The sequence below is a fragment of the Eptatretus burgeri genome, chromosome 9 (assembly GCF_056783735.1).
Source record: "Eptatretus burgeri isolate ZD-2024b chromosome 9, Ebu_testis_v1, whole genome shotgun sequence".
Classification (NCBI taxonomy): domain Eukaryota; kingdom Metazoa; phylum Chordata; class Myxini; order Myxiniformes; family Myxinidae; genus Eptatretus; species Eptatretus burgeri.
Genome location: NC_140969.1, coordinates 77,710,645 through 77,778,144, shown reverse-complemented (window position 1 = coordinate 77,778,144; position 67,500 = coordinate 77,710,645). Strand labels below are relative to the sequence as shown.

Genomic DNA, 67,500 nt, shown 5'->3' with positions numbered 1-67,500 from the left:
CAATCAACCAAGACCAAGGAAAGATCAGAGACGACGATGACCCAGGACCAGACGAACAAGCCAGCACCAAGACCCGTGACCCCCAAGATGACGATGACCTGGCTCCCAGCCTGGCTTTCCTTTATATTCCTTTTTCCTCCAGGGTGAGAAATTCGCTGTCTGAGGCGATCTCCACCCTCATTGGATGGGACGTCATGGGAAAGTCTCTCTCTGTGGCCATCTCAACCCTCATTGGCCGGCGTGTCATGGGAAAGTTGCCCTCTGTGGCCATCTCAACCCTCATTGGCCAGCGTGTCTTGGGAAAATCGCCTTCTGTGGCCATATCAACCCTCATTGGCTGGCATTTCGTGGGAAAGTTGCCTTCTGTGGCAATCTCAACCGTCATTGGCCGGTGTTTCGTGGGAAAGTCGCCTTCTGTGGCGTGATTGGACAAGGGGCATGCCCCTGTCTTCCTGGGCGGAGTCCTGGACGAAGGCGATGGAAATCTCTGCCCACGTATGTGGCCAAACGCACGTGGGCAATGCCGTGGGTGTGTGAAGTGAAGTGAAGGAGATTTGTTGTAAACGAAACTCCGCAGCGCACACATGTAAGTCTCGTTAGACACAGGTAGGGGGCCCTAACTATAAGCACACACCTACCGATATAACAGTTCTATAAGGACCTGAATGTTGAGTGCTCATGGCTGCCAGATTCGTAACAATATATATTGTTGCAGATCCGGGGTGGCGGGATTCTCATCCGGTCCAAGGTGCCACCCTCACCACCACCGTCTCCGGGGTTTATAACGCCGGCCGGCTCAGCACAGGCCTCGGGTCACGCGCCTTCAATCGCGATACCAACGTAATCCTTGTACCTTGCCAGTTGGGGAAATAGAACCCCTGGTTCCAGACTGGTTGTGTCAGATGCCGAGCGTTTTCTACCAGTCTGTAACCATTTTGGTTTTATCTACCGATGAAACGGATCGTTCCTCGATGCAACACAAATTAATCCAAAGCAGCAATTTCATACGAATTAACCAGATTTATTGGGGAATGTCGGGGATCACAACACAAGCAAAATTCACGACAATGTTTTTATTAACAATCCTCAACCCGTTCTTAACGAGGGAATCACGGTCTACAGGTTTCGAGGGGATCGCTGCCGAAATATTCCTTATACAACACGTGCAGACAAAGACAAAGAGCATGCATGCAAGACAAGACAGAGTACTTGGTGAGGTTTCATGGACAAGACGACAGTGTCAAAAAGCATGAATGTCGCTCGTAACCAGCAGATGTCCACAGATTCGAAGTCCCAGCTCGAACCACGACGCGTGGCAAAATGGCGCTTGTCCTTTTGTCACAGACCTCATGCATGTGGTCTCCGCGCGCTCTGGCCCCGCGCAATGTCGATGGCACAAGTCCGCCAGATCAACGATGGGCTTCAGCCAATCTCTCTCCAGGGTTCAGCATACAAATCCAGGCCTGGCCCGTTCACCAGACAAGGCCCAAATCGAGGTGCCGGGCTCCGCAGGCTGATCGACAACGTGTCCAGCCGTGACGTGAGTAAGGACCGTCAGAGGCTAAGCGGCCAGACGCCGGCCGAACCTGTCGATCACCTCCCCATTTGAGTCGATCGTCGACTCCACGTTCAGGCAGCCTCTCAAAGCCGACTGCCATTTTTGTACCGGCAGATTCCACACTGCCGCTCCTTCATTCGCTCGCTTCCAAAACGCGTTGCGCCTCGAGAGCGACTGTTTCTACACACCGGACCCTTTTCATGAAGCCTTCGTTTCCTCTCTCGTTCGCTCGCTTCCAAAGCACGTTGCGCCTCGAGAGCGACTGTTTCTACACACCGGACCCTTTTCATGAAGCCTTCGTTTCCTCTCTCGTTCGCTCGCTTCCAAAGCACGTTGCGCCTCGAGAGCGACTGCTTCTACACACCGGACCCTTTTCATGAAGCCTTCGTTTCCTCTCTCGTTTGCTCGATTTGAGACACGAGCACTCTTTTTATGAAGCCTTCGTTTCCTCTCTCGTTTGCTCACTTTGAGACATGAGCACTCTCTTTTTTTATGAAGCCTCCGTTCACTCGCTTCCTTCGAGACACACGCCCGCCTCTCTCACGTCACTTCCTCTTTTTAGCCACACGCCTTCTCCAGGCCACACCCCCTCAGACGACTGGGAGGGGCCTATCCCAGGATGGGGTAGGAATAAGAGGGATCTCTCGTTCCACCACCAATGCACAAACAACAAAACAGCCTTTTCATCTCCCGACACACATATAACATACACTTACCAGACAACCCAGCCAAACAGGCATTTAATGGGGGATCTGAGCTAATCCTATATTTAGTAGTTCCATAAGGGCCATTTCCGTAACAATATATATATATATATATATATATATATATATATATATATATATATATATATATATATATATATATATACATTGTGATTAATCCCCCTGATCTATCAAGTAAATTTACCTGAAGGAATGTAGAAAAGCTGCACAAGCTAAGCCCTCTGCTGTTTCAAACCTAAACTGGGTTCCTCTACAGCTGCAAACATTCATTCCCAAGTGTCACATGCATGATAATCTCAATGCTTCAACCCATTTCAGCCGCCAGACCGATTTCATCACTTATACATACACTCATCCACATATACCATCAAGCAGAATGGTGCAGTGATAGTTCACTTTCCTTTGAGACATCTGGTTTACGTTTCATTCTTGGCCCAACTGGAACTGTCAGGTTTTGGCATTGCATGCAGGGCATTGAATCAAAAACTACCGCTCCCTTGAGTGGATATTATGTTGGGTGTCCCACCTGACATCATTCGTTTGTGCATGTTCAAGACCCACGATGCCTTTCGTGAAAAGTAGGCAAGTTATCATCGGCACTTTGCCATAATTCTAAATTTCTGTCACCTTCATTCCAATGTCAGGCCTGGGTAGCTGGTTCAGGAAAGACTTCCCCTGTTTGACCACACAATATAGGGGTCAAACAGGGGAAGGAGCGCAGGAATAATTTTTGCCATTAAAGTGGATATACATTTTTTCATACATACTTGCTATTTATACCTGTATTCAGATTGAAAAATATAATGTTGGTGTGCCTTGGGTTTTTTTATTTTATTTTATTGTTCATCGATTTTTTTTTTTTTTGAGCATCCCCAGGATATCCACTTCACTTTACTAGATTATTTTTTCAGGATTGGTTCAACAGGTTGTTTCTTTCATGTAATCTGAATGTAGCAATTTCACAATCCTTCCTCATTAAGAAAAGAAAAGCAAAACGACAAAGGATCTTCCCTCATGAATCCTTTGGCAGCACTCAATCTGTCAAGGATTGTCATTTGTATTCAACTTATAACACTTTAAAGGGGCAGATATAATGACAAATTATGCGTGAAGTAATTTGTCAAATGTTTTTGACCAAGTTGTACACAGTCACAGATATTACAATTTAATACCATAAAAGCATTTATTACTTTTCTTCAGGTTTGGCTGTGGTTACTGTGAAGCAATGGAAATAGGACCACCTGTTTTGAAGCTCACCTGGATCAGGAGCAACAGTCACTCTCTCCTGGATGTTACCCGTGCATACCCCCTCAGTCACTGAATTATTTTAATGCCATGAACAAACTTTGATAGACCAAGGGTGATGAACATTGTGTTCAAGTTTCTTTCAAATTCTTTGTGTATTTCAGAGAAGAGAGCAAATACCTATTTATTAATTTTTTTAGAGGGGGGGGTCAAAAAATACCCCTGTAGACCCCTTTATGAACACAGATTTTGATGCAGTCAATTCACCGTCGTTAGGCATCAGCCATGAAGCTTGTGGCCAAGTTTCATCAAAATCATTTGTTTGGTTCAAGCTATAATGACTGAAGTGTTTTAACTGACTCAATGAACCCACTCACTCACCTACGGACACTGCTTGATCACACAAGCTCACCTGTTTAAAGTCCAAGTGAGTTAATAAAACAGAAGCTTAAAGTTGCTGTTGGAAATAACTCTTCCATTCTTTTGTTGTCTTTGCGAGATTGAACAATGTAGCATTTCAGCATCTTTTGTGGATCAAATCCATAATGATGAGAAATTTTTTTGAGCAAAATCACTAAAATAAAAATACTGTTCTCTTCGTTGTGTTCATGGAGGATGCTCCAGCATGAAGGGGTCACTTTGACCACTTCATGTTGGAGCAAATAGGCCGATCTATGCAAGTTCTGCAAGCAGACATGAAAAGTGTTGATTGTGGGAGAAATCAATTGACAGTGTGTGAGAAAAGGTGGATTTGTTACTTGTGCTATTAGACTGAATTATTGAAATCGTTCCATATTGTACGACATTCACTATCAATTTCCATAGACAAGAAGGGAAAGTCCATGTTATATGCATTTTCATTTATTACCTCCCCTACCGAAGGTGAAGGAGGTTATGTTTTCACCCCTTTCTCTCTGTTTGTTTGTTACTTGCAAAATCGAAGATTTCTCAAGTACTGTATATTGGTTTGTCGATTTTGTTATTCTGTCTGTCTGTTTGTCGCCTACAAGTCACAATTTTAAACCAATCTTCACAAAACTTCACCACATGGTGGAGTTTTTCATAAGGAAGAAGCCTATTGTTTTTGAGGTCAAAAGGTCAACAACTTAGGTGAGATTTCTAAAATCCTCAATTTTCATCTGATTGACTTCAAATTTGAAGAGGATTTACATTTCAGGTCACTGAATTCAAACAGCCAAATCTATCTCTCTCTCTCTCTCTCTCTCTCTCTCTCTCTCTCTCTCTCTCTCTCTCTCTCTCTCTCTCTCTCTTTCTCTCTTTCTCTCTTTCTCTCTATATCTCTATATCTCTATATCTCTATATCTCTATATCTCTATATCTCTATATCTCTATATCTCTATATCTCTATATCTCTCTCTTTCTCTCTATATCTCTCTATATCTCTCTCTTTCTCTCTATATCTCTCTATATCTCTCTATATCTCTCTATATCTCTCTATATCTCTATATATCTCTATATATCTCTATATATCTCTATATATCTCTATATATCTCTATATATCTCTATATATCTCTATATATCTCTATATATCTCTATATATCTCTATATATCTCTATATATCTCTATATATCTCTATATATCTCTATATATCTCTATATATCTCTATATATCTCTATATATCTCTATATATCTCTATATATCTCTATATATCTCTATATATCTCTCTATCTCTCTCTATCTCTCTATATCTCTCTATATCTCTCTATATCTCTCTATATCTCTCTATATCTCTCTATATCTCTATATATCTCTATATATCTCTCTATATCTCTATATATCTCTATATATCTCTATATATATCTCTATATATCTCTATATATCTCTATATATCTCTATATATCTCTATATATCTCTATATATCTCTATCTATATATATCTCTATCTATATATATCTCTATCTATATATATCTCTATATATCTCTATATATCTCTATATATCTCTATATATCTCTATATATCTCTATATATCTCTCTATATCTCTCTATATATATCTCTATCTATATATATCTCTATATATCTATATATATCTCTATATATCTCTATATATCTCTATATATCTCTCTATCTATATATCTCTCTATCTATATATCTCTCTATCTATATATCTCTCTATCTATATATCTCTCTATCTATATATCTCTCTATCTATATATCTCTCTATCTATATATCTCTCTATCTATATATCTCTCTATCTATATATCTCTCTATCTATATATCTCTCTATCTATATATCTCTCTATCTATATATCTCTCTATCTATATATCTCTCTATCTATATATCTCTCTAGCTCTATCTCTCTTTTTTGAGCGCGGCTGTGCCGCTGATGCAGTGTCCCCCTTACCAGTGCACTGGTACTCATTTTGCCGACCTCGGAAGGATGACAGACTGAGTCAACCTCCTGGTGTATTAATTCAGTGGCCCAACGGAGATTGAACTCAGGACCCTAGGATCCCAAGCCACCACCCTAACCACAAAGCCAACACCAGGCTTTTTTTGAATTTTTGAGGTCAACATCAACCAAAAGGTAAACTTAAGCCCAAGGTCAACAACTAAGGTGGTATTTCTAAAATCCTCAATTTTCATCTTCTTAACCTGAAATTTGAAGAGGATTTGCATATCAGGTTAATGAATTCAACCACCAATTATTTTGGAGGTCCACATGGGCCAAAAGGTCATCAGCCAGAATTCCAAAATTATAAATTTTCTTCCAATTCACTTGAAATTTGAAGAGGAGTTGCATGTTTGGTCATTTAATTCAACCAGCAATTATTTTTGAGGTCAAATTTGTTTTCTGGATTTTGCAAGTATCGAGCTCTGCACGACATATTGTTTGTCTGTTTGTCAGCGTGCATACAGACAGACAATCTCAAAAAGGTGTGGACGAATCCAGATGAAATTTGGGTTGGCAGGTTGGGTGTGTGACAAGGATGAATCAATTCGATTTTGGTTATGATCCGGATCTGGATCTAGATCCGACAACTATAAGTTTTTTAAAGAGATTCTTCACCATTGAGAGATATGGTGAAAAATGAAATTTTGTTGCGGATTTGGAAACCTTGTGCACACAAACAGACAGCAGTCCCTAAGCTTAGTTATTTTGATAAGTAAATGCGGATAGATAGCTCCCTTTCCCTTGTTTGATGGGTAATTAAATGTTCATCTGCTGTGGAGTTATTTTGATAGTCAGGGTTTTCTTTCATTTTTACACCCCTTATAACTACAACAACTCGCCTTCACCTCGCTTCCTCACACCGACGCCATTGCCTACGTGCGTGTCAGCACGTACGTGGGCGGAGTTCACAAGGACCTGACGTCGCTCTCGCCCAATCAGGAAGATGCAAGCGAGTTCGCCGATGCTCGACCAATAGGCGCAGGCCACGCACGAGCGAACCGTGCCCAAAAGAGGATGAAGGAACAGAGAACAAACAATTTGTGCCCTGGATGCTCGCTGGCGTGTTCTGGTTCTCCGTTCGATCTTGGCACTGGTCTGATCTCGTCTCCTCGCTGGCTCTGGTCTCGACGCATGCCGGAGGAGCGTGCGGGAGCCCGACGCTGTCCACCGTACCCGGCGCTCGCAGCGGCAAGGAGTTGTGGGTTCGAATCCTGCCAACCCAGGACGTCGAAGTCCTCGAGGTCCATCTTTCTTTTTTTTGGTATTTGTGTGTGTGTGTCTGGGGCCCTGTCTATAAGTAGAAACTGATAAGTGCTTTTTCTGTACATTATTTGCATTTCTTCTTATAGTCGGATAACTCTGCTCCTTGCATGCTCCTCTCTTCCCCCCTATTATAAATAAATCCCCCTGTTAAATGTTTCAGCTCGTTTTTGTGTTTCTTTCATTGGTTTAGCGTGTTGGGAAATTTGGAAGCGGAAAATTTGGCAATTGGACCGACGGATCTCTGTAACCATCCGATCGGGTTACACATGGTTCGAGCACGCTGCTGGCTCGTTCCGCTCGAGCTCTGCCGAGGGTGAATTTTCCCGGTAGTTTGGACGACCTGGGTATTTAGGTAAATTGAAATTGGCAATCGACCCTATCCCATGAGGTCGACCTATTGGCGATCTTCGGTCCGATAAGGGACCCGCCGGCTCCGGAGTTATCCGGGGTGACGACTTATAAATTCTGCGTGTTCGGTGGAGCCGACTCTACTGCTCCATATAGCGGTCTTGCTCACCACCAATACCCGGCCCACAACAATATAGCATGATATCTCAAAAAGTTGTGGACAGATTTGAATGAAACTTGGTGGAAGTGTTGGTTCTGTAACAAGGAAGAATTGCTTCAATTTTGGTGAACATATGAATCTAGATCTGGATACGAGAATTATTTAACTTTTGAAGTGATTCTTTACCATTGAGAGATAGAGCCAAAAATGATATATAGCATGATATTAAAAAAATGTATTGGACCAGATATGTTCTCGTGGATCAGGAATTACATGGTGGAGGTATGTGCTCTACTTAGTGCCCTTCTAGTTGAAGTTGTTTTCATTCATGTAAGATTGTTTGTTTGTGACTCTAATCCAGAAGTTTGCTGTGTCCTACAATTATGGATGACCTTAAAATTGTGCACTGTGAAGTCAACAAATTTTTATGCAAAGAAGGTACCATTTAAAAGTAATCTATAAATGCAGAAGGCTCTATATGGTATAGGCTTCCACTCATGTTCACTGTAGTGAAAAGGGAAACTGCATTGAAGCATTGATGAGTCTCCTCCATCTTAGATCATACCAGAGTCAGGAGTGCTGGCAAATGCACCTGAACTGACCCACACACCTTTGATGTATGAGTCAGGGAGGGATGCCACATTAAGATTGCTCAAAGAGTGACAAAACTTCTTGTCCTGTCTCCTGGAATATATTTCATGTCCAAATCTCAGCCAGCACGATCACTGCCTTGATTTTCTGGGTGCCAAGGGGATCCTGCTGATTGATTATATGCCTCACAAAACTACAATCACAGGAGAGTATATAATACTTGCCCCATGAAAAAAATGTGTTCATCAATGACAAATGCCAAGGGATGTTGTTAACAAAAAGCCTTTTTACAAGGCTCGTGTTATACAGACCCACACAGGTGATTATGGACATGGGCATCTGGATCATCCTTTATCCTCCCCCTTGCAGCCCAAATCTGCTCCCCAGTGAATGTTCTGATATTTGAAGTTCCACCTGCTTGGCAACTGTTTTTACAATGCTGAAGCAATAGACAGAAGTAGAAATCTGAAAACATATTTTACTGGAATAGACAGATTGAAGGACAAAAGTGCATTGAAACTTGGGGGGGGGGGAAGTTGGTGTGTTGGACTATTGTGTCTTTCTTTTTGCTTTTTGAACACCTCTGGTTTAGACAGACATAGCAGGACTGTCAGCAAATAAGTTTCTGAGGAGGTGATGATGTAAAAGGGTACTTTTAATTAATTGACGTGAGAACAGGCTGATACTGACAGGAGAACTGCTGCTACTGATAATAACAATGCAAGCGCACACTACAGCTGGAAAGCACCTGCTGTGTCATGAGCAGCTTCCACACTTTTAATGGTTAAAATGTGTGCTCAATTGAACAACTGCATTTTCGGCAAATACTGCCCCTCATAAGCATTCTTTGTAAGGATGCAGTTGATACCGCCAAGATTGCAGAACATTTTAGAAGTGATTGCTTGTTTATTTATTTATTTTCTATTTACTTCCCTTTTTTTTTTTCTTTTATCATATTCTGACCATGGTTGGCTGATAAATATCAATATTCTATACCTACTGCTGCCAAAATGAGTATATCAACATCTGGGATACAATCGTGTACAGCTTGACCAATTTTTTTTTTATAGCCCTTTCAGCTGATGACAATAATTTGAACTCAAAGTTTGGATGCTGTAATTATTTTCACTGTTTGTCAAACAACCAAGTAATCCTTTGTTGCACAGTTATGATTTTCCAATATAACTGATTATGATACGCAATGGCTGGATAATTCAGGGTTCATTGCTTAACATTTGTCATTTAAATCATCTTTGCAAAAGCAGTACACCCTCATCACGTGCTCAGACCAACTTTGGTGCCTTATGTCAAAGGGAAGTAACTCTGTTAAATACTATGAGCAAATGCTAGTGGATACTTAGAGCAAGTGTGAGCTTCAGCAAGTCGATCACAAGCTGTTTGACTGAAAGCATTCACATAGCATCTTGAAAGTGCCCTCACAAAGCTTGTCTCACTCGAACAGATGTGAACTTCCTTCGATGAGTTGTAATCAAGAGAGAGCAATGTTTCTTTTTTGGAGTGGGAGACCTCTCCCTCGCACTGATATGCTTATTAGAGGGAGGACGCTGGTGCAGTCATTGTGCTTGTACATTTGGCTAATCATTCTACCCAGTTGTATGTGCCACAGCCATCTGCCACTCATTTATTGTTCACTTTTCCAAGCTTTATTCATGTAGATTGAGCCCTATGTTTCGACAACCTGAGCCTGACTACTCTGAAGGGTACAGGTTAAAAACACAAAGCGGGTCATGGCTTAGGACAGGATCCTAAACTCGGTGGCAATGCATTGAGAGGCTGATCCATCAGCGGGTGTGGTGTAAAATGCGAAGGTGGCTGAGCGGTGATGGACATGCATGGACGGTGGCCCATGCATCTACCTCCAGTTGCTTTCCTGAGGCCAACAGGGTACCTCTGCTTTGGCTGGGGATTAAATTTCTGTCTGACTTTTCCTGATTTCTGTCTGACATTGTTTTTCCCCGACTTCCTCGTAACTTTTTTTCTGATCTCCATTGCAATTTCTGACTTCCTCGCAAGTCAACAAATATCTGTGGTAGATGAAGTTCTCAGCCCATTTTATTAATGGTAGTGTTTCTCAGGGCTCTGTGTTCCATCCTACATTGTTATTTCATACTGTATATCAATGATATGCCTGACTGTATTCTTTCACAGTTAACCATTTATGCAGATGATTCATCACTGTATACTACATACCCATGAACTGTCATCTCCATCTGGTGTCCTGGCCAGTGTGTGAAGCCACTCTCAATCAGCACCTAGAGAGTGTGATTAACTGGAGAAATTACAGGCTGATTACTTTCATCAAAATAAGTCTCACTTGTCTGTGTCCAGCTCAAGATCACCCTCTTTTCCAACCCTATCTGTGGAATATTCACCTTTGCAGAACTCCCTAGTGTCTGTCTGTTCGATTTGATATCTGCTCAAACCTCAACCGGTTCAAATACATCTCTGGTACAGCTAAAGGGGGCTGTCAGCATCTTGGCCACTTATTTTGTGATCTGCGATACCTTCCTCCAGCTGCTATGCTCCATCTACACAAGGCCACTATATGACCTTTTATGGAGTGTTGCCATATTTGAGCTGGTGTCCCGGCATGTCACCTATCTCTCCTTCACAGAATCCAGTGCCACGCTGCCAATCTGGTGGGACAGGAGTTTGCATCATCCCTGAACCTCTCTCATTCACCACTCTGTTGCTTCTTTGAGCCTTTTCCAGAGACATTTTCATGGAATGTGGGTCTCTCACAGGTTGTTCCACATAAGCATAGTTTTAGTCGCTCTGCATATTTGGCAGTTTCTTTGTTTCCATACACTGTATCTTTCCCGAGGATTAAGACGATGGAGTACTCTTATAGTTTCTTTCCCTGTACCACATCGCTTTGGAACTCATTACTTGCATCCTGCTTCCCCCTCAATCCTAACCTACTTCAGTTCAAGAGGAATGTAAATAGATTTCTTCTTTCTGTTGAATATCGACACTTTTATTTGCATTGCCCCCATCTTGAGTGGCTTTTGGCTTTGTGATGGGCGAACTGCCATCAATAATAAATAAATAAATAAATAATAAATAAATAAATAAAATTCCGTTTTCACCGAGATGCCATTACTGAGGCATGTCACCAAAAATTGGGCACTTTCTTTAAAAGCAATGTTGCTGCACAGCAAGTGGCTTATAAATAATAACGTACAATTTTCCTTTTGCAAGTGTGGATTATCATCAACCTCTTTGAATCCCTCACGAGGAGAGAATTTATATTCTCACCATTGCATCTCCTGTCATTTCTCTCAAGGCAACAAAGATTATCGTTTGGGCTTATTTAATTCGTTTTGTCAAGTATTTTGGCTATTTTGACTGCCACTGTGCTAGCTCGCTGGTTTGGTGTCAGTTCTGCAACAATTAGCTATGGCATGTCTTCTCCAGCGGATACAACCCGATCATGTCTTCTTATAAATACAGCAAATGTCTTCCAGGACTTTGCGGATATAACCCGATCTGGAAACTTTCCAACCAAGATTTCTGCAACTGGTACATCCTCTTTGGCAACAAGTAACTTTCCATTCAAATTCTACTATTCCTGCTCTGCCCCTCTTGGCTCTACTGACCGTGTTCTTCTCAAAACCCATATCTCTCAAGCTATTGTAAGGGATCAACCTCATTGACACGTAATATGTATATTCACACAGGCCAACACTCAAGGAATGTAATCTTTCCTCGTACAAAGGATTGGGCTTCCATCTACACAGCAACTAATATTGATTCTGTTTTGGAATACTTTCACAAAAGCCTACTTTCTCTTATGCACTGGTTTATCCCACCCATATATTGCTGTCATATCCATTCTGCCAGCCATGGTATAATGAATCCTGTGGGGAAGCTGTTGTGGTTGAAAAGGTCACTTTTTTTTCTAAGCTTCGACTGAGGGTAAATTTAGGTCACTGTATTAGGCTCTCAACAAGTGGGTCCACATCCTGAAGCTAGCCAGAAAACACTGCAAATTTCAAAGCTGTACTCTCCAACTGGATTCCACCTTCAAAGTCAAGGTGATACGTGGTACCTTCTGAAGTCCATATCTGGCATTTGCATCCCCTCCCTCCCCTATAATGGCATCTCGACAGACTCTAAATAAAGCAGATTGTCTTGCTTTGCATTTGCCTCGAAACATCATGTACGTGACCCATCCTGTTCTGTCCCTATATTATCCCCTCATACCCGCTGTTTACTCGACTTTGTGTCTTTCTCACCTGAGAAGATACATGAAGTTTTGTCCAGCCTTGACCCTGCTTCAGTGGTGTGCCCCAGATGGAATCGGTCCATGTTCTCAAATACTGTTTTTCTGCTCTTGGTTCTCTCTCTCTGCACGATTCAGCCTTTCATTTTTTGGCCACTTTCTTTCCACCTGGAAGTCGGAAAACGCCACTCCCATTCATAATAAGAGTAAAAAAGCAGATCATATCACTGACAGATGAATAATCTGACGTCCAATTACAAGCAGTCATGGAATCCATCATTGTTATTGATGTCAAATTTTTCCCGTTTTGAAACAGCCTGACTTCTTTTTGTATTTGCTTCTTTATTCTGATTTCTGACCAACTGTTACTCTGCTAACCCCAGTCTCAGTCCATATACCACCACTTTATTCTTCGACGAGTGCAAACACAAAAGAAAATGTAGTGGGTGTTTAGCTTGTGTTAAAGTTCTGAATTTAATTTTATCTACTTCATTTTCCAAAAATATAACAACGTTATCAACAACATCATGTATGCCGTTTTCTTGTATTTTGCCATCCAGGTCTGAGACAATTCTGGCATCACTCCACAATGCAATTAGTGTAGACTACTCTTCCAATGACAAGTTGCACAAATGCTCGTCACTCCTGTCAGACATGACAAAACAAACTATGTAAAGGGTATACAGTACATGTCACAATACCAATTCACAACAGAAATGAAAATAACCACATCACAACGAAGAATGACCAGCAATAGAGATTCCATAACTCAACAGGAAAGGCTGAGGTTGGTCCCATGCCAATGAGATGACACTGTCATGCAATCGTTCACTTCACTATGTAGCTGCTTTCCCATCAGGAGAGGACTTAAAAGCTAACATCACTCACCTTGAGGAGGGAAAATGAGAAGCTAAGCAAAGAGTTTTGCTCAACAAACTGGGATGCAGATTGTGTTTTGGTTCGGAGAAAGGCTACTTCCTAAGGATAATTATTCCACAATGCGAGCCACAGCCATGTACAGAACTTCTCTTGCAGGTGCGCAAAGGTACTAATATTCTGAAGCTATAAGGCACGAAGTGCATCTATATAGAAAAAGAGCTGTCTCGGTATGCATCCGTCCTTCCTTCCTTCCCTCCATCTCTCCACCCCTCCCTCCGTCCGTCCAGCTGTGTGGCTATATGTCTTATTTACGTACTATTGAAATGTACCTTTTGACCCTTTGGACTGCTAAGACCCCTTAGACCTTTGAAGACCCTCTAAGATCCTGAAGACCCCCCAAGACCTCCAAGTCCCTGAAAACCCTAAGGACCCAAAAGACACTGAAAACCCCAACGACCCTTTAGACCCCTCAGACCTTAACAACATTTCGACCCCTCACACCCTTCAGACAGATTAGCCAACTTCGACACTTGACCACTTAGACCACTTGGACCTTCTTATATCACAAATTCAAATAAATACAATATCAGCAAAATTACAAAAAAATTTGTACAAAAGAAATGCTTGTGTTATGAATGGTGTAAATCATGCCAACAGCAAATCTGTGATGTCAATCTCTGCAACGACGTGTGGCGAGGCGAACGAGGTGAGCCGGACCATGCTAGTATTTATAATAATGCAGCAATGTGACTTACTTCTTCAGTGCGAAAGTGGCTTAAAACAGCTCTCTATCATTTCTAAATGAATGACAGCTAACAGATCAATTACACAATCATGGAAGGCCTAATCACTGATGAATACTGTACGTCCATCAATAATCACAGTTGACCCAAATTATGGCCTCCTCGTCTATTTTTGACAACTATTGTTTCACTTGTTCTGTGTTTCTACCTTTTCGCATATTTTATTTAAGCAAATTCCCTTGGCTCTCAACTTTTGCCTGGTATGTATTTTCCAGAATATGAACTGCATCTTTAAGAATGCCATTTAAGCAAAATGGCGTGTTGTTTTTGTTTTCGCATTATATGTCTTATAATTATTTAAGAAAAATGTACAAAGATGGGAAAGGAAGATTGAAAAAAAGAAAAGCAATTCATCCAAAAATCTCGTCTTAAATTTGCCTTCAAGGCTGCTTTATGGAACCTGTTGGTGTTGTTGTTGTTGGATAACACCACGAGAAGTTTTGGCCTTTTTTTTTTTTTGCTTTGCTGCATGGTTGTCAAGACCAGCCACATTTGGGGTATCCAAAAATGTACAAACGAAGATCATAACAATGAAGTCATGTTAACACAGAATATACACATGTCCACGTGTATATGCTGGGTTATGATGACACGACGTATCCACACTCCACAGCTGTCTTCTCTCTCATTTGCAGCAGGGCACTGTTTGATGCTTTCGATATAAACATACTTTGTTATTTGGAAAAAAAAATAGAAATAAAGACTATTTAGGTCATCGACAAGTGTATTTATATCCACCCAACGAAGGTGGAAGGAGGTTATGTTTTCACCCCGATCTGTCTTTTTTTATTGTGAACAGGATATCTCAAAAGGTTGTGGACGAATTCGGATGAAATTTGGTGGAGAGCTGCTTGGGTATGTACTGACACAAACAAAACGATTCGATTTTGGTGAAGATCCGGATCTGGATATGGATGAGAATTTTTTAAGTGATTTTTTTTTTTTAACCATTGAGTGATCTATACATACAAGTAAAGGTGATCGTCTTCGACAGGCGTCACTGGCAACATATGATAAAAGACAGATAGCATGAATGTATTTTAAACAATATATTATATCATTTTTATCCATTGATTTATGAGGATGTTCAATATCACTGTTAGGATCAAGGCTTGGACTTGGGGGGATGCTTGCAACAGAATTTTCATCAGAGGAGTGACTTGAGGAGTCTTCATATTCCTTGTTATTATTGGCATCTGCCATCACGATCGAACTCTTACTTGTGAGACGGTTGAAGAAGTACTTTTATGGAGCGGTAGACTCAAGGCTCACTGAAGCACTGAAGGCTCGAAGGCTATTTCCGTCGGTTCAAATTTCAAGGATCAAGCGGCCATTGTTCAACTCAAGTTGGATTGCCAGATTTTTATATGCACGTGCACATAATCCCGCACCCACCCGGAAAAGACCCAAGTACACTGTCAGTACTCACCTCCACACTAAAACGATGATCATGATTTTGGGTTTAACCGTAACTGACCGGGCGATACTTTGTTGGCAGTTGGTCCGGCTGGGCAGTGGGTATCAATCGATGAAAATTTCAAAACGGCAACCATGTATAAAAAAGCAAAGAAATACTTTGTACTTAGTCAGAAAGTCATGGTTTTATGAAGAAACTATGGCACATGGAAAGTGCAAATTCGTCAGGTATGAACTCAACTGTTTTCTCCCCAAATGGAGCGTGATTCTATGAGCCGAACTCATCTTAGTGGTCCTCTAAAAAATGGGAAACATTTTTATTTCTTTTTTGTGCAATAATTTCTCCCATTTTGCAAATGGAGTTTTTGAACTGTTTAACTACCATAATCATCAAAACAAATTTTGAGGGGCCTCTTAAGGAAGACAATAATATCATTGCTATACATGTCAAAGCTTGTTTCATTTCATGCAGTAACAAAAATCTGATGGTGGAACAAAAAAAGGGGCGTGCCGAAATATATATATATATATATATATATATATATATATATATATATATATATATATATATATATATATATATATATATATATATATATATATATATAGCTGCAAAAGTAGGTATACAGTTATGAATTATTAAATAAATGAATCCTAGCACCACTATTATAATACTGGTATAATCCTTGCTGTATACCTACTTTTGCAGCCCCCTGTGTATATATATATATATATATATATATATATATATATATATATATATATATATATATATATATATATATATATATATATATATATATATATACCAAATCAGGAAATTGGTTGTACTTTGCAATAGTACAACATATAATTTTACAATTATCATCAACTGAACTGAGCGATCCTGAAAATTAATGTGCAAATCACATTTCAAACATAATCTGTGTTCATGTCTGCAAAATATCTATGCCAATACCCTCTATAAATTGGCCACCCATGTGCTTACAAACTGTGTGGGGTCATTTAACACCAAAGTAGTTGGTTCACACCTTCGGATTGGGCGAAGGAAGGAAGATCCCGGCTGCAGTTGCTTTTCTGAACAATGTCCATCACCATGTCATTTATGGAGCATTGACAAGTTACTGTCAGACCGCAGTTTGCAGAGAGAGCTCATTCATATGATGCAAGGGCTGCAACCCCTCATGATGTTTGTTATTTTGTCATCCTTGCCAAAAGAAACCTCTTTTGAAGAATAGCTTTCTCAAAAATTACCTGCACAGAGCAATCATCCATCACATTTCAGTTCCGATAGTTTGGAATATATTTCATGGCAACCGGATGAGGTCGAGCATACCCCTGCTCTACATCCCTCTAAAATGGTGCCATCAACAGCAGTGAATGCATTTGGTGATGCATCACAACAAGATGGTGAACTGTTGATACCATGTACTTTTCACGCATGCTGCCTCGACTCTCATTTCTTCCTAGACTTCAAAGATGGATGTGCTAGATTGTTGAGATAGTGTGGAGAATGATTTGCTAATTGTGCCATTAGGTATCCTGATGGTATGGGCTGGCATTAAATTTGGCAATGAACTGATGTTGTCATTATTTGGAGGACTGTGATGACTAGTGTCGGTACTGAATGGTGTTATATAGATGACATCGCATCTTCACAACATGGACATTTTATCATTGCTAAGCTTCAGGACCACATGATTACTCACATCAACTGACCTGCATGTTCACCAGACTTAAAACTGATTGAAAATGCTTGGTACATCCTAGGGAGGTGTGTTTGTTGTCACCAAATCCGTTGACATGCTTTTAATGAACTGTGAATGGTCTTGGTTGAGGCATAGTGCAATATCCCACAGCGAGAGCTGGATAGTCTTATTTGGCTGACGACAATATGTGTGCAAATTCCTCTTTGGGGGTCAACAGAAAATGGCTTTATAATAAAACGTTATTAAAGCCATTTCTGCCATTGCATACTTTTCTGGGATCATTTGTAGAATGGTGTTGTTGCCATTATGCATGGACATTGCATAACCGTGTTGATTGCACATATCAACTTATAACTTTGGCATTGCCTTCCACTGATGTCACATTTGTTTATGTAGTGTTCAGATCAACGTGTTTGTCTCCAACCAAAATATGAACTCATTTAACATACTAGTAAATAAAAATATAAGCCTGAGAACTTTTGTTGGTTCATTTTTATGGGAGGATTTTATGAGCAATCATACATCTCACACGAGATACAGGAGCAATATCGGCAAAGTATCATCCACAATCGCTAACATCTGCAATGTAGAGCACTCTCTTTAATTCAATTAAATGATCTATTTTTCTACAGTTATATATGAGGATTGATCAGCAAGTCTGTGGCTTTGCACAAAATCTGGAGTGAATCTCTCCTCCCCACCCCCCCCCCCCCCCCGCATGCACCCTTCCACATTTCCACATTCCACAACCGTCCCTTTATTTACCACAAATTCTTGGCTAGCCACACATAATTGTAAAGGGCAAATAGGATCAACCTCTCTGAAAACGTAATTTTTATGGCAAACATTAACGAATATGAATAAATAACTTCACAAGATAGGATAATCATCCCAGTAGGTACCTGCCAAAGTTGTCCATTACTACAAATTTAAGACGAGAAGGGCACTCTTCAACGTTGTGATGATTCCAGATATGCCTCCGCCCACATTATGACATCATTATACGCACTTGTACCAATTTTGATTTAAATCCCTCAAACCAGATTCAAAATATTAAATAATTCTGGCTGCCAGATCATGAGTCAGATCACGTTTAAACTTCAAACATATAATCCGCATGACTAATAGATCATAATTCTGATGTTTCACATCGATTGATGAAGCAGTTCAAGAGAAATATTTTTTTTAAAGATTTTTGTGCAATCCAATATGGCTTCCTACTACGCATCCTATTCATTATTGGTAAACACCCCAGTATTCCCAAAACTTAGTGAATGTGTGTGAAGTTTCACCTCGATCTCTCCAGCCATTTTGGAGAAGATGATTTTTTTAGAGATTTTTGGGCAAATCAAATCTGGTTGCCAAACCATTTGACTCGTGATGTCATAGGTGGAGAAATTTTTGTTCCTCATGGATAGGTGATCATTCCTGAAAAAGTTTCACCTCGAACTGTTCAGCTGTTTCGGAGAAGAGGATTTTGGAAGGTTTTTATGTAAAAAACAGTATGTGACCTGATGCCGAACCACGTGACTGAGGACATCATCAATTTTTTTTTCCATGTACAATTTAGCCCGAGATGACCCTCAAAAATTTTCATACTGATCGGATAAAGCGTTTGTATGCTGTCATGACGTCATCAAAAAGCACTCTTAATCCCCATATGGAGTACTTGCACCATCATAATTCCCATATGCCAAGTTTCATTTTTTTCATGGAGTGTTTTTGGGATACAGAGTCACAAAGTTTTTCCTTTCTTCCAACATGGCTGCCACACCATGTGACCTATGAGGTCGTAATAACTCAATCATTCTACATGAGTAGTCACACTTATGCTGAAAATTTAATGTCAATAGCTAAAGCAGTTGCAGAGAAAACAGAAAATTAACATGGACAAACGGATGTACGGATGGACGGAAAGCCCGAAAACATGATGCCACCAGCGACCTTGTCAGTGGAGCCATAAAAGGGTTAAGTTCTCTAAACTGAAATGTCATATTTCTAGCAGACGTTACATGGCAGTGTTCCAACGCAGATCATAGGTCTAATAAAACTGCAGCAAGTGTCACATTCCTTGGGAGTGTTCGGATTGGTGGTGTATTGAGGTTAACACTTCAATGTAAACACTTCATCACTCCAATGTGACGTTAACACTTGTATTCTTATGATTCAGTGTGGAACAAATTGTTGTTTATAGACGACTCATGTTTCTTGAGATGAGATATTCATTCTAAAACTTGAATAGCTCCAGTAAAAATGAGACAAGTCGTAATGTAAGTTGTTTGGGAAGATACAGAGTGTTTTGAAAATTTGTGGATAATTCTGGTTATTGAACCACCCAGTAATTATTAGTATTAGTTTGTAGAGGGTCGAGGATTTTGTGAATGTTCTTGTTCTGTGTATGTATGGATGGTAAAGCGTATTAACTATTGAGGAAAAGGAGGCCAAAGAAAAGTTCATCATCAGTTGCTTTGCTGTGTACAATGCCTTGCCAGTTTTCTTGCTCTCCTGGTTTTCTTATTGTATCACATACTTAATCTTTGAAATAAATGCAAGATTTGACTGCGTTGCTTGCCCATTAAAAAATTACCTCTAAATTTAGATTACCTCTAAAATTGTGGTCATTTTGATGGAAACTTTAGTTGAACGGTTGTAGAAATAACGTGTAGCACAGTTTTGTTCAATGATGCTTTTAAAAATCACAGCATGAACAAAGGTATTACCCTTTGCATCATGGGAACTGCTCAACCACCATAGAATGAATCTTCGAGATTATAATATCCACCTAACAGAAAACAAGGAAGGAAAAATCCAGGTTAGTGAACCTCTCCATTTCTTGCTAATCTTCATGACATTTTGATGTATTATTAATTCATCCTGTAGCTGGTGGTCATGTGTAATGAACATGAAGGTGTGCAAAGCAATTAAGTAAATCGCATCGAGCACATAAAGTTCGCAAGGAGCCAGAGTACAAGCGGTAGAATGTCTGATTATATCCACACAAAATTTTACAGATTATTTATTTAAAACATTGAATTTGAACAATAACGTTTTTTTCCAGGTATGTTGGGAGTTCTTCAATGATTTAAAAAAAAAAGTATGTGTTCATGGTCCAAAATGGTGCTGCACCAGCTTTTTACCTGCAGCTATTGCCCATTCACTATTAAGAAACATTTGCAATGTGCCTTGAGCAGCAAATACCTCATTTCAGTATCGTATCTCATTTCAATATATGCTGAAGTCCTAATTAATGCGTTTCCAGACTGAAACTATTTTTAAATGTAATGCTGAAGTTTTTTTCCCCGAAGAAATAAAGGTTGTTCCTGTGATATATTAATCAGACTTGATAGTATAATGGTTGGAGTGTCCACCCTGAGTCTAGGAGGTCTGCAGTTCAAACCCTGGTGAATCATTACCGAATACTTTAAAAATGGTAGTGCTGATTTTCTTGCTTGATGCTCATCAATTAAAAGGATAGAGCATGGACAAAAAAAAGAAAGATAAGGTGACAATACTAGTGCTGACTTTGATGGGCGAAATGGCTTGTTGGGGAACATTTATGATGATAGCATCATGATAGTGGAGTTGGCGAGAAAACCCTAAAAGGTTGTTGCCGGTCTGGACTCGACTGACACTTTTGGGCCAAAGCTCTCCTGTTTATATGACTTCATCATATTTTTAACAGTGCAGTCCCTTAGTAGACTGAAAGTGGCACTTGTTGGAGAGTGAGAGGTGAAATATCCGATTTGGTCGATGACAAGACAGGTACAAGCTGTAGAAGGATAAATGGTAGCCATCCTGCAATTATTAATGTCATTTATACCAATGTAAACTTTTCTGACATAATTTATAGGCTGGCATCATTGTCAATTTTCATGCTGCATTCGAGACAGCCATTTTGTTTTTGCAAAACAACTTAACTTTGTCTTCCAATGACGTCACGGTTGTTTATTGAATGTATAATGTACTCGGTCCTCTTCAACCAGGAAATAAATACATGTGAAAATACAACAGCTATATATACCTCAAAACTTTTGTTATGTTATGTTTTCATGTGGACGACCTGGGTGGATTGAGCATCAACAAGCACACCTCTTGAAGATGTCTCAAGTTCACGTTTTATCAGATATATGTCTGGAGATCATGCAGTCCAGTCCATACGAGTGATACATTTGATGATCATCCTTATGTCTGTCACTAGTCATAGCACATCTCTGAATAATGGCGAGATACATATAACTTGAATGCCAGCTGATGCCATCAAGCTGCTTCAACCAATCTCATAAAGCAGCCGAATAACCCAATTAGCAAATCACTTTACACTTTATCTCCAGAGTCTTAAATGTCCTTTGTTGAAGTAGTATGAGAGAATTTAGATGTATCGGTGAAAAGAGCATGTCATGAAGTGTTCATCTTCCACTTTTGATGTTGTGTCACCCCTTTCAACCATTTTTGTGAGTGCCACTCTCGATGGTGCTGTGTTACAGGTATACGGACGGAGCAGTAGCCAGCCCAACTTTCAGGAAGGAAAGCAGGGAATTTGAAGGAGGTGGGTTTGGGGTGGATTAAGGGGGGGAGGGAAGAAAAGATCGAGCTTTTGGATGGGGGAAGATAAGAGGTGGTGGCGAACAGCTTTTTTGAAGGCCTGGAGGGAAGAATGAGATTAAAGAGAGTGTGGGAGTTTATTCCAAAGGTGGGAAAAAAGAGGAATGAAAGAGTGAAGGTGAGCAGTAAATCGTAATTTTGGTAGTTTTACCAGAAGGGGGTTGTTGGTGGACCTTGAGCGCCCTGCGGAAATATGGTGGGGACAAATTGCAGACAAAGCAGGAGGGGGGGGGGGCAAGACCAGAGATGAGACGGTAGAAGACAGAACGACCACCGACCTGTTTGTGGTGAAAGAGTGAGAGGCCCAAAGACTCAGCCTCACTGTGGGAGATACTAATGACAAAGGGAAGGGGTATTGATGGATTTATTAAATCTGGAATTGGTGTGATGCAGGCATGATGGGCTGATTGGCCTCCTCCTGTGCATAATTTTCTTGTAATCGTTGTAATTTACACTTTCTGCATGTTCCACAATTTTTTCTTCACTCATTATAATCGGCTGAACAGTAGAAAAAGGTAGGTTTAATGCTTTGCTTCAATAAATGCAATGTTATCAAAAAATCGCTATTTTGTTAAAAATTTTGGATTTCATTCCAGGTTTCAATACTTATGTTCACCAGATCTGATTCTCAAATCTGACATAATATTTCGATTATATACTTTAATCATTCTGTGACAGTAGATCGTGTTTCCAAATTGAGGCATGTTTGATTCTGCAGAACAAAATGGCAGCTGAAGACTAAAGCAAGCACAGAGGGCTGACCAAGATGGTGTGCCACCATATTGGAAAGGCTTTTTTTTGTGATTAGCACCCCCTAAACTATCTTCAAAAGGGGTGTTTTTATTAACCAAAACACCCAATTTTGACTCTGCACTTCCTTGGAGTTTTCTTGATATGCATGCAAAATATCAGGCTGCCAGATTTTATGGTTTTGGAGTTATGGAGGAGACACACTGACACACGCACGCATGCACACACATACACATACACATACATTGCCTTTTACTTGTAGAGATTTCAATTACTCCCTTCAACTCCACCTACTTTTCTTTGAGTTCCTTTACCTCTATTGTCAACCCCTCTACTTCTCCTTTCCTTTCTTTTATTTCTTCCCTAATTTAATCTGAGCAGTTGCCATTCCCTTTCGCACACACTCCGCATACACTTTCACCTTGTCCAACTCCTCACATAGTGTCATTTATTTTCACCAAGTTCTGCCAGCCCCTCCTTCAATTTATTGCCCACAGCCTTCAACTTTGTCTCTATGCCAGCCTATCCCACACCCAGCCTGTCCAGCCCATCCCTTGTCTCTGCCTGCCTGGCTCTCACCCTTGCCTCCATCATTTAAAACATGGCCATCATGGCATTTAGTTGCTGACTCTCATCCAGCTGTGCTGGTGACGGCGACTTGCTGCCTTGTGGCATTTGCTCTTGCTCCATCAGGAGCACTGGGCTTAAGGATGGGGGGAGGGGGTCAGCCAGATTGTCAATTAGAAGGGATGACTCTACTGTGCCCTCTACCGGTCCTTCCTCAGTAAAGTCCAGTTCGTTCACAGCTGCATCTTACCAACTCGTCCCACCTTGTCCTGCCTGCTTTGGTCCGACATAGTGCTATTCACTCTCAATTTATTCCGAACTCACTTCTGAACTTGGTTTGGGGTATGATTTGCTCACACCCCAGCTTCAAATCCAAAATTCCTGACACAATTTAGGGTTGTTTTTGGGGTTCCAGATTCTGCACTCCTGAACAACAATGTTGCTGCTCTTGGATGCATGTCAGGGGTTCAAAAATCCCACTCCCAGACAACAATGTTATGGATGTCACTTCAACACTCTTAAGACTCCCAAGATCTTCAAGAGCCCAAAGATCTCCATGACCCTTTAGACCCCAAGATGCTTAAGACCCTTAAGAATGCCTAACATCCCCAATACCCTAAGACCCCAGGACCCTTAAGAATGCTTAACATTCCCAATACCCTCGACACCCTGAGACTCTTTAGACCCCGACACCCTTCAGAGTTAGACAGTATGGATATTTGACAATTTTGAGCTTTAGACCACTTAGACCTTTTTAGACCCTTTTACATGCTAGAGTGGTTAGAGAGACCCTTTTGACCCCTTAGACCCTAACCACTATTGGAACATACCCTTTAGAAATTTAGACCATCTCGAGCTTTTTGGGCATACACCAAACAAACATCTGTAGTCTTCTTGCAATATATATATATATATATATATATATATATATATATATATATATATATATATATATATATATATATATATATATATATATATATATATATATATACACACATACATATATATATATATATATATATATATATATATTTATATATATATTTATATATATATATATATAGTGACAAAAAGATGATTGGGTTAATGTGCCTGCTTTTTCTCACAAAACCTTTCATCTTTGTCATAAATGCCACCAGAATGTAAACGTCCTGCACAAATGAAAATCGATATCACATTTGGTGAAATAAACTATTATATGCAATAGAGGTTCTTCATATAATTATTTCGTGTGCATCACCAGGCTCTGGGCATCACTCGGCATTATTGTTTGAGGAAATTTTGTGTGCATCATCAGGCATCATTGGTTGAGGGCATGGACTTGCAACTGATGCAATGTCCTCTATAGGTTATGGAAGTTACTTGTAATTTGTTAATGATGCCAGCGATAGCTCACCTCTTCTTCGTGAAGAACACCATGGGATCTTTATCGTCCACCAACTAATGCCGGCTGACTAGACACCCCTTGACCATCCATCCAAGGGACGGCACACACAATGATGAATGACCCTGCCTGTGAAACACCAAGATGACTGTTTATAGCTGGGTCAGGATTTAAACCCAGGCTAGATCCCTTGGAGGTTTGTGTGGGTACCTCTTGGCCATCCTGTCAGCCGAGCAATAGGGGTTCACAGATCCCCTCACTAAATATTCTGAAAACCCCTGCAATACCATCACCTTATCATGCACATTTTCTTATGTTTGATCGTCGTTTGCAAAAAGGTTTCCTTGAAAAAAAATAGTTAGCTTGTTTTTTTGTTGCTTATTGCTTTGTATTCTTGCACATTGCCTCTGTGGTCACTCCGAGGAGATAAATGTTCTTCAAAGTGAATTGAACAATATTTTTCTTTCCTCAAGATGCTTTCCTCGAAAAAATTTCTGAGCGACCGATCCTAACAATTCTGCTTTATTATTTGCCTTTTCCATTGTCTTGAAAAACAACATATGGACATCTTTTTCAACTTCTAATTTGATTCAAATTTGCATTATTGTGGAGTTATTAGTACTCCATGGTGTATGCCATTTTCTCTGGAATTTAAGGCGAGAGTACATCAATACCATACCATGCTGTTTGTATAGTATATGCTAATGAAGGCAACTCTGTTGTTAAAATGTTGAGGTCTGAGTCTTTGTCATCGTAATCAATTATAGTTGGTTGTGCATTTGTATTTTTGTTGATCCCAGCAGAGTTAATCCTATTTTTTTTTCCTGCAAAGTAGTGAAATAATTTTTATCTGCATCCCAGCATTCTTCATTTTCAGCAATCTTCCCCTCCCCCCCCCCCCCGACCCCCATTTTCTCCAGTGGAACCTAAACTGTGCAGAGCTGAATCGGTAATTACGTTGGTGATTTTAGTTGTTCTCCTTATTGATTTAACATTGAAAGAATGAACCCATAAGTTGTAGACAGATACAGAGGCTTTCTTACAACCAATACAAAGCACAACCTGTAGTTTTAGCATGCAAATAAGGATTTTTACGACTTAATATAGTTTCTTGCCTTTGGAAATTGTGGAAACCAATTTATACAGAGTAGTTAACTCTTTCATGTTAACAAAAAAAAATTAGCAATTACAATTCGCAGTCTGAAAGTTAACCTCCTCTTGATACCATCTCAAGAGGATTTTCATATTTTGTGAGTTTTTTTGATGGAGCCCTTTGGAATTCATATTAGCACCACTGTTTGCAACTCCTCTTATTGCTAACATGCATTTTGCTTTGGGGATGGTATTTTATATTGTGTCTGTTTTGGCAAACATAATTACAAGCTGTTTTACCTTTTTGCCAATAATTTTTTTAATGAAGTTTATAACTTGACATCTAAATGTATGAATGAAGCTGACATTTTGTATTTGGCATTATTTTATTTTCCTTTTCGCCAAAATACTTTCCATCACTTAAATTTACTCAAGGCCCAAATGCTCAACAAGATTGTTGTTGCTTTCTTGCATTAAGCATCACATTTTCACTAGAGTTTATTTAAAATAAAATGTGGCAATTTATTTTTCTCAGCTTGACCCAAAGCTTTTTAGTAACTTCATTTATAGTTTTAAAGTAGCCTTCAGCAAACCTTGCAAACTTAATATTGCTCCTTCTGCCTGAAGAAAGCGGTAGGAGGTATGTTACGGGTGATTAGATGCCGAGTGTAAATAGGAATTTTTATGCGTTGCGTCCATCACCGAGTGGTGGGAAAGCAGGAAATAAACACAGCCAGATTCTTATCATTAACACCATTTACCAAGGATGCTGCAAAGGCTGCAATGTGAAGGCTCATAATGGTTGTTGGTAATAGTTTAGTGAAGCTATCATGAGCTGTGCTTATTAAGCATGGCATCGACCATGACATCCTCTGCCTGATGGCATGCATGTAGGGTGTCCTGCTTTCGTGTTGCACAAAATTGCATGACTTTATTGGCCTCCTGCTGAAAGCCAGAGGCCATGAGTTTTCCAACTTTTTGTTTTCTAAGTTTCTGGCCAATTCACTTGTTTCTTCGTTTATCACTTTTTAGGGCAGGAATTTGGAATTTCTTCAGGTTGCCGATGAAAACTTGCCGATCTTTGTGAAGGACACCGTAGGATTTCAACTTCCACTGACTAATGCCAGCAGATGGGACACCTGTTTAACAAATCTGAGGGACAGCACACAACATTGATCAATCACCCTGCCTGTGAAAATCTGGGATGACAGTTTATAGCTTGGTCGAAATTTTACCCGAGGCTGCACAGCTTATAGGCGAGAGTGTGTGTGTTTCTCGGCCATCCTGCCAGCCAAACCCATCTATTAGAGACAGAAAGTAACAAGGAGCATTATAAGCATGAACGTGCTTTCGCACTAAGCATTATAATAACAAATTGGTGCTCGTGGTGATTGGACTGGTGCTGGTGCTGGTGTTTGACATTTGCTGTTTTTAGTTATAGATTTTTTTTACTATTTTAGTTATGGACGAATTCATTGGGAGTTGTGATCATACCTTTCTGAGCAGCGATCATACTGCTGGCCTGAAACAGGCGAAGGCCAGAGGCCAAAAGCCGTAGGTCTGAGAAAATGGCATCCAATACTTTCAGAAAGTGCTCCTGAGGTGTTGGGGATGAGATCAGGCTGTGCAATGCTATGACTGCATTCACTGGTTCCTTATTCCATCCGTCCATTGGGACCATACTCTGTACAGAGTGATGGTGCTGCCGAAGCAGTCTCCTTGGCTATTAGAAACAAAACTGGAAGGGTCACCACTCCGACACAGGATACCAGCATGCTGGCACTCATTTTGCCAACCTCAGAAGGATGACAGGCAGAGTCAACCCCACCTGGTATTAATTGAACAGCCAAGTGGGATTTGAACTCAGGATCCGAGGATCCCAAGCCCACCACCCCAACCATTAATCCAACAACAGGCATGTTCCATATTAAATTCTTCTCAATCAGAAAGAAGTTTTATGGAGAACTCATATGGCATGCATCAGTGCAAATTCAAGCAGTTTGCAAAGATTGCTATGTTATCAACTGTGCAAGAAAGAGAGCAAGCAACAGGGCAATGCTCCGCAGTGACACTGCATTGTTGACTGGTGGCACTCCGACAATGGAGTGCTGTGTTACTGATAAACCCCTCTTAATGATGGAGGAGGGTGAAAAAATGACACCTGCAGTAACCACAGTGAGGGCTACTCATTAATGGCAAGGAGATGGGAGAAGAGAGCTTGGAAGTACCTACCCGAACGCCGAACAGTTAATGTTGGTTTCATTAACTTTAGTAAAGCATTTGACACTGCACCGCAAGAACGACTCTGACTAAAGCTTGAGGGGCTAGGTATTGGGCAACACCTTCTCTTCTGGCTTCATGATTTCCGAACAGGACATAAACAATGGTTCTCCATAAATGGTACCCTGTCACAATGGAAGGAGTTACTAAGTGGAGTACCTCAGAGTTCTGTGCTTTGCCCAGTATTATTCCTTGTCTCTATTGATGATCTTGTAGACAATTTTCAATCTAAGGCCCTTTTTTTTTTAGGACGATGTAAAATTTTGGGGTGATGCTCTCAAGGGTGATGACCATTCAATGTTACATGAAGATCTTTCCCTTCTTGAAAGGTGGGCCATTAAGTTGCAAATGCAGCTAAATTCTGCAAAATGCAAAGTAATGCACATCGAACACCAAAGTTCCACCATTGTGTATGGGATAAATGGTGCTGAATTGCCGGTTGTGACATCGATTGTCGATTTGAGAATCGGCATGCAGGCATCACAATCGTTGATGATGCAATGCACCAGCACTGCAAACAGAGCGCAAAGGGTGATTTTTGCCATTTGCCATGCTTTTACAGAAATCATGCCGGAAATTTTCCAGCACCTATATGCCACACTTGTAAGGTCACACCTTGAATACGGCCTACCGGTGTGGAAGCAGTTTCTTCAGCGGGATGGAAAGATACTCAAGCGGGTTCAACGATGGGCTACGAGAATGGGAAGAAGTTGAGCACTGTTCTCATACGAGGACTGCTTATCTAACCTACACCTCTTTTCACGAGATTACAGACAAATTAGAGGAGATTTGATCACTCTCTCCCAGATCCTGCACGGCAAACTCCAAGTGTCATATGAAGAACCACCTTGTTTCAGTTGGGATGAAAACCTTTGTGGTCACTCCTGGAAACTGACCAAGCCTGCGACCTGCTGCAAGAGGAGAGCAGTTTTCTATACTGATCGACTGGTTAACATGTGAAATGGAGGCGACAAAGAAGCTGTTCAATCACTGTCTGTTGATACATTTATAAAGTGTTTTGACAGGATGCTGTTTAAACAATGTTAGGACCACATAGGGTGCTACCCTCCTACCCTACTTTCCTATCTGACCTGACCTGACCTTTGTTATACACATATGGGATGAATCAAAACGTGTATGGTGGTCATTCTCGTGGAAGTTATACTCACAGACAGTTATGTTTCCCATCAAGTGTCTAAACTTGTAATATTGGTGAAATATTTTAACTTTTCCATTACTCGTGCACAAATCACTGTGATGATCTTTGAAGAAAGCAAGTAAGGCTAATGGTGTAAGTCCCTGGCTGAGACGCAAAAGTGTAAGTTGTAGTCACCAGGCTTGGCCCAGTTGCTCTGTCCGAATCCCAACAAACTGTGTCAAAGTGGTCATGTGGGCCAACTGATTCTGGTGCTCTGTGTAGGTTATCGGGTATTGGTAATCGGTGTGTCTCCCAACTGGTTCTAACATTCCACTACCATGTGCCAGATTATGAAATTAGCAAACTAAGCGGAGATCGCTCTGACGCAGGTCAGTTTTTGTGCTGGGCACTGTTTGCCACTAAACTCAATCCATCAATTTGCAGAAATTATTACTTATTAGCCTATATAACTCGTGATCAGAAGACTTGAATCACTCAGAGACCAAGTGAATTATAATGGCGTGCTTAAGTAGGCAATGTGCAGGAATTCAGGGAAACAAAGCAATTATTTATAAATGATAAACCCCATATGTGCCCCCAAGCAATGAATGAGCAGTAGCTTCTTAATTATTAAGTCCTTAAGGCCTCAGACATCCCTCAGCAGAAAGACCAGAATAATATGACGGGACTGAAGTAACAGTGCTGCATCCAGCAGAACACAGCGAGTCCCAAATGTAGATGCGGCTCTGGTGGGAAACAGTTTGTGTTGCAAGCAGAAGCTGAAACGAAGTGAAGGAGAGTCCAAGTGTGGCTTGTGGTGAGGGCTGGTGTAAGGCAGCAGGTGAGGTGCCTCTCTTACATACATATATTGGGAGCATGTGCCACAGCATGGTCCACCATCAACCCCCTTCTGGTGAAACTACCAAATTCTAGGATCACTGCTCATCTCTTCACATTCTTTCCTCTTTTTCCCCCACCTGTGGAACCAACTTCCACATGCTAATCAATCTCGTTCTTCCTTCCATTTCTTCAAGACGGCTGTTCACCACCATCTCAGATCCTCTTCAATTCAAAACAATCATCTTTTATACCCTCAGTAACCCCACCCCAATCCATTCTCCATCCAAATTTCCAGTCCCCCCCCTTGGAATTTCCTTCTTTATCCATTTTGTCCACCCCATGCATCCTCTCCTGCACCCCATTCATATCCCATTCCTCCAAAACTCTTTGTTTGTCCACGTCTCCCTCGATCTTGGCCTTCCTCTCTGCTGTTGTTGTTTTCCCTTCCCTCTCCTGCTCCTTTTGCATCCTGCTATGTCCTGATCCGTTCAGTGTACTCGCTCTTTTGGTAACCTTGATTATGGATACTACAAAAAGAAAAATGACTGTGATCTCATGGATTTTTGTGTTTTATATGGCAATAATTTGCAGTGATCCACTGTTCTTTATCCTCCCTGTATTAATTATCGAAATGTCCATCTGGAGAACTTTGTGTGTCGTTGCACATCGAAAGAGGTTCCTTCGCCAACTGTTTGAAAGCACAATACAGGTGATAAGCTGGTTCTGAGAGATCGAGACCACAGAACTGCCAATGCCTTGCAACACAATACAGATGCACAACTGAGGTATAAAACACAAAATAGACATTTTTCACTTCACCACAGATATGCCATTTCTAATGCAAATAATGAAACGGTCACGACACAATCGAGGAATTCCATGTACCACACCACAGCACATTTGGATTTTGATAAACAACAAATTATACAATGTTTAATCATGTCTGCAAGAACCAATGAACACTGTATTTTGTAATATTGCTTCAGTTGCATTAACATGACATGTTTTTGTTTTCGTCACCATTATAGGATCAAAAAACAAAGCACGTAAACCCCCTTTGTCGGCCAGTCAAAATAGTGAAAAAGGTCAAAGTAATCGCAATATAATTTGTTTTTTCACAATGCATTATGGTGATGTCTCTTGTTCAACATACTAAAAGTCTACCACAATCAACTGATGGGAATATGACAAAACAAGCCGGGAGGCGACGATGGTTCGCGGGATTTATTATTGAGGAAGCCCTACCGTAAAAACCTATCTCTTCCGTCAAAATAGACCAAATCGAATCGGATTTTTTATGTTGTACTGAGGGACATTACGCACAGCTTCTAGGAAATGAAATTGCGAGAAAAAAGTCGAAAAATAAGTTCAAGTGGGCAAGGCTCCACCCACAAGGGGCATGAGACGCCCCTCATACAAAAAGACACAACTAGACCATAGTATCTAGCTTGTGTCCAAGTTTCATCAAGATCGCATCAAACGTCATGGAGCTATGCACTGGAGAGAGTCACACAGACACACAGTCACACAGACACACAGACACAACGAAAATAGTGGTCACTGCTGGCGCCCGCGAACCAATTACGTTTTTCAACAAGGATGATGTGATACTTTAAAAATATCTACTAATTTGCAATATATGCCATATACAATGTATTTGAATAAAATCACTGTCAATTAATACATTACAATCAAGGACAGTCCTGTTTTGATTAGTTCCAAAACAAATAATCATCAAAATTACAGTTTTTGGTTCGCGGGCGCCAGCAGTGACCACTATTTTCGTTGTGTCTGTCTGTCTGTCTGTCATACCCTAATTTCATATAATAATAACTAAATAAATAAGTAACATATTTTTTGTGAATCATTGAATCTAAATAAAAACACTGGATGTTGGGCCGGCGAGAAATAAGATCAGGCGGGAGTGGAGACAGCAATAGAGGTGGAGATGATAGTGGTATTTGGTAAATGAGACCAAATATTCCAATAGTTTGTAATTCCATTGATTGAAAAATTAGGGTATGGTGAGATGCGAATCCATAGATTCTGAACATCTTTGGTGAAAATGGACTGCATTTTCGAACTCAGTGGGGTCGATTTACTCAAAGAAATGTTTAGACGGACAACAAATTAATTATAGATTAGAAAATATCGAAATGAGTAGGATTAGTTACTCAACTCGAGTAATGATAAATCTTGTTTTAGGTCATATTTTCGAAATGGTAGTGAATTCAATGTCGGTGCAGTCATTTCTTAGAGTAAATCGACCCCAGAGAGTTCGAAAATGCACTCCATTTCCACCTCGGACATACAGAAGTACCCGTAATCGTACCTGACCATACCCTAATTTATTCACGTCATGAGACTAAAAGTCATCATATGGAGCGACCTCTAAATCAACTCCGATCAAGCTAAAAAAAAACGTATGCGCGTTATTGGATCATATCAGAATAATTTTAAGCTTGTGGAGCAGCATTCTATTTTATTCGACTTTTTTGGACCACCCTAATATATATATATATATATATATATATATATATATATATATATATATATATATATATATATCATATATATATATATGTGTGTGTGTGTGTGTGTGTGTGTGTGTGTGTGTGTGTGTGTGTGTGTGTGTGTGTGTGTGTGTGTGTGTATCTTGGGTTCCCACCAGACTCCCCAGAATTGAAGGCCGTCACACCGCACATGGATAATTCCGTGACATGACAGGTCGCAAACTGATCGTTAACGCCAATAACTCAACCATGTTACCGAGGGTCCTCCCATCTCTGGGTTAACCGGGTTACCTAATTAATCACGTGACCTAATTACCGAGTGACATGCCCTCTTGACATGCCCTGATACATCACAATGACGTCATATTCGTTTTGATGACGTCTTCATTAAGAGGACGAGGATCTTAGCTCATTTGTGCTTGTTCTGCTTTCTGTCCAGAAAAATCAGGTCGGGGAGTGGGGGGGGGGGAATGCCACCTGAAATATGTATTTCCTTTCTCCAAAACTGCACACACAATCTCGATGAAACTTGACCACAAACTTCATCACCCATGATGTCCCAAAGATTGTTCACACCATTAAAAAAACAATCTGAGTCTAAGGTTGTCAAAGGGTGGGGTTGCTCCCTCAAAAGAGGTATTTGCTTTCTTCTCAGAAACTACACACACAATTTCGATGCAACTTGACCAAAACTTTAACACTCGTGATGTACCAAAGTTTGTTCATGGCATTAAAAAGTAATCCATAGGCATTTACTTTATTCTCCATTACATATTTTGTGGGTCATCCATGCCTACCAGTGGTTCCCTGGTTATCTTATCCAGCTGCTACCAGGTGAGTGCCCAGATGTATTGCCCTTATTTTTAAATTGATCACATAGTGGAATATAGCAAGTGCTGAGGCGAGACAACAACACATGTTGAAGCTTGGCAACATCAACTTCAACGGCAACAGTGACAACAACAACAACAACAACAACAACAACATCTCCTGTCTTTAGTGACATTTTCTTTTCCTATATGCCATGTAATGCAATGCTTTTTCCTTCGGAGTGCTGCAAGCCTCCGTTTATCTCTGTTTTATGCTTTCCCTTGAACATTCACTCATTCTTCGGGTATGAACACTTGGTAGGTTTTTATCCTGTTGTGAAAATACTTCTCTGTAACACGTTATTCGTTTGGCATGTTGTGGTGGTGTCTGTATGCTTTATTGCTCGATATTTACATACTGCTTGTATGCACTAATATTCTTTATGTATGATTTTTTTCATTCTCTAATTAAACGGCATTCTTTGGGAAAGTTGTCATCACGTTCATGTTCATACATCCATCGGCATGGTACAGGTCACCACGCACCTGTATAGTAAGTTCATTCTGCTTGTATAATACTCTGTAATGAACACTTGCAATGTGTACCATTCTACTCAGTTATTTGGTTAACTCTTCATTTGCTGTTAATTCCCCTATTGAAAAAAAAAATCGTGTAAAGAACATAAACAATTTATTTTCAACAATGTTGTATTCGTGTCCTTCCATATTGTAAACTTCACAGATACTGACACTCTTTACTCTCAGCATTGCCAGCAATGACAATCACTCATTTCAGAGTTTGTCGCTCACACACATTCCATGACTTGTCCACAATCGTGAATCTAAACCAATGTTTTGCTAAAATTGCTTTGGATGTGCTCAAGCATTAGCAGGTAAAAGCCATTTGAGAAAGTTTAATCATTGTCAAGCAAGAGATTCTTGTCTTCCCTTTATGTATAGTGCATCTCGTTTTTCACCTCCTACTTTTCTTCCGAAACCCCAACGCTCCCCAACCTCCCCATCCTTACATTATTCCCTGCCTCTGCCTTGTGCATATGCTTTAAACCTATCATATTACTTCGCATTAATGTTCCAATAATAACACTGAAATAATATGGGCCAAAAGAAACTAACGATTTTCTTTGAATAATGGATGGAATCAACTGAACATTAATCGAGACATTCTAACCACCATGGGAAGCAAGGAAAAGCAAATGTTTCCATCATTGACCCTTCATCAGAGCAAAAGAGTAATCCTGCTTTTGGTCAGCGTAAATCCCCTCTTTTGTTCTGATGAAGGGTTACACCAGAAACCTCAACTTTTCCTTGCTTTCACCGATGGTTAGCACAACTCGATCAACGGTCTGTTGATTTAATCCATGGTTATATTTATCCACGCTGTAGATCGACACTATTCTTGATGATGAATGTTCGTTTTCCATATTACATAAAATATTTGCTGTGTTTATGTTACTCAATGTATCAACAACAAAAACACATTTATGTGTCTATTATAGAAAAAAAAACGTGGTATGTTCTAATAAATGGTTTTGCAATGGAAAATGAGAAAATATGGGACAAAATGATGCACAACTCAGATGACTAATAATATATTGCAAAATTTTCGTAAAGTATTGCAAAAGGAAAATCGAAAACACAATGAACTAGAACGACACTTGTTAGAGTGCATATCTCCACAGTAAGGCTGAACAGCATATGTTTGGTATCCCACTGATGGGCTGGATCTGCATCAGAACCTTAACCAAAATCGAGTCGGCTTGTTGGTGTCACCTTATCAACTCATTCACCAAATTTTGTCGTCATCCGTCCAAGACTTTTGAGATGTCGTGCTATATATTCATTTTGATCCGATCGCTCAAAGGTGAGGAATCCATGAAAAAAAATCTGGATCTTCACCAAAATCAAATCATTTCATCCTTGTCACACACTCAACCTGTCCACCAAGTTTAGTCCAAATCCGTCCTTAACTTTTTGAGATATCCTGCTCACAGACAGATAGACAACACAGACAGACAAACAAACAGACAGGGGTGACAACATAATCTCGAATCACTTTTCGTGGCAAAGGTAATTATGCTAAGAAAATGATTATATACATTGATTCATAAAAAAAAATCACAAACCTTAAACCAATGCAACATTTCCACAATATCGGGCAGCAACATCTTACTCCACACAAATCATCTCTGCAATAATAAACTTGTTCGAATACAAAATTTTCCATTTTTGTAACGCCATAAATCCCATGACATCAATACATAGGCATAATCTGGCAAAAAGCTGAATTGAGATTTTTTGAGTCGATCTGATTGCCGACAGGATCGCATTGATAGAGGGAATTATGCAACCAAGGAATTGCATGATCTATGTGAACCTGAACGTATGCACACCAGTATAATGTCTGATGCTGCACAAGAACACAAAATTTTCAAGCATCTTTTTTACAAACAATGTTTTAATTAAAAAATATATATATATATATATATATATATATATATATATATATATATATATATATATATAAAATGTCGTTTTACATCAAGGTTTGGGTTTATGAGACTTAGCAGTGATTAAATAGCCTTTATTTAATTTTCCATTGTGAATTACTCAGCAGGCAAGGTCCGAGTGACCATTTTCATAAAATATGTAACAACCGATATCTAATTGGAATCTAGGTCACTGGTATGAACTACACCACAAGTGTTTATCCATAAAAGAAGTACAGACAACAATGTGTCACAATGAATTGCCTGCAGCAGTCCTGTCAGGGGCTAAACACAAAGTACAAATTGTCATTGTATTTTGGAATCCTGATAACAGGTGAGAAGATCTAAATTGCTGCCAATTCTTTTGCCTGTGACCAAGTTGTGCTGCAATAAGGTCAGAAAGATGCCCTTTTATAAATAGGTGGGCAACACTGTAATTGAAATTCCAAAATAAAGTGCTCAACCTCACTGGAGTTTTCATTTAATTCCTGAAGTTTCATATAATTTTTGTTGATTCTGAAGTACAAAAAAATTTGTTCAAGTTACCGAGTCAGAGATTCATATTTTTCAATTTACTTCCTTTCTCTTCTTTCATTAATTTTCCACTGTATTTCCCACTCTGCAAAGAACCTTATCTGCTCCCACTAGAGCAGAACGTGAGTGTCCTTATTACAGTCATTATTCTACAAACAATGCATATTGTGCCAAAATACAAGCAGCTGTGCCTTTTGTTTTCAAAAGCAATCATTGATATTTATGGAGTGGTGAATCGTTTCAAATGCTTGACATTCAACTTGACGTTTTATTTTCATAAATAATATTTTTGTTACAATAATATGTGAGAAGGAAGCCGCAACAAATACAACCAACTTGAGGTTCTATTATAGTTAACAACAATGTGGTAATATATATATATATATATATATATATATATATATATATATATATATATATATATATATATATATATATATATATATATATATATATGCCAGTAGGCGACATGGCTCGCTCTCGATGGAAAGCTGGCCGACGCGACTAGCCGATATTCATGTACATGCTTTCAATCAATTTAGCACAATAAATGTGATTATCTTAGTTACTTCTAAATTTAGATTACCTCTAAAATTGTGGTCATTTTGATGGAAACTTTAGTTGAACGGTTGTAGAAATAACGTGAAGCACAGTTTTGTTCAATGATGCTTTTAAAAATCACAGCATGAACAAACGTATTACCCTTTGCATCATGGGAACTGCTCAACCACCATAGAATGAATCTTTGAGATTATAATATCCACCTAACAGAAAATGGGCCCTCTTAGTTTGAGCCCAGAAACCCGCCTTGTGAAATTACAGGCATGTTTCCAAAGAGACTCTAACAAATGGCAGCCCTGGTAATTCCATTTATCTATTCGCTAAAGATTTTATTTTTTTATATAATGCTGTAAGACATTCTCCTTGGGCACAAAAAAACAGGTCCCTCGGAGGTCCAGTTTCGGAGGTATTAATTTTTTTTGTACAGTCCGCAATAAGTGTACGATGTACGATGAAGTATTTTAGCTGTTGCTAAGCAACGGAGGTGTGCATAGCAACCATTCATTTTTGTGTACATGCTAGCCACATTCCACACATTTCACCCAAGTTTCATCAAAATCAGACTTTCTCTTGGAGATATTCACAATTAACCGTTTCTGAAATGTTCGACATGTACTCGCCCAAAACTTATTTCCTCCTTCAAATATTTTTTGTTAGGGCTGCAAATTGGGATGAAGGGAGCGAGATAGATTGTGCACAGAACTCTAAGCTTCGATTTTTCGTTTTTTTTTATTTTGATTTTTTTCGATTTTTTGACCACTTTAAAGGGCCGATACTATGCCGTTGCTAGGACCTGGGGTCCCATATTCGAAACCACACGATTCCCAGAAATATTGTTCCGACCTACCAAATTTCATTGGAATTTGTTGAGTGGTTTAGCCCCTAGGTTTGACCAAAGTTTCGTGGACAGACAGACAGATGGAAATTGCCAGAATAAGGGTGCTCTAAGAGCAGCCAATATATATATATATATATATATATATATATATATATATATATATATATATATATATATATATATATATGTATATGTATGTATGTATGTATGTATGTATGTATGTATATATATATATATATATATATATATATATATATATGTATATGTATATAAAGGATCAGGTGGTGGCCCGCATGAAGAAGGTGGGAAAAGGGAGCTACCAACTCGATGAGTCGACGGATGTCACGAACGATGCCCAGCTCATGATTTTCGGGAGGTACGAGTGTGAGACGGACCTCGAGGAAGAATTTCTATTCTGCACGCCAATGAAAACGATGACAACTGGCGCCGATATCTGCAACGTCGTGGACAACTTCCAACAAGAAGAAGGCCTGAGCTGGGAAAAAAAACTGTGTCAGCCTGTGCACCGATGGCGCTCCCATGATGCTTGGTGTTCGACAGTGATTCACTGCGTGAGTCAAGCAAGTCAATCCGAACGTCGGAATTTTCCACTGCCTTTTGCATCATGAGAACCTTGCTGCGAAACATCTGTCACCGGATCTTCCGGCAGTGATGCAGGAGGTTGTCGCCGTTGTCAACATTGTCAAAGCCAGCGCCGGGAACTCTCGCCTGTTCGAGAAGATGTTTGTTGACTTCGGGTCTGAATTCCAACATCTCCTATTCTAGTCAAGTTTGAGATGGCTCTCCCATGGCAAGGTCCTGCTTCGTGTAGTGCAGCTACGAACAGAGCTGCAGATATTCCTCAATGAGAAGAACCATCGCCATGCCATCCAGTTCCACTTGAAGCCCTGGATGCTCAAAGTCTGCTACCTCAACGACGTCTTTGCCTCAGTGAACGAATTGAACACATCCATACAAGGCAGGAATCAAAACATCATCATACTCTCCGAGAAACTGTCGGCCTTCAAGGAAAACCTGCTGCTCTGGAAGGGGAAACTGCAGCGCGGAAGAACAGCGGCGTTTCCGTCATTGAACGAGTACTTGGAGGAGTGGGAGGATGACGAGATTGGAGCGCTCGATGCGATTAAGCCCGTCTTGGTGAACCATTTGGAGAACCTGATCACCGAGTTCGATCGCTACATCCCGGACAGAGATCTGGCGTCCCAGCACTGGATCAGGAATCCGTTCCAGGCTAAGGTTGACGACCTGTCTGGGGATGTCCATGGACTGCAGAAAGAGTTCATCGAGTTGCATCACGACGAGTTCCATCGACAACTCTATGCCAAAGCGTCACTTGGAGAGTTCTGGACTGCGGTCAAGAAAGAAAAGCCCATAATCGGCACCAAAGTCATGAATGGTCTGCTCCCGATTGGGACCACGTTTCTGTGCGAGCAAGGCTTTTCGGCGCTGACGGTCATCAAAACCAAGGCGCGCAATCGCCTCGACCCCGGCCACGACATGCACATTGCGCTCAGCAAGATCGAGCCCCGCATCGAAGATATCATGCAGACGAAGCTGTAATTACACCTCTCGCACTAATAAAGTATGTATTAGCACTGGTTGTCTGATTTTATTATGATATGTTTCGTGGAAAAAGACGCTGATTGAAGCTTGGGTCGCAAGATTTTCACCACACCCGGATTTGGGTCGCGCTCAAAAAAGTTTGGGAAACACTGCCAAAGTTGGTAGAGTGATCCAGTTCGGGCAAGGCATTCCGAGGGCCTGGTTCCCCAGTAGTCGAAACCGCATGGTTAATTAGGTAAATTGATTCTAGACAAAAAGACCCTACGCCACGCGGTGGAGGTATTAGCGTCCACAGTCGGTTCAGCGACCCGCCGCGTCACGGAATTATCTGTGAGCGATGGCCAACAATTCCGGGAGTCTGGTGGGAGATGATGTAACTTCCTCCACCTACTGATCGTTCTCACCACCAAACCCTGGCCCGCAACAATATATATATATATATATATATATATATATATATATATATATATATATATATATATATATATATATATATATATACACATACTGTCAGAAGAGCCAACAGATATGTACACTCATGCCTTATCTGTGCAGCCTTGGTTCAAATTGTGACCCAGTTATAAACAGTCATCTTCTTGTTTCACATTCCAGGTGATACGTGTGTGTGTGTGTGTGTGTGTGTGTGTGTGTGTGTGTGTGTGTGTGTGTGTGTGTGTGTGTGTGTGTGTGTGTGTGTGTGTGTGTATGCTTACACAGAAAGTATGGTGATAAACAGGAAAAGAGGAGAGAGAGAGACGTCGATGTGGAACGTAAAATCTTGAAGGTTGGGGTGTTAAGTTCGGTGAGGTGGATGAGGACAGAAAGGATCATGAGTAATGATGGGAGATAACACGTGATGGTGTTACCTCTTGTTGTTGAAGCCCTGTCATCGGGAAGAGTCAGGGCCATCTCAACTTGCACTTTCTCAGTGGGGGCCATCTGCACTTACACCTCAACGTTTTCAACCATAAATTATATCCTGACATTAAAAGGCTGATTTTACATTCAACCCATGCTCTTTCAGTATGCCTTTATAATGAACTCCGTTTTATTGCCTCTGACTGTTTTGGGGCTGATTGAAGATAACCTAAAAATGTAATAACAGAGCATTCATTAAAGCAAGGATTTTACAGAGGGTGTTGCAGGTTGAGAGTGCAGCCTGCGATGTGCTCACAGGGTTTTATGTTGGGTCGTGGGCTATAATTTTGGGCTTTTACTGGCAAAAGCACAGAATAACCACGATACAATGCTTGCACGCCTGTTGTAACCATCCACTGATGTGGAAAGGGAGCACTCTACTGGTCACAGCTTTAAAATTCCATTTCATTCTGTACAATATACTCCATCAACAAGTGTATTTCCAGCTTCTCAGCCACATATACACATTTCAGCTCCATTTATCCTTTTCCCTTCCACCCCTGCCTTTTTTGTTAGAAATAACAACATTATAGTACAGTATGTGTGTAGTTAAGAGCCATGGGCAAATAGTTGTTTCAAGACGAACGTAACTAATGAGATGAATCCCTTCAAAATAGTTTGCTCTGTGTCAATGTAGAATTGACTCATTATGCTGTTTATTGTCTACAAAAGACTTATTTTATCACAAGGCCTTGAGTTATAAATACTGTTGTGAAGTTAAACTCCATTCCTGCTTTTTTTTGTTTCTATTATACAATAAGGTAGTATAACATTAATGATTGCATCGGTGGTGGCAAACTGCAGCAGAAAAAAACTTATGATGTTAATGTGGTTGAATATCCAAACTAATTTGTCAAATAATTACATTTCTCCTTTTATGGCATTATCTCTTGCGAAAATAATTAATCTTTGTGTTTCCTGGCCCTTGCATAATACCGCATGCACGGCTGTTGTACCAAGTCTACCTGGCTTTCAGACAAATCCCATAAATGTTAACCACTGCCAAGCTAATCCAAGAGATATGTTTGAAATGGTGAACAGGGTCATTTTGAAAACACATTTTCTCAGTCTGGTGTTACAATCAGGAGTCATCTCAAAACACTGCTTTGAAAAGTAATATCAAATGGTTTGCACAAATGAGCAGTTCAAACCTCAGCACATAGTTTTGTTTTTGTTATGCAAGTGACATCAGAACACCATATCACAATACCTCGCAAGGCCTCTCTGTATAACACAAATTGTGCCGTTAAAAAAGCTTAAGTTAATAAATGAAAAACACCAGATGCATGAATCTTGCCCAGAAGTCAGATAGCAATGTAATAGTGGCAAATGAAGGGAAGCTGATAAGGATCAGTCAGGTACCATGTCAGGTCAGGTCAGGTTCGGTCAGGTCAGGTTCGATCTGTGACCTGCTACAGGTACCATGTAAACCTGTACTAAACTGTTCCATGGTCGGGTTGTCGGCAACTAAACCGTCTCCCCCACCAGGTTTTCTGGTGAGGAGGGTGTTTGGATATGGACACCCAGCAGGATTAAAAACAAAACCTGTCAAAGGGCGGAGGAGCTCCTTGTGAGCCAACGGCCATCCATATCTAGTGCCCAACTGTGTCTGCGGACGTCCTCCTGCAGTTGGGTTACTTTCATTAGGAGGTTGTTGGCAGGATTTGCACTCCGGCCACCGTAAAACCCTTCATTACGCAAAAAAATCTGAAAACCCGCTCCGTGGGAGTACCTCCTGTGCAGCTTCCCTTCGCAGGGCAGCTCACTGAATGACAAGATTGGGGCAAAGCCTTCGGGACCCCCGATCTTTGATGATAGGAGGGAAACCACGGGGTAACATCCCTGGGTCAGATTGCGGGAGAGTTGTTGGAGTGGTGCTGAGGTGTCGTCCAACCAGACGGCGGTCTCCTTGGCTTAACCTGAGGCGGTCCCTTCGGGTGGGTGCCTGGAATGTCCTATCCCTAAGAGAGGATGATCACCTCTCTCTGTTATCATCTGAGCTCAAGCGTTTGGACATCGGGATTGCAGCTCTCTGAGGTTCGGAGACCGGATTGCGGCGAGATAATGGTGGGTGGTTACACCTACTATTGGTCTGGTCGCTCTGATGGTTAGCATACCCAAGGAGTTGCTGTAGCTGTGTCCAATAAGCTGACCCCAATGATAATTGAGGTAACACCGGTCAACGAGCATATTATGAGATTAAGGATTCGTCACTCCTTGGGTGTCATTTCCCTGGTCTCTGTTTATGCTCTGACTGAGGCGAGTGATCTCACCGTGAAGGATGCATTCTACGCCACGCTCGAGTCTGTGGTTTATCAGTGCCCCAGACGAGATACACTTCTAGTCTTGGGGGATTTCAATGCATCGACTGGAACTGATAGGGACGGTTATGAGGTGTGTGTTGGTCCCCATGGGTCAGGAACTATGAACCAGAATAGCACTAAGTTCCTTGACTTTGCAAGAAGTCATGAACTTAGGGTGACTGGTTCATGGTTTCAGCGCCCACAAGCTCATCGCTGGACTTGGTATTCCAACGCTGGCAGTGTGGCAAAGGAGATTGACCATGTCCACATTGACGGTCGTTGGAGGATGATCCAGAACTGCAGGGTCTACCGGAGTGCTCAGTTCCTCAATACTGACCACAGGCTTGTTGTAGCAACTCTAAAGCTGCACCTTAAATCCTGGAGAATGGTACCATCCCAGCCTAGGCTGGATGTTGGCAAGCTCAGGGATGAGAGAGTAGCTGAGGAGTTCGCGGACAGGCTGAGTGGACACTTGGGGGGTCTGGGTGCTTTGGGGGGTCCTGAAGAGTTGTGCAGTGCCTTCAAGACCACCGTCCTTGATGTTGCCGGTGGATGTCTTGGAGCTCACCGCAGGGCAAAGAAGAATTTTGTCTCATAAGGGACACTGGATACCATTGACCAGAGTCGCAGGGCCAGGCTGAATGGCAGAGCTGAGCTTTTCAGGGAGCTGGGGCGTAAAACTGTACGTGCACTGAGGGTGGACAAGGAGGCCTATGTGCGAGGAATCTGTGAGGGGGTAGAGCATCACCTGTGGACAGGTGATTCTCGTCCCGCTTACAGGGGAATTCACGCATTGCGTTCATCCAAGCCCATCCCTCGGAGCACTGCAGTTCGAGTGGAGAGTGGTAGGCTCTTGACAGAGGATTCTGAAGTGAAGGCCCGCTGGGCCGGTTACTTTGAGCGGTTGTACCAGGCTGATCCCCCAGCTGTCGAGTTGGACGTCAAGGGTGTTACAATCCCTGTTGCTGACCCTCGAATCAACTGTGGTCCACCTTCGCTTGTGGAAACACGGGCTGCGGTGAACCAGTTGAAACGGGGCAAAGCTCCAGGGATCTGTGGCATCTATGCTGAACTTCTCAAGGCTGGTGGAAATGCTGCACTCGTGCCGTTGCATGCAGTTCTGTGCTCTGTCTGGAACACAGGCATCATCCCAACTGATTGGAAGAGGGGCCTTGTTGTCCCTCTCTGGAAAGGGAAGGGTGATCGCCAAGACTGCAATAACTACCGAGGGGTGACGCTGCTCTCAGTGCCGGGCAAGGTCTTTGCTCGGATAATTCTCGATAGGGTTCGCCACCATCTGCTTGAGCACCAGCGTTCAGAGCAGTCAGGCTTTTACACCAAAGAGGTCAACGATTGACCGTATCCTTGCCCTTCGTGTCCTCACCGAACGCAGGCGAGAGTTTCGGCAGGGGCTGCTTGCAGCCTATGTTGATCTCTGTAAAGCGTTCGATTCAGTGAATCGGGATGTCCTCTGGAGGATTCTTGGTCTTCGTGGGGTGCCACCAAAACTGATTGATCTGATGTCTGAACTCTACTCTGGTACTGAGAGTGCTGTGAACTGTGGTGGTACCATCTCTGACTTATTTCCAGTTGTTAATGGAGTTCGTCAGGGATGTGTACTTGCCCCCACACTTTTCAGCACTTGTATGGACTGGATTTTAGGGAGGATGTCGGAGAGATCTAGCTGCGGTGCATCGTTTGGGAATGTCAAGATCTCGGACCTTGACTTTGCAGATGATGTAGTCATCTTTGCGGAGACTTCAGACATCCTTTTGTGGGCCCTCGAGGTGCTGAATGAGGAGTCGGAGCCGCTGGGATTACGGGTTTCTTGGGTCAAAACTAAGATCCAGGCTTTCGGTGACATCTTGGATGCTGCTGTCCTGTCTGTGTCTGTTTGTGGTGAGGATGTTGAGGTCGTGGAGAGATTCACTTACCTTGGCAGTGATATTCATGTCTCTGCTGGCTGCGAGTCAGAGGTCAATAGACGTCTGGGTCGGGCCTGGGGAGTCATGGATTCACTGGATCATGGGGTGTGGCGCTGCCGGTACCTGTGCGGGAGGACGAAAGTCCGAGTCTTCAGGTCCTTGGTACTTCCAGTCTTGCTCTATGGATGCGAGACTTGGACTCTGACCAAGGATCTGAGACGGAGACTTGATTCGTTTGGTACCAGGTCTCTTCGGAGAATCCTTGGCTAGCGCTGGTCGGATTTTGTGTCCAACGAGCGGTTGCTGAGAGAAACTCGGATGAGATTTGTTACCTGCATAGTCCGTGAGCGTCAGTTGTGGCTGTATGGACATGTGGCTCGTTTTCCTGATGCTGATCCTGCTCACCAGATTCTCTCAGCGAGGGTGTCTCATGAGTGGAGGAGGCCAGTGGGCCGACCACATTCCTCGTTGTAGCAGCACGTTGACCATCATCTCAAGGAGATGGGGATGGGCCTGGCATCTGCCTGGGGGATGGCCAGACGGAGGCCCCTGGAGTACCGGCGGAAAGTGGACGCAGCGACGTGCTGTTCTGGCACATGCTCCCATACCTGACCTGATAAGGAAGGTCTGTCTGTTCTTTGTCGGTCTCAGCTCATGGTGGAGTATGGGGCCCTCATCTGAAGTGCCATGGAGTATGACTCCCTTGGTTAGGCTGGTGTGATTGCTTCTTGTCATCCCACCTCCCCACATCAGAGAGTATCAGAATCTACTTCTCGCTGGCTGCAAGGAGCCGAGAGACCTTGCAATCCTTTAGCACGTCTATGCCAGTACTTTTCCAACTTCAGTTTCTTCTCCACTTCTGCTACTTCTGTTATCCTCAGTCCATTTAGACTCGACGTGTGCTTCTAGAAATGCACACCTTGTACATCTTATCTTTGTGTGCTCCCTCCTTTTTTCCCCTCTCTTTTTATTAATCTGGAGATGTGGCTTGTTGAGTCTGTTTCACATGAGACTTCCCTCCAGTCCTTCAAGACTGCAGTCTGTTTCATGTTCTCTTCCATAAGTACCTGTACTTTTTTGAACAATGACCCCCTGTTCCTTTTTCTGTACCTGTGCATTCTCATCCACCTGCTTTCTTCTCCTGTTCCATCATTAATTTGACTTTTTATGGTCTTTTGGTTCAGTTATTCAATGAGCTTCAACATCGGTATAAAAAGAAAATGCCCAAGGGTTGAACAATGGATGAAATCAACAGGACATTGATTGAGGTATGATAACCGATGTGGGAAGGAAGGAGAACCTGACGTTTTGGCCATTAACCCTTCATCAGAGCATAAATAGAAATATGCAACAAAATGTAACATTTTGTTTTTAATTTCCAGTCACTTTTGCTCCGACAAAGGGTAACACCCGAAACGTCAACTTCTCTTTTCCTCTCACTATGGTGAACATAACTCAATAAAATAATGTCTTGTTGATTCCATACATTATTCTCCGTGTCCGTGTTCACAGATTGTCACCAGAAAGACTTGTTCTTCATTCTGATGAAGGGTTCGTCCTCTTCGCATGCTGATCCTGATGCTTCGACCCCAGTTTGCAATCCCACATTTTTGTGTTGATTTCATTTTCATGTACTAATCTTTGCCTAGTACATTGACATCTCCTAATTAAATTGTCTATCAAGGGATATATGTAAAAACTTCTCAGAAAGCTTGAGGGGCTACAGAAAAAGGACATTTGCCTGTCGATACAATCACAGCTGGGCCAACAAAGTTACCTGATACCAGGATCATTCAGTATGAGACCTTAATGAAATCACTGAAAAATGTTCTCATTGAGTTTACTTTCCAGCAGTGGAAGATATGTTGCAGGTTTTGCATATTTTTCACAAATTATCATTTTCAAAATCTTGAATAATTTAAACATGTGCCTGATGTTACACTCCTCCGACATATTTTCAATCGGGTTTTGACTGGGAATTGCCATTTAATGAGCTGGTCAAGGAAGATATCAATGTAGATTTATGCTATGCTCAGCAAATCAATCACGAATCAGTTTGGCACATTATTTGCTCGTGCAGTCATCTTGTCAATGGGGCAGACATCACTGAGAAAAGCCTGTAACATACAGAGGTGATTCATCCCTGTGAAGCCCCAGTGATTATTTTTGAGTGAATAACACATTCGATTGTCACGTCTGTCTGTGATATAAGCATACATTGACACAAATATCAAGCGTCACCGAAAGCGAATTTCAAACAGATTGATACTATATTGTGTTTTCAATTCCAGAGTGTAAAATTGAACTTAAAAATGAACAATAAGTTACTTTTTTGATGGTTGAGAAGCGGACAAGTCTACCAAAGCATTAGACTCAAGAGTCTGCCAAATGTGCATTTCAATCCCTTGTGGACATTATGAGAAACATAAATGAAATGTCAACACCTTTTGGTCGCACCTAAGGGCAAATATGTTCCTGGAGTGCAGAATTTCCATCTCGATTCCGATTATGGGGTAGCATTTGGACAAAATAAATTATTTGTTGACAAAACTCATGCAATAAACACTTGATTGTGAGGTCAACTTGAGATACCTTTTGGGTAAAGACCTGGCAACCATGACAAACAACCCAAGATTCACACATTAAATCACCTCCGTAGTATGTAGCCAGCTTAAACATGCTCATATATTTATTCGATGTAATGAGCATATTGGTCCACATTCCATTCTGCATTGTTGACATGTTTTCAACAAAGACAAGGGTCTTGCACATCTCAGGTTTGCAAATCCTTACTCGTTATTCTGGCTGACCGACAGAATTGTGCAGAGTTAGTGTATTTATCTACCTTTGAGATATCTAGTCTGTGTTTGATTCTCGCCATGATTGTAAATTTGTGTTTATGCTTCGCAGGCAGGGCATTGCAACACAAATTGTGCCATCCAACGGATGGATATTAAGCTGGGTGTCCCATCAGCAATCATTATCTGGTGGATGGTGAATATCCCACGGTGTTTTTCCTGAAGAGAAGGTGAGTTATCACCAGCGCAATGAACAAGATTCCAAATGCTTCCAGCTTCAGTCGAATGTAAGGACTGGCCAACAGGTTCCGAAAAGACGGGACAAAAGCCATTCCCGGTCGACCCCATCGGAAGGTCGACATAATTGGGGCTGTTACATTGTTGTAGTAGTTGTAGTTTAATTTTAGTTCCATGTTTCTGGTTGAAATAGACCACGAGTTTGGTGGCTTTTTATTTATTTATTTAGTTATTTATTGTATGCAGAGTCAAGGCTCTTGGAAGAGCTAGAACAGAGAACGGATCAGAATGCTACAAAACAAAAGGAACAGCAGAGAGAGAGAAAGGGAAATGCCAATAATAGGACAGAGGCAGAAAATATATGGAGACGGACAACAAGGGATGCTCAGGTAAGGTTGAAGAGTAGGGGGGAATGCAGGGGGTGGATAAATTGAATACAGAAGCAAAATTTGGAGGGGGGAGTTGTGTCAACATACCTAGTGTTGGCTTAATGATTGGGATGGCGGTTTTGGGATCCTAGCATCCCTAGTTCAAATCCTGCTTGGCCGATGAATTAATACCAGATGGGGTTGACTCAGCCTGTCATCTTTCCGAGGTCGGCAAAATGAGTACCAGCTTGCTGGGATGATTTTGCCATTCGAGTATCCTGAGTCAGAGTGGTGTCCTGTCCAGAATAAGAATAATAATAATAAGAAGAATAATAAGTCCAGAATAAGGGGGACACTGCATCAGCGGCACAGCCGCGCTCAAAAAGAGAGAGAGAGAGAGATATATATATATATATATATATATATATATATATATATATATATATATATATATATAGAGATTTTATATTCTTTTATTAAAAAAGTATAAAAAGGTGTCTCACCAATGAGACAAAGGCGTCAGCACAACACTTAACTGTTTTTCACAGCAAGCAAACAAAATATATTATAACAAACAAGAGGGTATTTATAAAGGTAGAAAAAAATATTTTACAATTTTTTTTTATGTTTAAACAAGCAAGAGACAGAACCATTTTAGTATTTTAAAGGTGGGTACTGGTTACTGAAGTTCTTTCCTTGCCAGAGTTACATATTTCCTCAATCTGTGTACGTGGGATTCATTGGCGCCATAGGCTGCCGGATTTTTAGTAATAAGGGATGCGGTAAGCATAAATTTATCGAGTTCTGGAAAGAAATCTGTTAGTTTAATTTTTTTCCGAAAGGTGTTATGGAGGAACTTGATCACCTTCGCAGGAGCAGGGGAATTTAAGCCCTTGTGGTCTTGTGAATCTCCAGCTGCACCATCCAACTCAGAAGAATCTGATATTGAACAAGTATCATCGGAATCACACGACTCGTGTTCAAATTCAGCATCCTTTTTCTTTACAGATATAGCAGACATTGGAAATGGTTTCACGAAAAAGGAATCCTCAGGAAGCAGATTTCCTTCTAACTTTTCAGGTGTCTGCTTCAAAGTCACTGAGGTAATGGGTGTGGCTGTAGATGTGACAGGCAGTTCTATGGTACTCGGTGCAATTGCAGTTTGGTGAGATTGTTCTGTGGTGTTAGGCACAACTATAGTTTGGACAGATGGCTCTGAGTTATTAGGCTCTACTGTAGTCTGAACTGCTGGTTCTGAGGTATTAGGCACGACTATGGTTTCAACAGTTGGTTCTTCGGTGTTAGACACAATCTCCGCATGAACATCCTGCTTCAGTGTATGACTACCTACTGTATGTCCAGAACAAGTTTCGTCTCTGCCTGGGACATCGACTGATGGTTTGTTTTGAAGCTCCATAGTCTCCTCGTCATCACATGTGAGAGGGCAGGCATAAACATCTGAAGGATTTTGGTTACTCTCTTTCCGATTGAGTGAAACCCTCTTCACAGCGACCGCTTCCGCGTATGAAGAAGGTTCGACTAAAACTGCACTTTGGTGCCTTCGTTTTCCTCGTGTCACCCAACCAGACTCATTTTTTCCATTTGTTTGATTTTCAGAGTTTTCCCCTGCCTCAGTAGACACCCCAATGACCTCAGGTTCATTTACATTTTCAACTTTACTTGATTATTTTTCAATGCCCCTTGGGCATTCATTTTTCATGTGACCACACTGTCCACATTTGTAACACACTAAAGTCTGTGATGAGGCAAAGATGCGGTAAGTAAACTTTTCATGTTCAATTTTTAACATCACGTCAAGCTCACGAATGTTTGGCTTCGGAATAATAAATAGTTGACGTCGAAAGGAAAGAATATGTTTTGTACTGTGGTCCTTAAAACGAACAGGAATGAAAGTTATTTTTGAAACCACAGTGCCATACTGTTCTAAAGCAGCCTTCACCTGCTCGTTTTTTATGAAGGGAGGAATATTTGACAGGAGTACCTTCATCGATGGAACATCGAGGGGTGATATGAAGAGGAATATATCCGGCTCCACAGTCAGTCCTGACTCCACAAGCTGCGCCACCATTTCCTCTTTAGCGACGAACATAACAACATGCTGATTCATTCTCGATGCAGCTATTACACTATGCATGCCGATTAATTTTCCGACACACAAAACAACTTTTTCAACTGAGATTTCGGGTGGTGGCGTACACGAAAACCCATTTTTCCGACTTAAAGACTCTAACAGCTCAACGGTCGCCATGATTTAGGCGCAATAACACTCAATGCCGCAGGGAAAAAAAAAAAAAAGTAATAATAATAATAATAATAATAATAATAATAATAAAAACCAATACACAAGCGAAGCTGGAGAATGGAGGAAAAGAATAATAATACTAATGATAATAATATGGACGCGGTCTAAGAATCGTTTAAAGGAGCCAAAGCGATGGCAAAAACTAACAAAACACGTCGGATGGAAACCAGGCCTCAAAACCGGGAGGGGTTCTGAGAAACCCGAACTCCACCTACCGTGCGCGCTCTCTTTCTCTCTCTCGCTCAATGGAAAAGAGAAAACAAGGAGAAAGGGGTCAAGAGAAAACGAAAACTAAAACATTTAGACGATGAGAACAGGGAAAGGAGAAAGCAACACAGGCTCCGCGCGTACCGCCAGGAACTGAGCAACAGGTCTTCGCGATTGCACGCACGTGCCAAGCGAGCAACAGCTGTGGAGAGAGAGAGAGAGAGAGAGAGAGAGAGAGAGAGAGAGAGAGAGAGAGAGAGAGAGAGAGAGAGAGAGAGAGAGAGAGAGAGAGAGAGAGAGAGAGAGAGAGAGAGAGAGAGAGAGAGAGAGAGAGAGAGAGAGAGAGAGAGAGAGAGAGAGAGAGAGAGAGAGAGAGAGAGAGAGAGAGAGACAGAGAAAGAGACAGAGAAAGAGACAGAGAAAGAGACAGAGACAGAGACAGAGACAGAGACAGAGACAGAGACAGAGACAGAGACAGAGACAGAGACAGAGACAGAGATATATATATATATATATATATATATATATATATATATATATATATATATATATATATATATATATATATATAGGGATTAATATACATATTCCAAGTGTTTGACCATTCTGTGATTATTGTCAATGTCAAAAGAGAGGGAAGAGGCTGCTGCCTGTCTATCTGAAGGATAGGGGATATCATGGCAGAGCGTGGAGTCATCAGCAAAGAGATAAAGAGGATTTGCCCCAGAGAGTCCGAGAGATCGTTGATGAGGATTAGGAATAGGATGGGGCTGAAAACGCTGCCTATGTGCATTCCAGCCTTGACAGGGAGAGGCACTGAAAGAATTCCATTGAGTGCCGCATGTTGGCAATGATAGTGGAGGATGTCTGTAACCCAAGAGTGGAGTTGGTCTTGGATGCTGCAGCAGAGTTTGGAGAGCAATGCGGGATGCCAGACTTTATCGAAAGCTCAAGAATATCTGGACGGCCCTGATCTCATGTCTGCATTGAGGGCCTCCATCCATTGCTGGGAGAGTAGAAGCAGCAGGTCCAAGGTGGACTGACCTGGTCTGAATCTGAATTGATCTCAGATGGTCACCTGCATTTGTGGATGCCATTACCTTGCTGTTGATTGGAAATATGCTATAATAGGTCTTTATTTAAGGGGCCCAGCTTTTGCACCATGTTTATTTAAAGCGGTAATGTTTGTCTGACTTCCAAGCAGATGGAATATGACCAAGTGCAAATGATAGGGTGAAAAGGGCAAAGAGAAAGTGGAAGTGCATGAGTAGCAGAGCAGGTTTTTGGGACACGTGAGCTGATGCCATCCGATCCAGTAGAAAATTCAGAGTTGGGGGTTGCCAGAAACTTCTCCACCTTCTCAGGTGCAAAAACAGAGTCCAGGAGCAGTTGCGTGTGACTGGAAAGGATGGGAAAAGAGAGCAAGGGGTGGGGACTCAGGATCTTGAGGCATTCAGCCATATTACAAGCGGAGCCGGCTGTGGTGCCATTTGAAGAGAAGGAAGGGATGGAGGGAGAGCACACTTCAGCGACAAATTTAACAAGGTGCCACCTAGTTTTAAAGGAGGGAGACAAATTGAAAGTTCATTCTTAAGGTTTGACAGATGTTGTTTTCTGGTTCTGAATTAATGATCTGGCCCTAAATTGATTTGGTGTGGGGGGGGGTGGCTGCGATTAAGCTGTGGGTGTCAGGGGTGGAGGCTGGGGAAAAGCTTTGGGTGTGCGGGGACTGGGGTAAAGCTGGGAGGGTTGCAGGGCTGGTGAAGTTGGTGGTGTGTGGAAGTTGAGAGGAGGTGGGATGTGGGGGAAGCTGAGAGGGGAAGAGACACAGGGGAAGCTGAGTGGGGATGGGATGCAGGGGGAGCTGAGAGGGGATGGGGTGCAGGGGGAGCTGAGAGGGGATGGGGTGCAGGGGAGCTGAGAGGTTATGGGACGCAGGGGGAGCTGAGAGAGGATGGGACGCAGGGGGCAGCTGAGAGGGGATGGGGTGCAGGAGGAGCTGAGAGGGGATGTGATGTGGGGAAGCCAGGAGTGGAGATGATGCAGGGAAGCTGAGAGGGGATGGGACACGGGCGAGGTTGAGAGGGGATGGGCCATGGAGGTAGCTGAGAGGGGACGGGACGTGGATGAATCTGAGAGGGGATGGGACGCGGGGGAAGCTGAGAGGGGATGGGGTGCAGGGGGAGCTGAGAGGTGATGGGACGCAGGGGGAACTGAGAGGGGATGGGACGCAGGGGGAGCTGAGAAGGGGATGGGGTGCAGGGGGAGCTGAGAGGGGATGTGATGTGGGGGAAGCCAGGAGTGGATATGATGCAGGGAAGCTGAGAGGGGATGGGATGCGGGTGAAGCTGAGAGGGGATGGGACGCCGGTGAAGCTGAGAGGGGATGGGATGCGGTGAAGCTGAGAGGGGACGGGACGCGGGTAAAGCTGAGAGGGGACGGGACGCGGGTAAAGCTGAGAGGGGACGGGACGCGGGTGAAGCTGAGAGGGGATGGGACGCGGGTGAAGCTGAGAGGGAATGCGACGCGGGTGAAGCTGAGAGGGGACGGGACGCGGATGAAGCTGAGAGGGGATGGGACACGGGTGAAGCTGAGGTGGGTTGGGATGCGGGTGAAGCTGAGAGGGGATGGGACGCGGGTGAAGCTGAGAGGGGATGCGGCACGGGTGAAGCTGAGAGGGGACGGGACGTGGGTGAAGCTGAGGTGGGATGGGATGCGGGTGAAGCTGAGAGGAGATGGGACGCGGGTGAAGCTGATAGGGGATGCGACACGGATGAAGCTGACAGAGGATGGGACGTGGTGTAAGATGAGAGGGGGTGGGATAAAGGCAAAGCAGATGGGGGGAGGGTACTGACATGGATGGGTTTGACACCATGAATGGATGTGAAGGACAATTTGTTGTCATCTGAACATCTCTGCAATATGGATATCTCAGGATTTCTAAACTGGATATACAGCAACATTTCAATTGTGTGGGGTGGTAAAAACGTTTTTAGTTGAAGGCGTGGAGGAAAACGGTGCTGTAGCTACAAGAGGAGACTGGATGAACTGAGCGCTGAGGAGTGAAGAGGTTTTAGGGAATTCACAAAGAGAAACGTTTTTATTCAGTGACGATTTAGTTTTGGGATATTCAAAACGAGAAGGGATGGGAAATGAAGGAGTAACTGCATGAGAGATTCAGTTCGGTATTTGGGTTTTTTTGATGTTGGTGTTTTTTATTTGTTTTTTTGAAGTAAAGAAGAGGGTTTTTTGTGAGTGATGAGGGGAAAAAGATTAAGCTGAGGGATCACAAGCAACAATATCTGGGACAAAAGTTGTGAAAATGATGCACATGCAATCAAAAACAGAGGCAGAAGCAACAATCTGACTAGCCCAGCCCTTCACAAGTAGGCCAGACTTTACCAGGGACAGAAATTGAAGACATCAACACAACAAGTTACAGTTTTGCACAGAAAAATTGGATGACAACATGTCTGGCAACACAGGGATGAAAATAAAACAGTAAAACGAAATGTGTCTGGTAAGCTGAGCTTTGATGAACTAGAAGATTGAGGAGCATGCAGCAAACCCCAAACCAGAAGTCAATTTAGCAGAGCTGCATTGTTGGATCTCTCTTTGTGTGAAATGTCTACTCATCCACAGTTTGGCCATATAACTCATCCGTCTTCTCATTCATGCGGTATTCATATATCCTTGTATTATAGCAGCCTCATTCAACTATTAGACCAACTCGTGGGATGTCAACTAAGCAGTTTAAACTTGGTTATTTATTGCTTTAAATTATGCATGTTTCACTTTCATCAATATTTGTTATGAAGCCACAACTGTATCGCTTTTTTCAAAGTTGAACACATTTTTTTAATTTCCTTTGCGAGAAACAATTGAGGCTGTTAGGTACTAACAACTGACGTCCAGATAAACATTTCCGATTCTTACTTGGCTGCACACTTGAAAAGTTAAATTGCATGAAAAATATGTGAATGATTTTTTTTTAATGCTGCATTCCTACCTTTCAGTAAGGCAGGATTATTGTATTAGAACGGGCTATGGCTTTCTGGACAAGAAAAATCTAAAAATTTTTAACATAATAATCAGAGGTCTTCACGTCCCAAAAATTATGACGATCTTGGTTATAACGTAACTTTTGTTTCTCTATTTCTTTTTTCTTTGCCATAGGCTGCATGATGTTGCAATAAAAAAAACATGTCTTCTACAAATCTGATTGTTTTTGTTCAACATTCAATAATACAATATTATCTTGTACGTTTGTGAACAACTCCCACATTTGAAAGAATATTGTGAAATTAAAAAAAAAACATTTCGGGTTTAATCAAAGGAGGAAAATGTCAGCCAGTCTTCATGACAAACCAATGAGATCTCATCCCCCCCCCCAAAGGCTTTCTCATCTCGATGAATTACAGAAGAATTCAGGCCCACGACTAAAGCCATCAGCTCCATGACCTTCTGTGAGTTTCCTTCTGAAAGAGCAGTTCTTTGGGAAAATTGGATTCTTAAATAATACAGAAATGTCAAGAAAAAAAATCTGAATTGTCATTTTCTTTTTATTGTCATAATTTTGCATAAAATTGAGCAGGAAGGAAGGCATTCCAGTTTTCATCCTTTATTTTGGTCTGGGGGGGGGGGGGTGAGCGGGGATATAAAACGATGATAGATTAATATTTTGTTGATGTAGTGTCCATCTTTGTTCTCTTTAGGGGAAACAAACCCACTAATCAGTTGCTTGCAAAGCCTTTCAAGATGGTTTTAGCATGAAAGGAAGCACTGAGTTTCAGCTGGTAAACAGAATATAAATGCCGTTTTGTATTTAAAGGAACAATTTTATGAAGAACATCAGGTTTATGCTTAAAATAAGCAATTTTTAAAAAAAGTGAATGCACATCTGATCTGCTGGTTGTATCAATCATTAATCTTTGGCACAATTGCGCTCGTGGCTCAGCAGCTGATGCAGTGCCCCACCCTTTCCCAAAGGTTGTCTCTCCAGTGATGATTGAGATACAGAGGATGTATAATTTAAGACTTGATGGAGCACATACCAGAAAATGAGAACAGTTTTCCAGCCATTTTGTGAAATGTCTTTTTGAAAATGTTGTAGTTAATTGAATTGTCGATAATTGTTTGAACTATCAAGTTGCCCATTCTCGCATGGGATTCTAAACGGGGTTGGGATGGAGATGGCAAAATGCAAATGGCGTCTTCTGTCATCGAGCCAGCAAGCCTGGAGCTAAAATTCGCATTTATTGCCACATCTGATGCAATTAAAATGCTCCAGTGGCAGTGAGGTCCTCAATTTGAAACTGTTTGTTCAATATACTTACTGTATGCATCTTTTTGATGCCTCGGGTTTGTAATAAAAAATTGTATTGGTGTCAAAGCCAGTAATCAATTGCAAGTTAATTGAAGGATGTGTAGTGTGGATGGCAACCACCTGGTCACCGCAATGAAAGCGTTTGCTGACCGCACTGGAGGTTAGCTCTAAGAACAGCTGAGCTAATAAGATTTTAGACAGACCAATGCATTGGCAGGTGAACATCAGCCTGGAGTCCGGCAGGGTCTAATACCATGCTGGTTATAGATCCGGGATTGGAAACAATTTCACCTCCAGAGATGCCAAACAAACACAAATGCCAATGCAGCAAAATGGCATGAAAATGAGGTGCACAAGGTCTCTCAATAATTAAATAATTGATTGCACATAAGATAAGGAAGAAAATCACGGAAATATGATGCATGCAATTATTACACAGTAAAAACTAATCACCTATGGGACGACACACCCACAGTCATGCACATAAACTTGGCAAAGAGTGGAAAGCACAGGAGGAAGAAACACAGATGAGTGAGTGTGTGTCGGCAGTGGGAGCAAAACACTCGACCAGAAACAGAAGTGAGTGAAGCTTGAAGCTGTTCCAGACCAGTCTCACTGTGTCCCTGTGAGACCAAGCTGTGTCTGAGAGGCAATAGCTGTCCGAAAGGCAGGATCTGTTCCAAAGCAAGAGCTGTCCAAGCAAGCAAACGTTGTCCCAGTGGCAAGGGCTTTGAGTCCAAGAGAAAAAAAATCCTGTTGGGAGCAATGTTCTACATGCATTTCCTACCCTACCAAAAGTCTCTCCCCCTCATCTTTCCCTCCGACTAGGCAAACCAATCCGGTCAAAGGGGTCTCTCTGCCCTGGGTACACTGGACCAGTCACTGACTTGGAAAGTTCTACCAATCATGGACCGGGAAGGTTCAATGCCTACCTTCCACATGCTGATGGACAGCTGGGAATGGCCACCCCTCCCCCTCCTTTCCTAGTATGTGAAGGGAAATGTACGCAAACCCCTCAACTAGCCTTTCCCAGTTTAAAGAAGGAAGCAAAAGGGATGAGACACCTTCACATTGTACCTAGCTATTCCAAATCAGACAGCGCCCATCCCCTCATGGCCAAGATGCAGACAACTTATCCCAACCACATGTACTTAATACAGTGCTCCAAGATGTTCTCAGTACTACCTGAACACAAACAGTATCGGAGGCCTTTAACTACTGCCCCCTGTCAGCCACAAACACAACAAATTGTTTTGATGGAATAAAAATTGAATGAAATTGGATTGTTAACACTTGGCCCTTTTTATTGAACTTTAATCTCCAGACATGAATGGTGTAGGTCAGTTACTCGCATTTGGTAAGTTTAGTCTGGGTTTGATTTCCAATGCAGCTATAAACTGTCTGCTTGGTGCTTTGCAGACACCAAACTAAAGGGCCTGTAGTGAAGAGGATATGTTGTTTTGCTCTTTTTGTGTAATGCAGTGATTTTGGCTGACCTCCAAATAGATTGTCGGTGACCCAGTGCAGATTATAGGTTGAACAGAATTGAAAGAAAATATTTCTGCTCTGTTTAACCTATCATTTGCACTGGGTCTCCTCACCTCTATTTGGCCTATTTGGCAGAATAGGATTTTAGGACGCTGGCAATGATGCCATCCAGGCCCGACCCAGAATCAAAATGAAGTGTTTGTTTAAATCTACTGATGAGTTATGTGTTGTGGGTGGCACTCCCCACTGTTATTGTTGTTGTTATTATTATTATTATTATTATGCCTGCAACTGTGCTGCAGAATCACTTTAAAGAGGAATGTTGCTTGCTGGAATAGATAGAATATTTGCGCAATGAAGTTTTATTGCATCTCGGTTAGCAAACCCTCTTTATCCTTATATTATGTTCCCACTGCTATGCAGCACAAGGCCTCGACCACAACTCTCCATCTTTTCCTATGTTGGGTGAGATGTACTTTGTCCATAGTAATTACAACTTCCATTAGATCTTTCTGCACTGTTTCCTTCCATCTGGTTATTTGTCTATCAACTGCCCTTCTTATGGTAATCTTGCTTTGGTATATTGTTTTCAGTCTATGTTTATGTATTTGCGCACTCACGAGAACTTTTTCATTCTTTCATATCTTCATTACATCCACCGTCGAAGGCAGAAGGAGGGAGGTTATGTTTTCACCCCTGTCTGTTTGTCTGTGAACAAGATATGTCAAAAAGTTATGGATGGATACAAACAAAATTTGGTGGACAGGATGGGTGTGACAAGGACGAATTGATGAGATTTTGGTGAAGATCCGGATCCGGATACAATAATTTTTAATTTTTTTCAAGTGATTCTTCATCATTGAGATGGAGCCAAAAACGATACATAGCATGATATTTCAAAACGTTGTGGGCAGATTATGATGAAACCTGGTGGATGATCGACAGCTGATGGACAGGGGATGAGAACAAGCCAATGTGATTTTGGTTCAGGTCTGGATGCAGATCCGGCACATCATTGGGATACAAAACGTAAGTTGTTCAGCCTGGTGGAAGTATGCGATCTACCAAGTGCCATTCCAGTTTCTCACACAATCATACCATTTTATCTTTAACGTGTTTATCAACAAGTGCATTTCAAAGTAATTTAGTTTTATCTCCTATGCTTTTATAAAAGTTCCAACAGATGATATATATATATATATATATATATATATATATATATATATATATATATATATATATATATATATATATATATATATATATATATATATATATATATATATATATATATATGTCCAAATTGGTTTAACCATTGCATTGAGTACAGTATCTTCATTTTTACCTCCTCGAATACATCCCTTCCTTTTCAACAAATGTGATGTATTGTTGGCGATCACAGCTCATGCCATTCTTCTTCTTACGCCTTTTGTTATTTTTCCATCTGATGTTATAATGGGCCCAACATATTTTAACGTTTTATTATCTTGCCAAAACGAAGTTTTTGCAAGATATGTTAGTCAGCTTGTATGTTTATTTTATTTTATTTTTTGTTTGTTTGTCTGTAATCACGTATAAAAAATTCTGCAGAGCACAGTTATCATTGGAATTTTTTGTAACTTCGCATATCAGAGGCCTATAGAGGTCCCTTTCAGCGCATAAAATTTTGAACGTCAAGGTCAAAGGTCAAGGTCACTTTGTCGCAAATCAGGGGAGTCGACGAAACCCTTATTTTTTGAGTAATTTTGATCGGATCGTCTTCAAACTTAATGGGAATATAGTTCATGGTCTGGTGTTCAGCTAATTAATTTTTGGTGGCGATTGGCCTTGACCTTCATATGTTTTTTTTTTTAATTGGTCTGTAATCATGTATAAATCACTCTGCAGAGCACAGTTATCATTGGAAATTTTTGTAACTTCTCATATCAGAGGCCTATAGAGGTCCCTTTCAGCGCATAAAATTTTGAACGTCAAGGTCAAAGGTCAAGGTCACTTTGTCGCAAATCAGGGGAGTCGACGAAACCCTTATTTTTTGAGTAATTTTGATCGGATCGTCTTCAAACTTCATGGGAATATAGTTCATCGTCTGGCGCTCAGTTGATTAATTTTTGGTGGTGATTGGCCTTGACTTTCATGATTGGCGCCTCAGGTCAAACATATTTGACCCCAAGGTCAAATTTTCAAGTTTTAGGAACCATATCGTGTAGTACCTCAAATTGAACACCTCGATGAGTGCTTTCTAGATATGTCAAGCTTGAGACATTATGACGTCATTTGGTGACGTTATGAGGCAAACGCATATTTTTCATTGTTACTCTGTAGAACGATTCTCATCGGAATCTCTCGTAGGCAGATATTCCTCAAGGAGTCGCTCCTAGTGGATAGCAGCTCTGTTCACCTCAGTGTGACCTTAAAGAAGTCACACGTGGTCACCTTTTGGCAAGATACGGGTCACCCTGTGGGTGACATTGGTTTTTCATTTATTTGTATGTCACCTGTGGCTGCTTGGCTGCATCGTTTTCTGGGGGCACGTCCAGAGACAAACACAGACACGTCCAGAGACAAGCACCGCCCAGACGTAATCACCACCTGGACATGTCTGGAGACAGAGAGAGAGACAGGGAGCGACAGGGAGAGAGATGCGTGGTTGGGTGCTGCACTGTGTTAGGAAGGGGCGTAGCAAGGATGGGACACAGAGAGGGGTGGGGAGGGGAGTCAGCTGAGAGAAAATGTTATGCTTTATGAACAACACACACACACACACACACACACACACACACACACACACACACACACACACACACACACACACACACACACACACACACACACACACACACACACACACACACACACACACACACACACACACATACACACACACACTACTATATATATTCGTGCTTGGCCGATATTCGCAATTTTGGGGAATCAACAGATTGGAGTCAATGTGATTTACTGACTATAGTACGTACTTTTCCAACCCAAACACCTTCACTGGCTTTCACCATTGTTTTGGGGGAATTTCAGCACACAAATTAAAAAAACAAAGTTGCATTATAAACGTTTCAAGGAGATATGCATTACCATTAATCTTTTAAACAGCTGACAATCGTCATTTGAAGGGTGGATAAAAATTGGCTCGGTAATTTAGAAAACATGTTAATTCACCAAACGGCTCAGAAATCGGGTATTAGCAAATGTATTTTGATTTGAAACTCACAAAGAGAAAGCACATAACCTTTGTAAAGCACAACGATTCATATGAAATAACCAATTACTTTAGAAACAGTCACGAGGAGAAAGGAAAACGTGATTGGTCGTACGCTGATAAGGTTAAAAGTTAAAACATCCACCACCCATCATCTTCATCATACCATATGGGATGAAACTTTGCTACCACAGCACCAGTAACCAGGCATGCACACACACCCACGGAGAGTTCCTTTACAGGTCCAAATCTACTCATACATAGTTCTACCTTGGAGCAACTGCCGACTGTACATCCCGATTGGGACACAAACTGAACTGCTATCGACTGTAGGGCTCTTGGAAAGTCGCTTAAGTCCTCAAGCAAGCACTCCAATTATATGGTTCATAAGGAACGGCTGGCATTGCAAGTGATAGCAAACTGATTGGTAATGGCAAAAAACGAACCATCACCGATTTCTTCACATTTTCAAATTTCACTCCAGATTTCGAGTTTCGTCCATGTGATCCGATCCTCCAAACTCAAATTATATTTCTATTATATTCTTAAATTAGTCAATTAGAGTAGATCATGGAAAATAGCATCGAAGAATGCATGAAGTTGCTCCAAGTTCCAAATTGGAAAACTATGGTGATTATAAAAGTGATGTATGCATTGATTCGTAGGTATGTAGATCAGATATTCAATGATATCAGCGAGGAAAGTGGGAAAAAAATATTTTGAGCGCTTTATCATTAATAAACCATTGTTGCCTGTTCCAACTCAAGGCATTGTTGAGCAGGCTGAACAAAATGGCGAATTAAGACCCCAGCGAGGTAACCGAGGAGCGCCCTCAGACCCCCAACGAGAGTTAGGTGTCTGAGGATGTGCCGGATGAAGGATATAATTAAATAAGGCCGTGAATTATCTTCAAAAGGGTTTTTTTTAATTAACCCAAACACCCAATTTTCACTCTTGCACTCCCTTGGAGTTCCCTAAGTATGCAAGCAAAGTTTCAGGCTGCGAGGTTACATGGTTTTGGAGTTATGGAGGACACACATACACACTGACTTGACTGACTGACACACTGACTCTCTGACATTTATTAGTATAGATGTTGATTATGCGATCAATTTACAGGTTTGGGAGTTATCTATGATCCAGTATGTGTTAACATCAAAATATATAACCTTGCTTTTTATGATAAATTTTTATGTGATTGAAAATTTGTTTCAACTTATATAATACTTCTATATTGAGTGTTGGCATCGATGTGAAACTGCCTTCTCTCCCTGTGATGATGGTCCTCCTCTTGCATGGATTATTATGCATTTTGGGGATCCACCTAATGAAGGGTAATCTGTATGTCTTGTAAAAATTATAACATCCACTTTGTAATTGTGATTCTTCCAAAAGTATACGATTGTCGAATGCTTTAGATATTAATGCTTTGTTATGTTTGCCTTTGTTTAAATGAGTAATACCATTTCGTTTTGAACTTCTTTTAAATATTCACATGTTGATTTGTCCAAAATTACTTCAAGAATATGAATTCCAATATAAGTTTTTTGTCTTTCACTTTTCTGACATCAATTGCTATAATCTGTTTATGATGTGAATCTTTAAAAATGGAATGCACTTGATTCCATGTATATGTGCTTTTCAACCATGCCTTGTGTTACATTGATTGCAGTGTTTCTTTATCATTGAAGGTCTTTCCCCTTATTGCCCAATGTGAAGTATATTCAACCTTTGCTATCTTGTTTTAATCCTTGGTATATTCCCAGGAATCTTTCCTTGGTATACGCTCCAGCGGTGTAGTTGCACTTTACATGAAGAATTCAATTTCTCACAGCCCTTGTATTGATCTTACACCTCACAACCACCAGGATTACCTCTGGCTACAACTTCCCCTGCACTTCCACCTCTTGTTCATCTTTGAGTTGTGAACAGTAACAACTCCATCTACATCTCTCTCAGCCAACATGAACAAACTTTTAACCACCCATCCCAACTCTCTCTTCCTTTTATGTGATGATTTCAGTTGTCACCATGCAACTTGGCTAGGTGTTGGTACATCTCCCACCAGCCATGGCACTTCAGCAACGGACTTTTGTGAATCTATGGGATGATGGGACTGACTCGACCTGTAAACTTTCCAACCCAGATTTCTCCCAATGGCAAATCCCCCCTTCTGGACTTGGTGATGATTAACTTTCCTGCAAATGTCTTCTGCGTGTGTGTGTGTGTGTGTGTGTGTGTGTGTGTGTGTGTGTGTGTGTGTGTGTGTGTGTGTGTGTGTGTGTGTGTGTATGTTTCTTACTATATTGCTACATTTCTGTAAAACAGAACTCCTCTGAGGCAATGGGACACAACATATAGTGATCCCCAGGCAGTTATTTCTTTAGTATTTGTTTAGTTAGTCCTTTCCACGTGTCTGGTGGGAAATTGAAGAGATGCGTTGCATAGGGCTCTTTTAGTTATGTCTCCAATCTTCAATCCTTGCTTTTCTTCCACTCTGCCCCACTTTGTCTCCCTCATGAACAACCCAAGCACACACACACACACACACACACACACACACACACACACACACACACACACACACACACACACACACACTAAGAACCAAGTGAGCAGCACAGCAAGCACCTCGTATGCATCTGCACGACAATTCCATTCAAAAATGTGCGTCAATTACCAACTGCCATCTCACTTCAGATCTTCATTTTACTCACCGTGACGTTACAACACTCACCACAACCACTCCACATGTCTCCCAAAAATACCCACAACAACTTACATCCACATCTTCACGACAAATGCCGCATTTACAAACATCACCCTCTTCACTACAGATGCCACCATTACAAGCGTCCACCTACCTCTCCGCCACAACTCCACATTACAATCTCTTCACTACAAATGGCACAATGTACTCCTACCTTTCTACAACTGCCGCAACTGCCACCTATTCTTCGAACACTCACCACAGCCTCAAAGGATGCTGAGGGAATAAGAGTTGGGTTGTTTTAGGGCATAACTCGAAGCGCGAACGTACACTGGAGTTCATTCGAGGACGTACACGTAGCGCTGGGATTTCCCAAAATTGCATTTCAATGGAGGCCAGCAAACATTCGGGGCCAGTTTGTGCTTCCATAAACCCTGGACCCATGTTAATCTTGGAGTTGCATGGCCAGGCCAGTAAGTCCTTACATGGCCAGGCCAGTAAGTTACTGACCAGGCCATGGCCATGCATGGCCAGGTCAGTAAGTGACTAAGGCCATTTTTTGGTTTTGGGGCCTGGCAGGGCATGGCTACAGTGTGGAATGACCACTGTGGGCCATTAGAGAAGCTGGAAATCACTAACAGCCCCATTTGATCCAACTCTAAGCAACTCACTCACCCAGGGTTCATAAAAGGAGTGAATTCAGTCAGATATCGCCAGATATCGACAGGGGTGAGATATCGCCAGACGCCAGACCTCGCTGGGTGGAGCAGACTGCGCCAGACTTCAGACCTCACTGAGGAAGCAGGCAGCAGCAGATGGCACAAAGAGGGCCAGCTTCAGTGCCAAGTGAGTAACACCACGAATCAGCATGGTCAAGCACAGAATCAGAACGAGAGACTACTACAAGCCGGGGCTCTTCTTATTTCATAGATGCTCAGTTTGGCTGCATTCAGCAGCAACCATTACACTTAGAGATTCTCAAACTACTCCAATAGGGTCTTTCACTTACGCATCGTTCTCTACCATATATCTCTCATCTGCTGTGGATGCACAAGAGCAATTGGCATGGGCAAGCCCCGGCCAACTGTTTTTTTCAGAGCGAACCACCGATTCGCACCTCACATCTTCCGCTTACACCACTCTGCATGGCATTTTTCATCACACTCACACATCTCCCTCACACAACATAGAAACCCACAGTATTTCTCCCTCCTTCCCCATTCCTAAGGCCTAAGTCATATTTGCCACGGCGGCCGTGGGGTCTCCAAAATCTACAGCCACTAGCAATTATAGGGCAGCCGCAGTATTTCCATGGTCACACAATGTAGCAGTCACATATGTTTTTATTTTTCGGGGAGCTGCACGGGGTATTTATAAATTGTGGAGACCGAAAACGTGGGGGTGCCGTACGGTCTTTGATTCGATGCCGCACGGTGACCTGAGGGTGTTCCTGCGGCGGCCATATAATTTTCAAGGCAGACACAAGGTGCCCGCAACGCGACCGCAAGGCAACCGCAGGGGGACCGCAGGGGAACCCTAAGGCGAACATGCGGCCAGACGGACGGTAATGAGTGGGTTCTTTTTTTTAACCAGTTCTTTTGTTTTGGCTCGTCGAATTGCTTCAGCGAACGTAGAAATGAAAAAAGTTATAACTCGCGCTATAATTCCACGGCGACCCCTACGGCCTGTAAAATATAGCCAAACGGCGTAGGGCCACCCTAAGGCCACCGCAGAAACTCTGCGGCCGCCACACGTTTCTGTCAATTCAGAGGGTGTACGGCCGCCGTATCCTCACCGTAGAGCAAATGTGACTTAGGTCTAAGCATTTGGGTTGCACAAGTCCACCAACCATGACAGGTGTTGAGAGGTCGCTAATGCCACAATGCTTCTTATCTCTCTGGGCTATCTTTAACTTTCCTCGGTTTGTGTGTGTGTGTGTGTGTGATGATGATGCCTGTCATATCATAAGTTAAGACTGTATAAGCATATGCAGGGTAATTCTGCATTTTGTCTTCTCTTGTAAGTATTGATGTCTTTTGCCTCACCCACAAATTTATTGCTTCATGTTTCTGACCTCAGAGTGATTCCAATGATGCCACTTTTACTGTGACCACACCTCATGAATGTGGTCTCGATTGCCATGTCACTCCATATGTCATTGACCAAACCTGGATTGTGTGTGATGCAGAGTATGTTGCCCTTCATGAAGTGTTGAATTACAAAATGGCTACCCCAACCAAGTGAGCCAAATTTTAAACTAATGTTCTTATTTGTTTATTTAACCGAGAAAATATGGGTGTTGACATCAAAATTAACACTGTACATTCCTTATTAGCTGAAATATTGATGAAACCGTTTTCAGATTGGCAGCTATTTTGAAATCTTGAACATTTCAAATTGCCCAAGGGTGACAACTTCACACCCACCTGGATATCTTTGTATAGGTCACATACATGAATAATCAACAGAGAAAAACACTTTATCAGAGAAACTAATTTTTGGTTTAGGGTGAAAATCCCTGTCTCACTGCCGGACTATCTGCGAGAAGGCAAAGAAAGTCAAATGAAAGGGTAAATGTTGTTATGGAGGCATTTACCAACAGCCGTAAAAAGTCTATTAGGAGAGCATCACTTGAGTTAAACATTCCGAAAAGTTATATTCATGATATCCTTCATAAATAATTGAGGTTTGAATGTTAAAAAATGGAAACAGTTCATAAACTTTTGGAAGACGATTATGAAACAAGAGTAAATGTTTGTCAATAGTTAATTGATATATATTAATATATATATCAATTAGATAGATAATAATGTTTGTCAATAGTTAAAAATCTACCGGCCAAGGTGGCTGGCTTATAATCCTCGGGTCTTGAGTTAAAGCCCCTTTTTTCCATTGAATTAATACCAGGTGAGTCAACTCAACCTGCCATCCTTCCAAGGTCAGCAAAATGAGTACCAACTTACTGTTAACAGGGGTATTGCATCATCCCCAGAAAATGATGCAGCCACAGGCTGCATACAAATATATAATAAATTAATTGAGCGATAGAATTGTCGAACATTTTTTTTTAGTCAAACTTCATTTTTAGTGATGAAGCTACATTTGATGTCAGGCAAAGTTAATTGCCATAATTGCAGGATATGGAGCGAAGAAAATCCGCATTAATTGTATGAACATGAAAGGGATTCACCGAAAGAAAACGTCTGGTGTGCCATGTCATGTTCTCACATATATGGACCCTATTTCTTTGATCAACACACTGTCACCAACATTTCACACCTCAACATGCTACAAGAGTTCTTTATTCCACAACTCCAAGAAAATCCCAACTTGTAAGAAAGAGCCATCTTTTACCAGGATTGAGCACCACCTCACATTGCTCAAATGATTTTTTTTCATCAAACTTTGCCAGACCAGTGGATTGATCGAGGAGGACCTATGAAATGGCCCGCTCGTTCACCTGAATTAACACCTTTAGATATTATCTGTCTGGGTTTTTTTTTTAATTAAAGTCTACACTACCAAACCAAGGGACCTTGAGAAACTTAAACATCACATTATTGATGCTATGTCATCCATTCCAACAGCTGTGTTGGGAAAACGTTTCTCAGAATTTGAACACAGAATTAGATTGATAGTAGTAAATGGTGGATGACATGTAGAAGTTTATTAATAATTCGAGAATATCTAAACAATCCCATAAAATATTAAACAAAGTAAAACTTACAAGTCTAATGCATGTATTCAAATCAGATTTCTATCAATATATCAAATAACAAAAAAACTATTCAATGTTCTTTTTGGTGTATCCATTTTCAGAGACCCCACAGGTATATGTATAGGGGGGATATAGATATTAATGTAATTTTTTTCCTTTTACTCATGTTTCTACAGCAGAATCAAGTCAGTATTTTATTCCACAAACATGAAAGCAACTCGTCAAAGACAGAAGAGGCAAATGTGGAACCAAATTGGTTATCTTTTCAATTTTATTTTGGAGTCATCAAATTGACTCCTATGGAGCAACCAATTCAAGCCAACATTGTCTTTGGCAATTGTTAAGTTCCATAACATCAGAGTAATTACATAAGTGTAAACTTGCAACAGAGTTATTCTCCTGTGTTATTGAAATTACCTGGATAATTTATCTTGGGAATTTTTGTGCTTTTTAATCGAACAAAGCAGAAACAATGATCTCCATATTCTTTCATTTCATCAGTGCATTAGTTAAACATATAAATTCAATATTAACTCCTTTTTGAATCTATATTAATGGTCATGTGATCGAGAATACCCAGTGAATCCCATCTGTGCAAAATGAATCG

General features: G+C 41.4%; 1 long non-coding RNA gene across 1 annotated transcript; it reads right to left on the bottom strand.

The window, feature by feature from the left end:
- Nucleotides 1-18,088: 18,088 nt before the first annotated feature.
- On the bottom strand, nucleotides 18,089-50,199 carry LOC147020410 (uncharacterized). The gene is made up of 3 exons (XR_015061815.1): nucleotides 49,913-50,199; nucleotides 48,019-48,206; nucleotides 18,089-20,141 (listed from the first exon to the last, which is right to left on the bottom strand). It is a non-coding gene; the product is annotated as an uncharacterized LOC147020410 (long non-coding RNA).
- Nucleotides 50,200-67,500: the final 17,301 nt, after the last annotated feature.